At 38.4% G+C, this 72,089-nt stretch overlaps 1 pseudogene; it reads right to left on the bottom strand.

Annotated features, from left to right (window-relative positions):
- Positions 1–35,077: 35,077 nt before the first annotated feature.
- On the bottom strand, positions 35,078–36,365 carry LOC137757248 (solute carrier family 25 member 3 pseudogene; annotated as a pseudogene).
- Between the last annotated feature and the right edge of the window lie 35,724 nt (positions 36,366–72,089).

Below are 72,089 nucleotides of genomic sequence, written 5' to 3'. Positions count from 1 at the left end.
CTTCCTAAAATTTAACATTCCCACACATACATACAGTTTATCCTCCAGTGTCTGTGCCTTTGCATATGCTGTTCCCCTTGCCTGGAATACCACTCACGCTTTCTAACGTGTCCTACTCTTGCTCCTTCAGTCTTGAGGAAGCCTTTCCTCAACCCCTAAACTGGCGCCTGGTCCTTAGCTTGTTCGTAACTTGTAACAACATGCGGTTTTATAATTATTTTTTTGTCTCTCTATGCACTAGCTTAGATACTACTTGAGTGAAGGGTTGTCTTTAATAACTGTATACCTCAGTACCTAGCACAGTACTTGGCTTGGATTGGGGCATAATAACATTCTGAATAAATGAATGAGTTAAAAACCATATGCCCCATATACAGGCAACTTGTCAGTGCTCAGAAAGAAATTAAAATATTAACTATGCTCTCAAGTATCGCCCCTGTGGGATAATCTGTCTTCTCCTTCAGTTTTAGTTTTTGTTCATTAAAGAATAAAACAGTCCAGAGATTATATTAGCAGTGTGTTTTACATAGAATATTCAAAAGAGATGAATAAGGGGTTAATAGACTCCTAGGAGAGCTAATTTCAAAGGACTTTCTTTTTTTCGAAGAACTGTCACATCCTGTTGTTTCATTTTATAGAACTGTATTCATCTACCTCAGGATAAATGTGCATATCAAGAATATTTCACAATTTTAAACAGCGAGAAAGGTAATGAATGTTTCAAAAGGAAGTTGAAGGCAGAGGTATTGTGGCAGTACCTAGTAAGGTAATTGAATGAATGAAGGATGGATGCTGATTGTTTGGAAGCTAGGTAAAATGCAGGAAAAACCTCAGTAGTCTAATAGAAGCAAAATGAAAGGAATAAGCACAGTTAGATGAAACAAATTAATGAAATCATGTGAATGAGCGTAGAGGGCCAGGTGTCACTGACTGTACTATTTGCCCACTAAATATGTTGGGGAAAACTGCTATGGTGAATACTTAGAAATAATTTGCACAGTGGGTCCCAAAATATTCACAACTTGGTACTGCATCTCCATTTTTTTTTTTCGTCCTTCAGTTCTAGTGCATTAGAAGACATCTTTCTCCCCACCTGATACGTGTCCAAATGAGTGTGAACTAACTGGCAAAATGGACATTTTTTTCTGGACGCTGAACACAAATACTAATGGGTAGGAAGAATTGGCAACCTCATCTCTGAGGTCATTTTGGAAAACTTGCTCTTAAACCCAAGACCAGACGTAGAAGGTTGTCCATCGTCCTTCCCTGAAAGAATAGTGTTGGTTTAAAAGATGGCATACAAATAGGGGAAGTCTGGATGGCATGATGCTAACATACACAGGGAAGAAAACGATTTGATTTTACTATTTCCAGCTCTTTATTGCGAATATTCTTAGGTGATAAACCTGGGGAAGCAAATGGAGGAAGAAGTGATTGTATTGGAAGGGAAGGGGAAAGTTCTTGCGTGAATGCTTAATAGTAAAGCCTGGACTCATACTCAGAAGTCTAAGAATGATTCAAGTAGTGTATTGTGTAGGGCATTGCTCAGGGAACTTGTCCTGTTTATTAGAAGACAGAGTTTTCTTATCCAAACCCTGCTGAGAGGCAAAATAATTTCTTAACTCTTTACACCAGAACTAGAGAAAGGGACAATTTTAATAAAGATGGGTTACTAATTTGGAAATCAACATGTCAAATTAAGACATTTCATCAGGTAGAAATACCCCAGCCTGCTAAGGCAAATGTTGGCTTTAGCTGGATTTCATCGACAGATGAACCGGTCACTGCCACCACGTTTCTTCTCCATTATTTGTGCCCACCTACTCTTGGTAAATCGGGATACAAACCTGCTCATGAAAGTCAAGAGTCACTGTGTGCTCATCACTGTCATCTCCCACACTCTTTCCCACACTCTAACATAGACATACCAGGGGATTAGGGTTAGCACACCATGTTTGACCTGGGTCCTAATATAATGTTTTGAAACATAGAAACAAAGGTTTACCTACAGAGTTGAGGTCCATGTATTAGTTATCAAAGAAGAGGTGATAGAAAGGGTAGATTTGTACTTTCAGGGTTAGAGAGATGAGATTTTATTTACATTTGATTGCCCTAAATGTGATCTCATCAAAAAATTGCTACCAAGAACCTGTAAAATAAAAAGCTTGTTTGTGGGAGTATGTAAAATCAAATGGGTTTATTATTTAGGATTTGATCTCACCAAAACATGGAAGCTCAATGACTTTAAGGAAATTAGAATTTGACTTATTCCGTAGTCTAACCTGCCTGGTACACTATAAATGCATTTTCTTTGACAGGTTTATTCCTTCAGCTGTTTTGAGTTTAATTGGGGTCCTCTGTATAAACCACAGACAGCTTTGGGAAATGTGGTTGTTATTTATAGAACACCACAAGCCTACACTGTACTTTCAGTAGAGCTTAAATTGGACTGAATCTCTCATGCTATCAGCTCTGGGTTCTTTTTGGAGGAAGGGAAAAAACTCACTGCATTTTTTTTTGCCCCTGTGTTTGTACTATTAGAAAATGAAAAGAAGCTCTAAAATACATTATGATTTAATGAAAGAAGTGGGCGAAAAAGAAAGGAAACAAGATAGAATAATGGAGTTTTGAGCTTTTTTTCCTAAGAAAATGCAGTAGGACTAAATAACATAGAACAGAATTGTTACAACAGACTCCTCTGTGAGATGTTCACAGAGAAAACTGGAGACTAGAGAACAGCCAGACGCCCAGCTGTGAAAGTGCTTCCTTTTGGAGAATTTGGAAGGCCAAGGGGAAAACATGAGTTATATGAAGATGTGAGATATGTTTGTGGGGGTGGGGGATGAAAGGTCTATGAAGAACAAGGAGACAGTATTAGGCTGCGGGAACATCAGGAAAACAAGACACGGTGGAGTCACAAGTGGGCGAAGAGAAAAAGAGAAGCGTGAAGAGGAAGGCACCAAGGGAAGAGGTGGGTGAGTAGAAGGAGGAGGTAATGATGAAACTTACCCACAGACTAAAGTTGTGAATATAAAGCCATTTTCATCATCAGTACAGGGGAACATTCTCTGCGGGGTCAGAGACAAGGTAGCATGTCCTTCACACACACAAATAAGCCTTGGGTCATGGCAGGTCTCTACTTAGAAAGTTCTAGTTGGATATCTCCGTGTACACCTGGATGGGACTGTCAGGCAGGGCTGGAATGAGCTAAGGAGCAGAAGGGAACTGAAGACCACCAGGCCTGAAGCCTCAGCTCTGTTATGGGAGAGTTTTCTTTTCTTTTTTTTTTTAGTTTTCATTTATTTATTTATTTTTGGCTGTGTTGGGTCTTCATTGCTACACATGGGCTTTCTCTAGTTGTGGAGAGCGGGGGCTACTCTTTGTTGCGGTGCACGGGCTTCTCATTGCAGTGGCTTCTCTTGTTCTGGAGCACAGGCTCTAGGCACGCAGGCTTCAATAGTTGTGGCATGTGGGCTCAGTAGTTGTGGCTCACGGGCTCTAGAGCACAGGCTCAGTAGTTGTGGCACATGGGCTTAGTTACTCCACGGCATGTGGGATCTTCCCAGACCAGGGATCGAACCTGTGTCGCCTGCATTGGCAGGCAGATTCTTATCCACTGAGCCACCAGGGAAGCCCTGGCAGAGTTTTCTTGATCCCCATTGAAGAATTTTTGACAAGCCTCTAAAATATTGCTCCATTTTCCAAGAGTGTCTGGGAAATACTATAGCAAGAGCACTGTAACTAATCCATTTGATATGAGGCTCCAGAGAAACCTCAACAAATGTCCATTTGGGAGAGAATTGAAGATTAAAAACTATGCTCAGGGTCTTAATTAAACATTATGTTAATTTTATGAATTCTAGGTTTTAAATATGAAACCACTGGACTCATAATGATAACTGACTTGGGGAAACACTGTACTTTGCTTTCTATGAAGCAGGATGATTATCATATCCCCTCTTACCTTTACCTCCCCTGACCCCCAAATAGGCATGCTTGTTACATTGAGGAGACTTCTGGCATTTCTGCACAGCCTTATATGTAGGCAGATGAACTTTCAGAGCAGGCTTTGGAGGAGGAAATCTCATAAGCTTGGCCCATATATCATTACTAAAAATTGGACCTGGCGTTTATCACAATTATTTGTTGACTTTCTTCTTCCCTCCCTCCCTCCCTCCCTTGATTCCTTCCTCAAACCTACAGATTCAGAATCTCCAGTGGTGCATCCCACGGATTTGGATTTTGTAAACACTCCTGTAATCCTGATGCCATCAGCCCAGCACTGGTTTTGTGAACACCTTAGAGGTTTCAAAACAGGACCTGCTTTCTGTGTAGGTTGCTGAGTAATCATAGGTGATTTTAAGGGTGGGGGAAGAGCACTCCTGCCTCCCAGTATCTCACATATCTTTGGGTTGATTTTTAAAATGCATTTGGCAGTGGACAAGACCTTTCAATTCACATCAGGGTAAAGAAATTTCTTTCTTTTTTCTTTTAACATGTCTAAGGTGTAAATGATTCATACAAGATAATTTAATAAGAACAGGTGAGTGGGGGGAGAGTAAGAAGGCACCTGATGTACAATGATGGAGAAAGGGGGCATCATCTCCCAGAGGGAATGGGCAGATTTCGGTACACTCTTCACAGCCTTGGTAAGGGTTGAGCTTACTTGAAACCCAATAGTTTATTTTTATTTTTATTTTTTAATAAGATTATTTTATTTATTTGTTTGTTTGTTTATTTATTTATGGCCGCGTTGGGTCTTTGTTGCTGCGTGCAGGCTTTCTCTAGTTGCGGCGAGCGAGGGCTGCTCTTCGTGCGGTGCATGGGCTTCTTATTGAGGTGTCTTCTCTTGTTACGGAGCACGGGCTCTAGGCACGCGGGCTTCAGTAGTTGTGGCGCGCGGGCTTCAGTAGTTGTGCCTCTTGGGCTCTAGAGTGCAGGCTCAGTAGTTGTGCGCACGGGCTTAGTTGCTCCGCGGCATGTGGGATCTTCCCGGACCAGGGCTCGAACCCGTGTCCCCTGCATTGGCAGGCGGATTCTTAACCACTGCGCCACCAGGGAAGTCCCAGTTTATCTATTTTTAAATAGAAGAGGTATGTTAGAATAAGCCTAAGGGACACATACTTGGAAAAGTTAACAGTAAGGACTTTGCTGTTAGGTGAGTTAAGTCCAACAATTTTCTAAGACCTTAACAGAAAGCCAGGAAAGCAAAATTCTTAAGATGTCCCTCTCCAAAATGACTATCATGGATATGGCACAAATAATGCCCAGTGCACAACCGCAAGATGAATAAAAGATGAATTCATTGTAAAAGGCTTAGAGATGGATAGATGACATTTACATAATGATGTAAATTTGTACATAATGATGGAGAGTAGTTCATTTCTTTGAAAGCTGATAATGCCAGCACTCATGAAAGAAGTAGTTTCATGTTAATTTTGAGTTCTTCAAATTTGGACAGTTTTTTTCAAAGGAAAAAGACATACTTTCTACTCTTAGAAAGATCACAGAATTAGACAGCAGTCATGTTCCTTTTTTTCCCAAGATCTGGGTGCTTTTCATCATTGCCAAACCCTAAAACTGAAAATTCCATACAAATGAATTTTAATATTTTACTGCAAATTGTCATGCCATAGATGAATTCCAATTAGCCTTCTTTTTCTACTTTATAATTAGGAAATAGAGCTGAGGATGGGGGGAAGGGGGGCATAATTCTGGGCAGTGGCCAGGAAAAAAAGTGTAAAAAATTATATTGAGCACAGATTTACATAGTTTTACCATCTGTCTTCAATGACTTAGATCTAGTCTTGCTTCAGGAACTGGGACTGTGTCAGATAACTCTTAAAAGTTGTTTCCAGAGTTCTGGTTCTCTCTTAATCAGGTGCTTTACATAAGTAAACATTGAAAAATAATGGAGTAAGGAAGACTTGGGGAGGACTGGATAGCTGTCTTCAGATATGCAAAAGGCTGGCAAGTAGAAGAGGAAATACTTTGCCCTGGCTCTAAAAAGGTTTTAAGTTACACAAAAGGGTAGCTCTACTCAATCCAAGTAAGAAATTAAGTAGAATAGATTGTCAGTGGTGATATTCAGCTCTATTTTCCTGGAATTCTATAAGCAGAGTCTGATGGTTGTCTGTCAGTGATATTGTAGAAAACTGCAGTGGGTGGGAGACTGAACTGGGGGACCTTTCAGGTTACTTCTGAACTAAAGCTGGAAGGGAAGGCAAGGGAATGTGGTATTATCTTAGGCTGGATTGCACCAGAAGTAGACTCTCAGGGAAGGATTAGAACGCAAGTGGTTTATTGAGGAGGTGATCCCAGGAAGTTATCAGTAGGAGGGTAGGAATGTGAGTCTTACTGGGGACTTCTGGAACACATTTCAGAATTGTCCTACTCAAGGGGTAAGTAAGCAGGGGCATCTATCCTCCATTTCCATCCCTCCTGGCTGGGCACTGCTCTCTGGGACATTAAATCCCCTGTACTCCTGGTCTGCCCTGTGCAGGTGGAAAATCATGGGTCCTTGCCGTGGAATGCCGTGGGCAAGCATGGAGTAGCTGACAAGTGCCAAAGGGATGTGACTGGGGCATGACAGAATCTGCTATAGTTGTAGAGCATTGGCTATGGAGTTAGGCTGATCTTGTTTTGGTGCTTACCTCTCCTTCTTATTAGCTGTATGGCTTTAGACAACTTATGTAGCCTCTCTGGATCTATTCCTTATCAACAAGTCAGAGGTGACATAGATACCACACAGGGTGATTGTCGAAATTCAGTAAAATAACAAACTTAAAGCACTTAACAGAATGATCTAAAAAAGGTAGCTTTTGTTATGATAAGAATAAATCTTGCTTCTTAGATCTAAAATGAGCTCATTCCCAAAATAGTAAGATATTAAAATCTTACATGCTGCCAAAAGACTTTACAGGTAATACAAATGCTAAAGAAAGAAAATTTTAAACTACTATAGAATTTAGTCAAATTATTTTTCTTTCTTCATATAGCAACTAACAAGTATTTAATATTTATTGACTATCAGGTAAATATCTGGCACTACTAAATTCACAATGAGCATAAATGCCTATTTATTCAAGACTTGGCTTAAGCAGCATTTTCTCGCTGCAAAGAATAAAATTATTTTACAGCTAGACTGGGACACTGACTGACACTGACTCTTCGCCAAGATAAGGGCAGTGGGCTAACTAATGATGTGTAACATGCTATTTAAAGTTTGAAACTCCCCTGGCAGCACCTAGGACTGGTTTACTGTAATTTTTTTCTTCTAGCTTTATTGAGATATAATTGACATATAGCGTTGTATAAGTTTAAGATGTATAACATAATGATTTGATATATGTATATACTGTGAAATGATTACCACAATAAGTTTAGTTAATATCCATCACCTCACATAGTTACAGTTTTCTTGTAGTAAGAACTTTTAAGATCTACTCTCTTAGCAGTTTTCAAATATGCAATACAGTATTTTTAACTATAGTCACCATGCTGTACATTACATCCCCAGAACAAATATATTTTATAAGTGAAAGTTTGTACTTTTTACCACCTTCACCCAGGCCCCCTTCCACCTCCCCAACTCCCCACCTCTGGCAACCACCAATCTGTTCTCTGTTTCTATGAGATCAGTTTTATTAGGTTCTATGTATAGGTGAGATGATACAGTATTTGTCTTTTTCTATTTGACTTATTTTACTTAGCATAATGCCCTCATCCCTGCTGTTCCAAATGGCAAGATTTCCTTTTTTAATGGCTGAATAATATTCATACATATATATCTTAAGACATCTTTATCCATTAATGTGGATGGGCACTTAGGCGTTTTCTTGTCCTGTAAATAATGCTGCAGTGAACACAGGGGTGCAGATATCTTTTTGAGACAGTGATTTTATTTCCTTTGGATATATACCCAGAAGTGGAATTGCTGGATCATAAGGTAGTCCTATTTTTATTTATTTTTAAAAGTTATTTATTTTTTAGAGCAGTCTGTGCCTTTATTGGCCAAGCAGGCTTCTTGAAGGGGATGAAGCTGGAGAAGTGGGTGACCCTGATGTCTGAGCAGCTCGTGCTTCACAGGCTTGTAGGTGATTGAGAACTTGCCCATACAGTGGCCAATCATCCCAGGCTTGATTTCCACCTGGTTGAGGATCTTGCCCTTGTAGCCACCCACTATTCTTGGGAACGATGATCATGTCCCACAGGTGCATCTTAACAACCTTAGGCTTCTCCATGGGTGGCACCTTGTTCTTGGCCTTGCTCAGGCACTTAAGCAGTGAGTGCTGCTTCCTCCGCAGGCCGGATTCAGCCGCGGTTGCTGCTGGGCGCAGTACAACTGCATGAGCGGCTTGTAGGACTTGTCCAGCAGCTGGTTGAGGTCCACGCCTGAGGTAGGTGGACTTACAGAAGGTCTGCCTCTTTTGCTCCACTTCTGCCACCTTGTCAGTTATTGGAAAATGTTGGTAGTCCTATTTTTTAATTTTTTGAGGAACTTCTATACTGTTTTCCATAGCGCTGCATCAATTTAGATTTCTACCAACAGTGTGGAAGGGTTCCCATTCCTCCACTTCCTTGCCAACATTTGTTATCTCTTATCTTTTTGATAATAGCCAGTCTAATGTATGTGAGGTGATATCTCTTTGTGCTTTTAAATTGCATTTCTCTGATGATTAGTAATGTTGAGCACCTTTTCCTGTGCATGTTGGCCATCTGTATGTCTCCTTCGGAAAAATGTATGTTTGGGTCCTTCACTCAATTTTTAATTGAATTATTTTGTTTTTGCTACTGAGTTATATAAGTTCCTTATATATTTTGGATATTAACCCCTTATCACATGTGTGGTTCGCAAATATTTTCTCCCATTCTGTAAGTTGCCTTTTCATTTTGTTGATTGTTTCCTTTGTTGTGCAGAAGCTTTTTAATTTGATGTGGTCCCACTTGTTTATTTCTTATTTTGCATGCTTGTGCTTATCTAAGAAATGACCAGTGTTAAGGAGCTTTTCCCCTGTGTTTTCTTCTAGGAGTTTTATGGTTTCTGGTCTTACATTTAAGTCTTTAATCTATTTCCAGTTAATTTTTGTGAGTGGTGTAAGGTAGGGATCTAGGTTCATTCTTTTGCATGTGAATATCCAATTTTCCCAGCATTATTTATTGAAGAGACTGTCTTTCCTCCATTGAGTATTCTTGGCTCCCATGTCAAATATTGGTTATCTGCATATGCGAAGGTTTATTTCTGGGCTCTCAATTCTGTTCCATTGATATATATCTTTTTTTATGCCAGTAGTATACTATTTTGATTATTATAGCATTGTAATGTAGTTTGAAATCAAGAAGTGTGATGCCTCCAGCTTTGTTCTTCTTTCTCAGGATTGCTTTGGCTATTCAGAGTCTTTTGTTGTTCTAAATGAATTTTAGGATTGTTTTTTCTATTTCTGTAAAAAAAAAATGCCATTGGACTCTTGATAGGGATTGCATTCAATCTATAGATAGCTTTGCAAAGTATGAACATTTTAACAATATGAATTCTTCCAGTCCATGAAGACAGGATATCATCCCATTTGTGTTTTCTTCAGTTTCCTTCATCACTGCCACAAAGAATCCTGTGTGCAAGCACAGGTCACTATCCACACCCACCTGGGAGCCTGTGCATGACACCACTGCCAGGGTCCCGTGATCCAGGGACAGCTTCCCCGGGAGAACACACAGCACACCTCGGGCTGTTGCAAAGTCATGCCAGCCTCTGCCACCTCAGGCTCACCCCTCATTCCAATTATGACTACCTACCCCTCCCTCCCCCCAGCCTGAGTGAGCAAGAGAGCCTAATCAGCTGCTGTTTTAAGCCCCTCCTGTCTGGGTGGGTAAAAGACGCCTGAGGGTAGCCTACACACAGAGGCGGGGCCAAAACCAAAACTGAACCCCAGGAGCTGTGCGAACAAAGAAGAGAAAGGGAAATTTCTCCCTGCAACCTCAGGAGCAGCAGATTAAGTCCCCACAATCGACTTGATAAACCCTGCATCTGAAGATACCTGAATAGACAATGAATGTTCCCAAAATTGAAGCGGTGGACTTTGGGAACAACTGTAGACTTGGGGTTTGCTTTCTGTGTCTAATTTGTTTCTGGTTTTATGTTTATCTTAGTTTAGTATTTAGTGCTTATTATCATTGGTGGATTTGTTTATTGGTTTGGTTGCTCTCTTCCTTTTTTTAAATATATATATATTTTCTTTTGTCTCCTTTTTCTCTTTTTGTGAGTGTGTATGTGTATGCTTCTTTGTGTGATTTTTGTCTGTATAAGTTTGCTTTTACCATTTGTCCTAGGGTTCTGTCTGTTCTTTTTCTTTCTTTCTTTCTTCCTTTTCTTCTCAGCCGTGTGGCTGGCAGGGTCTTGGTACTCTGGCCGGGTGTCGGGCCTGAGCCTCCGAGGTGGGAGGGCCGAGTCCAGGACAATGGACCACCAGAAACCTGCTGGCCCCATGTAATATCAATCGGCGAGAGCTCTCCCAGAGATCTTCGTCCCAACACTAAAACCCAGCTCTACCCAACGGCCAGCAAGCTCCAGTGCTGGACACCCCATGCCAAACAACTAGCAAGACAGGAACACAGCCCCACCCATTAGCAGAGAGGCTGCCTAAAGTCATACTAAGTTCACAGACACTCCAAAACACACCAACAGACGTGGCCTTGCCCACCAGAAGGACAAGATCCAGCCTCATCCACCAGAACACAGGCACCAGTCCCCTCCATCAGGAAGCCTACACAAGCCACTGAACAAACCTCACCCACTGGGGGAAGACACCAAAAATAATGGGAACTACAAACCTGCAGCCTGTGAAAAGAAGACCCCAAACATAGTAAGTTAAACAAAATGAGAAGACAGAGAAATATGCAGCAGATGAAGGAGCAAGGTAAAAACCCACCAGACCAAACAAATGAAGAGGAAATAGGCAGTCTACCTGAAAAAGAATTCAGAGTAATGATAGTAAAGATGATCCAAAATCTTGGAAATAGAATGGAAAAAATAAAAGTAACGTTTAACAAGGACCTAGAAGAACTAAAGAGCAAACAATGATGAACAACACAATAAATGAAATTAAAAATACTCTAGAAGGAATCAATAGCAGAATAACTGAGGCGAAGAACAGATAAGTGACCTGAAAGATAAAATAGTGGAAATAACAGCCACAGAGCAGAATAAAGAAAAAAGAATGAAAAGAGTTGACGACAGTCTCAGAGACCTCTGGGACAGCATTAAACGCACCAACACTCGAATTCTAGGGGTCCCAGAAGAAGAAGAGAAAAAGAAAGGGTTTGAGAAGATAGTTGAAAAGATTACAGTTGAAAACTTCCATAACATGGGAAAGGAAATAGTCAGTCAAGTCCGGGAAGCGCAGAGGTCCCACACAGGATAAATCCAAGGAGAAACACGCCAAGACACATATTAATCAAGCTATCAAAAATTAAATTCAAAGAAAAAATATTAAAAGCAGCAAGGGAAAACCAACAAATAACATACAAGGGAAATCCCATAAGGTTAACAGCTGACCTTTCAGCAGAAACTTTGCAAGACAGAAGGGAGTGGCAGGACATATTTAAAGTGATGAAAGGGAAAAACATAAAACCTAGGTTACTCTACCCAGCAAGAATTTCATTCAGATTCGACGCAGAAATTAAAACCTTTACAGACAAGCAAAAGCTAAGAGAATTCAGCACCACCAAACCAGCTTTACAACAAATGCTAAAGAAACTTCTCTAGGCAGGAAACACAAGAGAAGGAAAATACCTGCAATAACAAACCCAAAACAATTAAGAAAATGGTAATAGGAACATACATATCAATATTACCTTAAATGTAAATGGATTAAATGCTCCAACCAAAAGACACAGACTGGCTGAATGGATAGCAAAACAAGACCCATACATATGCTGTCTACAAGAGACCCACTTCAGACCTAGGGACTCATACAGACTGAAAGTGAGGGGATGGGAAAAGATATTCCATGCAATTTGAAAAAGGTATTCCATGCTAATGGAAATCAAAAAAAAGCTGGAATAGCAATACTCTTATCAGACAAAATAGACTTTAAAGACTATTACAAGAGACAAGGAAGGACACTACATAATGATCAAGGGATCAATCCAAGAAGAAGATATAACACTTGTAAATATTTATGCACCCAACATAGGAGCACCTCAATACATAAGGCAAATGCTAACAGCAAACAAAGGGGAAATCGACAGTAACACAATAATAGTAGGGGATTTTAACACCCCACTTTCACCCATGGACAGATCATCCAAAATGAAAATAAATAAGGAAACACAAACTTTAAAAGACACATTAGACCAGATGGACTTAATTGATATTTATAGGACATTCCATCCAAAAACAACAGAATACAATTTCTTCTCAAGTGCTTATGGAACATTCTCCAGGATAGATCATACCTTGTGTCACAAATCAATCCTCGGTAAATTTAAGAAAATTGAAATCATATCAAGTATCTTTTCCAACCACAATGCTATGACACTAGATATCAATTACAGGGAAAAACTGTAAAAAATACAAACACATGGAGGCTAAGCAACACGCTACTAAATAACCAAGAGATCACTGTAGAAATCAAAGAGGAAATAAAAAAATACCTAGAGACAAATGACAATGAGAACACGATGACCCAAAACCTATGGGATGCAGTAAAAGCAGTTCTAAGAGGGAAGTTTATAGCTATACAATCCTGCCTCAAGAAACAAGAAAAATCTCAAATAAACAACCTAAGCTTACACCTAAAGCAATTAGAGAAAGAAGAACAAAAAAACCCCAAAGTTAGCAGAAAGAAAGAAATCATAAAGATCAGGTCAGAAATAAATGAAAAGAAATGAAGGAAACAATAGCAAAGATCAATAAAACTAAAACGTGGTTCTTTGAGAAGATAAACAAAATTGATAAACCATTAGCCAGACTCATCAAGAAAAAAAGGAAGAAGACTCAAATCAACAGAATTAGAAATGAAAAAAGAAGTAACAACTGACACTGCAGAAATACAAAGGATCACAAGAGACTACTACAAGCAATTATATGCCAGTAAAATGGACAACCTGGAAGAAATGGACAAGTTATTAGAAAAGCACAACCTTCCAAGACTGAACCAGGAAGAAATAGAAAATATGAACAGACCAATCACAAGCACTGAAATTGAAACTGTGATTAAAAATCTTCCAGTAAACAAAAGCCCAGGACTAGATGGCTTCACAGGCAAATTCTATCAAATATTTAGAGAAGAGCTAACACCTTTCCTTCTCAAACTCTTCTAAAATATAGCCGAGGGAGGAACACTCCCAAACTCATTTTACGAGGCCACCATCACCCTGATGCCAAAACCAGACAAAGATGTCACAGAAAAAGAAAACTACAGACCAGTATCACTGATGAACATAGATGCAAAAATCCTCAACAAAATACTAGCAAACAGAATCCAACAGCACATTAAAAGGGTCATACACCATGATCAAATGGGGTTTATCCCAGGAATGCAAGGATTCTTCAATATATGCAAATCAATCAATGTGATACACCATATTAACAAACTGAAGGATAAAAACCATATGATCATCTCAATAGATGCAGAAAAAGCTTTCAACAAAATTCAACACCCATTTATGATAAAAACTCTCCAGAAAGTGGGCATAGACGGAACCTACCTCAACATAATAAAGGCCATATATGACAAACCCACAGACAACATCATTCTCAATGGTGAAAAACTGGAACCATTTCCTCTAAAATCAGGAACAAGACGAGGTTGCCCACTGTAACCACTATTATTGAACATGGTTTTGGAAGTTTTAGCCACAGCAATCAGAGAAGAAAAAGAAATAAAAGGAATCCAAGTTAGAAAAGAAGTAAAACTGTCACTGTTTGTAGATGACATGATACTGTACATAGAGAATCCTTAAGGTGCTACCAGAAAACCTCTAGAGCTAATCAATGAATTTGGTAAAGTAGCAGGATACAAAATTAATGCACAGAAATCTCTTGCATTCCTATACACTAATGATGAAAAATCTGAAAGAGAAATTAAGGAAACACTCCCATTTACCACTGCAATAAAAAGAACAAAATACCTACGAATAAACCTCCCTAAGGAGACAAAGGACCTGTATGCAGAAAACTATAAGACACTGATGAAAGAAATTAAAGATGATACAAAAAGATGGAGAGATATACCATGTTCTTGGATTGGAAGAAACAACATTGTGAAAATGACTCTACTACCCAAAGCAATCTACGGATTCAATGCAATCCCTATCAAACCACCACTGGCATTTTTCACAGACGAGAACAAAAAGTTTAACAATTTATATGGAAACACAAAAGACCCCGAAGAGCCAAAGTTTTTCTTGAGAAAGAAAAACGGAGCTGGAGGAATCAGGCTCCCAGACTTCAGACTATACTACAAAGCTACAGTAATCAATACAGTATGATACTGGCACAAAAACAGAAATATAGATCAAGGGAACAGGATAGAAAGCCCAGTGATAAACCCACGCACATATGGTCACCTTATCTTTGATAAAGGAGTAAGAAAAGACAGCCTCTTCAGTAACTGGTGCTGGGAAAACTGGACAGCTGCACGTAAAAGAATGAAATTAGAACGCTCTTTAACACCATACACAAAAATAAACTCAAAATGGATTAAAGACCTAAATGTAAGGCCAGACACTATAAAACTCTTAGAGGAAAACATAGGAAGAACACTCTTTGACCAAAATCACAGCAAGATCCTTTTTGACCCACCTCCTAGAGAAATGGAAATATAAACAAAAATAAACATATGGGACTTAATGAAACTTAAAAGCTTTTGTATAGCAAAGAAACCATAAACAAGACGAAAAGACAAGCCTCAGAATGGGAGAAAATATTTGCAAACAGAGCAACTGACAAAGGATTAATATCCAAAATATACAAGAAGCTCATGCAGCTCAATAACAAAAAAACAAACAACCCAATCCAAAAATGGGCAGAAGACCTAAATAGACATTTCTCCAAAGAACACATACAGATTGCCAACAAACCCATGAAAGGATGCTCAGCATCACTAATCAGTAGAGAAATGCAAATCAGAACTACAATGAGGTATCACCTCACACTGGTCAGAATGGCCATCATCAAAAAATCTACAAACTATAAATGCTGGAGAGGGTGTAGAGAAAAGGGAACCCTCTTGCACTGTTGTTGGGAATGTAAATTGATACGGCCACTATGGAGAACAGTATGGAGGTTCCTTAAAAAACTAAAAATAGAACTACCATATGACCCAGCAATCCCACTACTGGGCATATACCTTGAGAAAACTACAATTCAAAAAGAGACATGTACCACAATGTTTATTGCAGCACTCTTTACAATAGCCAGGATATGGTAGCAACCTAAGTGTCCATCAACAGATGATGGATAAAGAAGATGTGGCACATATATACAGTGGAATATTACTCAACCATAAAAAGAAACAAAATTGAGTTATTTGTAGTGAGGTGGATGGACCTAGAGTCTGTCATACAGTGTGAAGTAAGTCAGAAAGAGAAAAACAAATATTGTATGCTAACACATATATATGGAATCTAAAACCAAAAATGGTTCTGATGAACCTAGGGGCAGGACAGGAATAAAGATGCAGACGTAGAGAATGGACTTGAGGACACAGAGAGGGGGAAGTGTAAGATGGGACGAAGTGAGAGAGTTGCATTGACATATATACACGACCAAATGTAAAATAGATAGCTAGTGGGAAGCAGCTGCATAGCACAGGGAGATCAGCTCGGTGCTTTGTGACCACCTAGAGGGGTGGGATAGGGAGGGTGGGGGAGACGCAAGAGGGAGGGGCTATGGGAATATATGTATATGTATAGGTGATTCACTTTGTTATACAGCAGAAACTAACACAACATTGTAAAGCAATTATACTCCAATAAAGATGTTAAAAAAAAAAAGAAATATCCAATGTCCTCAGGGTAAAAGTGGCTTCCTTGTGCACTTTCTGGATTCCTGATTTATTTTGCTTTTGTTGTTAGATCTTTTGCTTTGTAAGAGATTTGTAAAAGAAAAAAAAAACAAACAAAACAAAAAACAAAAGTCCTTCCCTCAATATTTTTAATTGGTTTCCTCTGGAGGTTTGGTCAGAATAACTGAGTCTCCCATTACTGGAAATTAGAAATCTCGCTCAAATATATTGTAGTTATCAAAGACCTTGCAAATAATTGCAGTGAGAGACAGAGGTGAACCCAAGTAAGTATAGGACAGGGACTGCTAATCTTTCTGCCATCATCTCCTACAATTTTCTGCCTCTCCTTTCTCACTCAAGTCATATGAACCTCTTATTCTTCCTCATACATACTTGCTATTTCTTCTGTCTAGAACTCTCTTCTCCCAGATCTTTTATGCCTGCCAATTCCTGTTGTTGTTCTTCCTTCCTGACATTAGAAGAAGCTTATTTTTTACTGTTTCACATTTATTAGCATCTCTACTACTGAGTGGAAAAAATAAAAGGAGATAAGTCTTAAATTAATTCATTTCAGTGAAATTAATAGGGCTGATGAGAAAAAAGTAGTAGTAGAGGAAATTAAAACTAACATTTGAAAGTGTACTTTTTAGATTTTCTATGGTGAAGTGAAAACCAAGAGGTGTGGGATTTGGCCCTGGTGCTACCACTGTTCCTTAAGGTGGACTCAGTTTCTTCTTTTTCAAAATAAGTGGGTTAGATTTCTAAGTACATTTTCAGCTCTAAAGTTACTTTATTAAACAATTTATATTATTTCTTAGTGCTACAGACTGGATAACATCAAGTGTTTTCAGTGGTTTCAGAATCTGAAAATCCATTTCCATGAAAGCTTCTCTCAGGTATTAATGTCTTAGGACTATATAACATTCCTGTGATACTGTGTTCACAGTCTCTAGGACTTGTGGAACATTCTAAGTCAGAGATTTTTGTTTTATTAACTTTAATTAATTAATTAATTAATTTTATTTTTTTTTGGCTGTGTTGGGTCTTCGTTTCTGTGCGAGGGCTTTCTCTAGTTGCGGCAAGCAGGGGCCACTCTTCATCGCAGTGCGCAGGCCTCTCACTATCGCGGCCTCTCTTGCTGTGGAGCACAGGCTCCAGACGCGCAGGCTCAGTAGTTGTGGCTTACGGGCCTAGTTGCTCCCCGGCATGTGGGATCCTCCCAGACCAGGGCTCGAACCCGTGTCCCCTGCACTAGCAGGCAGACTCTCAACCACTGCGCCACCAGGGAAGCCCCGAAGTCAGAGATTTTTAAAGAAGAGTGCATATCTGAATCACCTAAGGAGTTTTTTCAAAATGCACATGCTTGCACCCTGCCCATTCCAGGCCTACTGAAATCAGAACCACAGGAGTGCCTTTTCAAGCCTCTGCTTGCATCAAGTTTGTAACTATTCATTTGGTCAAAGCATGTCACATGGTCAGGCCCAAAGGCAGTATGAGAGGGCACTATAAAAGGGCATGGATACAAGGATACATTAAAAACTGGGACTATTAGTGCAATCAGTCTCCCCCAATCTACCATATATTTATTGAGAACATGCGGTCCAGCACACTATTCCTGCACATAGTATATATGCCACGGGAATCTATTGCTAATAGTATGCTAACTAGTTGAGAAGCATTGCCTTTTGTTGTCCCCATTATTCTCTGATTAATGGTTCCTTGAAGGTACCCTTTTGGAAACCAGCTGTCACTGATAATGGTGTTGGCAGAGACTGTGGTGACTTCCTGACAACCAGTGCTTTCCCCTCCTCCTTCTCAATGTAGATTCTGTTTTCTCTGACGTGGGCGCAGTCTTACACATCTCTTTCATTTTTCAGAGAATAAATTTGACTGGGTGGAAATATTTTTAGACTTTTATAGGAACTAATGAATTCAGCTGTCTTTTTACCACCCCTCTTCTCTCCATCCCTGTTTTCTTTTCATGTGTTTACTTTATGTGAGTTCATACATTTTTCTGTTTGTGTATTCATTATGGAAACATGGATTATTGGGTTAAAATTTGTTAACAAATTTACAATTGTAGTGTCTTCAATTATTTTGAAGTGTGTTTGTTGCATTGCAAGAAAGGCCTTTGCAAAGTCAATCAGTATTAGACAGTTTTGGTAATATAATATGATGTTATCTGAGTACTTGATATTTGTTAAATATTTGTTGCAAATGAAGCTAACTGAATGAAGACAAGGATAATATAAAGTTGTTCCATTCAGTGAATCAGAAGTATGGAACTTCTTTGAAGGGTTTAGTTTCAATTTCACTTTTATAACAGTTACTATTCTTTTCTGACATGTTTTTTTTTTAATTGAAGTATAGTTGACTTACAATATTATTAGTTTCAGGTGTACAACATAGTAATTCAATATTTTTACAGATTACACTCCATACAAAGGTATGACTATATTCCTTGTGTTGTACAATACATTCTTGTAACTTATTTTTTTTTAATATCTAGTAGTTTGTACCCCTTAATCCCCTTTGCCTATTCTGCCCCTATCCCTACCCCTCTGATAACCACTAGTTTGTTCTCTGTATCTGTGAGTCTGTTTCTGGTTTGGGATGTTTGTTCATTTTATATTTTAGATTCCACACTTAGTGAAATAAGTCAGACAGAGAAAGACAAATATGGTATGTTTTCACTTATATCTGACATGTTTTTGATCCTTTTTTTCTCAAGTACTCTATACAATCATCTTAAAGGTAATTTCATTGAAGACCTGAGATGGTAATATCTATAGTCAATTCATGAGTCTCACCAAATTCATGTGCTTTACGACTAGTTTAGTTATAGTGAGTAAAGTGAAATCATTCTGACCACATTCTACCTTCAAATAAGCATTTTTATAGTTAATGAAACTGGTTTTGCTGGTTAAGAGAAAGTATGGGTAAATATTCACTTGTTCTTCAAATGGGGGAAGATTTACAAGAATAAAAGCAATGTGAAAAAATCATAAAGGAAAAAGTAAACAGATTTGACTGCATGAGAATTCCAAATTTCTGTGCAATGATAACAATGAAAATCCACCATAAATTAAAATTAATGGTAAAATATAAGTGCAAAAAATATAATAAAGAACTAATGTGTTTTAATATATAGAGATGCTAATAAAACACTGAGAAAAAACTAACTGCCCAGTAGAAGATATGGGCTATGGTCATGAACAAATCACAAAAGAAAAAGAAATAACCCACAAATGGTCAATATATTTATGTGTGAAATGATAAATTGCATTAAAAAAAAAAGAATGGTAAGGTAATGAGATAATGGTTTTGACCATGAAATTAGAAAAGAATGATCCAAGATAACACTCCATGTAGTCACTAGTGCTCTTGGAAGGGCATGTTTATACATTGCTCATGGGAAGATATATTGGGACAATCATTTTGTGAAACAACTTGGCAACTGTACTAAGAATCTTAAATATGTTCCTACCCTTTCATTGAGGCATTTAACTTCTGAGAATCTATCCTAAGGAAACAATTGGATAGCCAGGCAAAGTTTTACAAAAGAAGATTTGTCCACATTTGTACTTCCACAAAGGAGGCAAGAATATACAATGGAGAAAAGATAGTCTCTTCAGCAAGTGGTGTTGGGAAAGCTGGGCAGCCACATGTCAGTCAATGAAGTTAGAAAATTCCCTCACACCATACACAAAAATAAACTCAAAATGGCTTAAAGACTTAAATATAAGACATGACACCGTAAAACTCCTAGAAGAGAACATAGGGAAAATATTCTGACATAAATCATAGCAGTGTTTTCTTAGGTCAGTCTCCCAAGGCAATAGAAATGAAAGGAAAAATAAACAAATGGGACCTAGTCAAACTTACAGGCTTTTGCACAGCAGAGTAAACCATAAACAAAACGAAAAGACAGGGCTTCCCTGGTGGCACAGTGGTTAAGAATCCGCCTTGCAATGCAGAGGACATGAGTTCGAGCCCTGGCCTGGGATGATCCCACATGCTGTGGAGCAAATAAGCCCATGCGCCACATGAGCCTGCGCTCTAGAGCCTGCAAACCACAACTACTGAAGCCCACGTGCCTAGAGCTCGTGCTCTGCAACAAGGGAAGCCACCGCAGTGAGAAGCCTGTGCACCACAGCAAAGAATAGCGCCCACTCGCCACTAGAGAAAGCCCACGCGCAGCAACAAAGACCCAGCACAGCCAAAAATTAATTAATTAATTAATTAATTAATTAATTAAAAAAATAACGAAAAGACAACCTATGGACTGGGAGAAAATATTTGCAAATGATGTGACTGACAACGGCTTAATTTCCAAAATATACAAACAGCCCATACTACTCAATAACAAAACAAAACAAAACAAACAGAAAACAATCAAAAAATGGGCAAAAGACCTAAGTAGATATTTCTTTAAAGAAGACATACAGATGGCCAAAGGCATGTGAAAAGATGCTGAACATTACCAATTATTAGAGAAATGCAAATCAAAACTACAACGAGGTATCACCTCACATTGGTCAGAATGGCCATCATCAAAAAGTCTACAAATAAGAAGTGCTGGAAAGGGTGTAGAGAAAAGGGAACCCTCTTACACTGTTGGTGGGAATGTAAATTGGTGCAGCCACTATGGAAAACAGTATGGAGGTTCCTTAAAAAACTAAAAATAGAGTTACCATATGATCGAGCAATCCCACTCCTGGGCATATATCTGGAAAAGACGAAAGCTCTAATTTGAAAAGATATACGCACCCCAATGTTCAAACCACTATTTGCAATAGCCAAGACATGGAAGCAACCTAAGTATACATGAACAGATGAATGGATAAAGAAGATGTGGTATGTATATATACAATGGAATACTACTCAGCCATAAAAAAGAATGAAATAATGCCATTTGTAGCAACATGGATGAACCTAGAGATTATCATACTAAGTGAAGTAAGTCAGACAAAGACAAATATGATATCACTTACATGTGGAATCTAAAAAATAGCACAAATGAATTTATTTACAAAACAGAAACAGACTTACAGACTTAGAAAACAAACTTATGGTTACCAAAGGGGAAGGGGGGGAGGAGGGATAAATTGGGAGCATGTGATTAACAGATGCATATACCGTATATAAAATAGATAAACAACAAGAATTTATTGTATAGCACTGGGAACTATATTCAATATCTTGCAATAAACTATAATGGAAAAGAATCGAAAAAAAGAATATAGGTATATACATATACTTGTATAACCAAATGACTTTGCTGTACATCTGAAACTAACACAATATTGTAAATCAGCTATTCTTCAATTTAAAAAAAGATTTGTTGCAATATTATTTATAATAGCACAAATTTGGGAAATATCTTAAATGCCCAAGGATGTTGAAATTGTGACACATTATGGATTATTACATAGCCATTAATAGTCATGTTTATAAATAATCCCAGTTATGTTAATTAGAACTAATATAAACAGAGAAAATTGCCCAGAATTTAAGATATCAAAATGTTAACTTCTGGTGGTTTAATTATGAGTGATTTTTTTTTTTTTAAAGAAACATGTTGGCTCTTTAAATTTATTTTATTTATTTATTTATTTATTTATTTATTTATTTATTTATTTATTTGGCTGTGTTGGGTCTTCGTTTCTGTGCGAGGGCTTTCTCTAGTTGCGGCGAGCGGGGGCCATTCTTCATCGCGGTGCGCGGGCCTCTCGCTGTCGCGGCCTCTCTTGTTGCGGAGCACAGGCTCCAGATGCGCAGGCTCAGTAGTTGTGGGTCACGGGCCCAGTTGCTCCGCGGCACGTGGGATATTCCCAGACCAGGGCTCGAACCCGTGTCCCCTGCATTGGCAGGCAGATTCTCAACCACTGTGCCACCAGGGAAGCCCTGATTTTATTTTTTTAATACTCTTCTGTTTTCAGCAAGGAACATATATTATTTTTGTCACCAAAAATGTTATTTAAATTAAACTTATGAATACTTTAAAAATCTTGTAAAATTCATTAGAACCAGTCCTGTCAGACTGAGCAAGCTTGTTAGAATTCTGCTCCATGTTTTGCCTTCTCCCCCAACACCCCCCTTTTTTCTTCTCTTTGTGACTCAATCCTACCTCAGAGAGCAGGTTGGTTCTCTTGTTGGGTAGAAAACACAGACCATTCTGTGGAGAGATGGTGGGATGTTAATGAATTACAATGTGGGAAACAGGGGAGCTTTCTTTCTTAAACACAGAAGATCCTGTGATGAGGTTCCTTTGATATCTAGTACTGATTACACTCAAAGTAATATTTCAATCAGGCTGTGGAAGTACATTCAAAACCTTGTCATTTGTCCCAGTGTAGATTGACTAGTTCAGGTAACTGAAGTATCCCAAATCCTTACTATATTCTGTTTCCAGAAGTCCCATGGAAAATAGTCCAAGTTTTCACGTTATCCACTCCATTCCATTTCTAAGTGTATCTGCATTGCCAGCACTTGTCGATCAAGAATTTGTCAAGTTTGTTGTTTCAGTATTCTGTAGCAAAGAGTACCAGTATGTTAGTCTCCAGAGCACCAGCAACTGAATGATAAACAATTCAGGTGTGAGGAAAGGCTTGCTGGTGTGGTAGCTTCTGCTTCTCCTTGGGGAACTCATTAAAAGCCTGAAAATGGCTAACAGTCTCTGAGAGCCTGGCTGCACTAGCACTTTAACAACAATGAAATTTGTTCTCCCAAGGGCACTTCCTAGATGACTGAGCATTATGTAGAAATCTCCTACTAAGTAGTCTCACCTTTCCATTGGTGTGTCATAATTTTAACTCTAATTCTTCTAACCAAACTGTTATGATAGATCTAGTTAGAGGCTGGATGTAACCCCCAAATCAGTATTGAGTTCAAGAAAATAGGCTGGACCCAGACATACCAAATGTAAGATTCTAGGGAAAGCAGAAGCAGCAAGTATGATAATTACAACAACATTGAGAGCTCACTCTAAGCCAGGTACTGTGCTAACAGCTTTACATAGATTATCTCACTGAATTCTCCTGGACATCTTTAGAGAGAGGAGCTATAACAATCCCTATTTTACATATGATGAAATTTGAACCCTAGTGATTTGATGCCTGAGCCCCAGCTCTTAACCATGAGATGAAAGTGAAATACATTTGAGAATGTAGAACCTGTGCTTGCCAATCCGAGTTCAACAACTTCTGGTTCCAGTCTTCAAAGAGTTTCTGGGAGTGTTATATTTTCGGTTCATAGACCTGAGCAAGCTGGTCACCTTCACTGGCAGGGAGAATCATGTCTAAAAGATTCAAATGCTTGGCTATACCTGTTGGTACTCCTCTACCTGTCATGGCCAGCTGATCACCTCTGTGTCTAACCTGAATGTATCTTACCCAGAAGGGCAGTGGAAGACTCAGAGAGATACAAAGGAAAATCTTTCCCCCACCAACCAAGCTTTCCAATACAAAACAGACCTAACCATTTTTTCTTTTGATTTATCTAAGATGATCCCTAACATTCCTTGTGTATCTTTAAAGTCATATGAATGTATGAACAATCCTGTGCTGGATGAAGTCAAGTTCTTTGCCCTTGGGAGCTTGAAACTACATGTTTCAAAAACCTGGAGATTGTTTTGAGAGTAGTTATAGCCATAATTCATAAAGCACTTGGTATTTGCTCAGCACTCACATCAATAAGTACTTTACGTAGTTTCACATTTAATCCTCACAACAACCCTACTAAATAGATGTGATTATCCCATATTTTACACATGAGGGACCTAAGACTACGAGATACTAAGTAACTTGCCCAAGGTCCCACAGCTAGTAAATTGAGCTTGGGTCTCTTTGATTCCAAAGCCCCAATTTGGGACATCAATACCTACTTCAAGGCTCCTCGAACTTTAATATGTGTAAGAATCACCAGAGAATCTTGTTAAAATGCAGATTTTGCTTTAGTACATCTGGAGTGGGGCTTGATATTCTGGACTTCTAACAAGCGCCCTGCTGTGGTTGATACTTCTGGTCCTTGGACCACTGTTTGAATAACAAGGCTTCACAACTTCCCCAAAAAGGGAAAGACCAGACTTTTGGTAATTTAATACTTCAGATTAAAGGTGAAGAAGGGAACTTTTCCTAATTTGTCCTTATGAATAAAAATAAATATTAATATAAAAATAGCAGTAACTGAACAAGCCAAATATTGTTCTAAGCACTTTACATGTCATATCTTATTTAATTCACTCAACAACCCTCAGAGGTAGATAATATTACTATCCCCTTTTACAGATGGGGAAAATGGAGTACAGAGTAATCAATGGATAGGTTTTGTTTTCCCCAGCCTCTTCTTGCTCTTCCCCGTTCACATATTTTCTCGATTCCTGAAATTCCTTAGAGATTCGTTCCCTTGTTTCCATTTAAAAAGCAATCCCCTAGATGAAGGTAATACACTGCTTTATCATTTATTTATACCTTAGTCTCTTTTTTATAATGAAGGTGTAGGGAGGAAACAAAGTACAAAACATATGAGACCTTCAGTTCCTAAAGAAGGGGAAAAAAGAAATGGAAAAGATAGACTGAGTCTCTAATGAAGCTTGGCACTACTTGCTTTGCAAGTTGCACTATGAGCCCTGATGGCTTCACCCACACATATTCCAAAGCTGAAGCCATTGGTGATTTCAAGATAAGAAATAAAATTAAGTTGTAGATTTATTAGCTATGCAGAGATCACCATGGAGACAACCGAAAGAACTCTCACCATGGAGATCTCTCCCTACCCCTCTCTGCCTGAAATGATCAGTACATCATATAAACATCATAAATAAATTTGGGAGGGAAGACTACAAAGCAAGCAGACTAGAGCCCCAGAAGGACTGGTGATGGGGTGAATTAACAATCCAGAGAAAATTTCTAAGGTTGGTCTTCCAAAGTCACATGTTTCTGGGTGCTACGTAGTTTCTTCAGGGAAGAAGAGAAATTTCCAGAGCTTAGTTCATGTCAGCATGGGATGACTGGAGGAAGGTCAACTTAGAAACTAGTACCAACTCTAACCCTGTAGTACAAGGAAAGAACCTCAAATGAGGCTCTTTCTACTACAAGGGAATCACTATGTCAATATGACTCCTGGTCAACTCCCCTGTGTCATCAACATAATGATGAAATCAAAATGTACTAGGGAACAGTAACCTTGGCAATGTGGATTTTTGTCAAGCAGCTCTGACCCAGAACAAGTGTCCTCTCAGAGAGTAGACTCCACAAAATGCAGCACTTTGTCTTCAGTGGATACTTACATTTTCAGTATTTTGTATAAGGAGAGCATGGAAATAATATTATCATAGGTAGAGCTCCCCAGGAAGCCGACTTTGAGATGAAGTTTGACATGCAAAATATTTATTAGGGAGTGCCCTTGGGGCATAGGGGAAGGGAGCAGGGCTTGGAAAGAGGGAGAAGTTGAGGTACAAGGTAGGCCTGACAACAGCCATGGCCTACCTTACAGAGAGCTCTGAAACTAGAATGGCTCTTCAGAGTTGTTCCAAGTTGGGTCAAGACGGCCACATCTTTTTACTCTTGCATTGATTGTTCATTGGATGCGGGTCATTGGGTAAGGGGAATTGGGCCAGATGGCTCTTTGCAGCTGAGGCAACCATGAAGGGGCTGACAGCTGAAGGCTGCCTGCCAACAGCACTGCCAGCAGCTGAGGCAACAAACCCTTCACTGAAGGGAAATCAGGGTAGCACATCAGTGTCTACCATAGATAGTAGTGATTTCAAAGTACCAAGAGCTCCAAAGTCAGATAAGTGAGATTTGATCTTTACTTTTAAATTAAGAGAAGATTTCTGAGCCATAAACCACTTCCTGGGGCAGATATTGTATTGGCCAAAAAGTTCGTTCGGATTTTTCTGTAACATGGAAAAACCCGAACGAACTTTTTGGCCAGCCCAATATTTAAGTGATTCTGCTAAGTATGAAAAGGCATTTCACTGGTCTTGGTATTCAGAAAATTAATAAAAAGAAATGCATTTTTATCCCTTATTCTGAATAAAAACCAAATAGATTACTCATTCCAGTTTTACAGTGTACATATGTGTTTAAATGTCAATGTGTATTTTTTCCGTTCTCTTAGTGAGTCAGGAAAAGGTGCAAGAAGATTTAAATAATGAATTACCATATGGGTAATATACTCATTCATTCATTTAGCAAATATTTATTGAGCATCCATTATATGTCACAGCACCACACTAGCCACTGGCTCTGTAAAATTAGTAATAACATAGAACCTGACTGAATAACTATGTCAGACAAACTCTGAAATAATAAAGAGTAGCAGGAGGAATAGAGGTGGGTAGAAAACACAGGTAGGAAGAAGCATTTGCTTCTTCCAATTGTCCTTTTCTACCTGCCATTTGGTAAAGAAGAGATGGGCATGAGCAGTCTCAGCAGGTAAGGGTAAATGAGAAAAACAACCGTTACCAAATTAAGTTGTATGGACCCAGCACGGGCCTTAGCCTGGCCAAGGCTTCTGCCTCCGTTTGGGTTCTAGTAGGCAAATAACGAAACCAAAGCTGAGATCGGCACAGCACTTTATTCAGTGGCCAAAGAATGGGGGAGGGGAACTAAGTTCACAGATCATCTTCTTCCCCACCTGGCGAGAGGGACTTGATTTTAAAGAGTGAAGACAAAGGGAGGAGGAGTGAGGCTAATGATGGGAAGGTATATGCATTATTCTACCAGGGAAGGGGCAGGGCTTTTTCCGAGGGAGTGGGGTGCCACCCCCTTTGTATTCTCTCCGGGTCCTTAATATCTGGTCATGGCTGCTGGTAGGTGTGTCATTTAATGTGCTAATGTGGTAAAATCAGCGAATAATGAGACTCAGGGTCTGCTGGAAGTCAGATTCATAGCCATCTTGGTCCCAGCTGGTTCCATCTGTTTTTTTTGTTTGTTTGTTTGTAGCTTCCTTTCTTATCTCTGGACACTTTAACTTAAAGATTTACGTTAACTCCTGCTAAAGGTTGCGGGGGTTGGCAGGTTTTGAGCAAAGCAGTCCTGCTAAAGGTTGGGGGGGAGGTTGATGGGTTTTGAGCAAAGACCTGGAGCAACTTTGGCAACACAACCATCAAGTTCATTTTTTTAATCAATTCTTTATTACATTCCTTCTGTCTTTTTGGTTACCTTTTTTAGGTGACCATCCTTCTCTGGGGTTAATAGACTTCACGAGGTTCTTCCATTGTTTGTGGAATGAACTTCCATAATTAATAAGTTCAAATCTGCCTGTAAAATGACTAATGGTTATTAATGCACTGGATAACTGTGAAAATGGGCATCTAAAGACGTGAGAAGCAGAGATTGGAGAAAAGTATATCCCTTCTTTCAGTGTGGATATAACAACTTGGAAAGACTAAGTACTCCTTAGCAATCTGAGAATTTTGCTGAAAGAGGTTCCTAAATTGGAAGACAGAGGTCAGACAGCTTCTTGGATTAAAGAGATTAAGGACACCATTGTCTGTTTATGTTTACATTCTTGAGCAAGCAACTAAATTCAATAGGAAGCAAGACATCTAGAGTGAAGAATATTTCTTAGAATCCTAGGGAGAAGATTTCACCCAGAGGTTGTACCAACCAAAACAGAATAGGTCTTTACAAAACAGCCTCTAATAGTATTTTATTTACTCCACTTCTGAATGCCGTACAGAATAAATTTGCTTCTTTCTTTAATTGAATCTCATGTATCTTTGACCCATTCTTACCAGGACATCTTTCTACTTGGTGTTTACCCCACTTTATCTTTATTGAATTTAAAAAGTTATTTTAAAGTAAATCTCCTTACCTTTGTAAAGAGTTGTGAAAAACTGGTTCAACTGATTCTCACCTCAAGATCTGTTGAGACACAGGTGGAAGCTGAAAGTTGACTTAAACTTTAGAGTTTTGGACCAGCAGCATCAGCATCATCTGGGAACTTGTTAGAAATGCAGACTCTCAGGCCCCACCCCAGAACTCTTGAGTCATAATCTGCATTTTAACAAGCTCCTAAGGTGAATCCTATGCACGTTAAAGTCTAGGAGGCACTGATTTACAGCATTTGTGGAAAAGTTCTTCCTCTATAGCTGAGTTAAAAACACAGAACAGTGAAATACTTAATTTTCTTTCCGGAGTCTCTGTTCACTGTTTTTAATAACATTGTAACAAGTTTGGAATACAAAAGAATTATCAGACAAAAGACCTTTCATAAATACAGCTCACAGAGATCCAAGGGGCCATCTGAAATGGAGTCAAACTTTTGGAAAAGCTGAAATAGAACTTTTCATTCATTTTTTTCAAAATGGTTTAACTGGGGGGAAATATCTAAGAAATATATTACATATGCAAAAATCTTTAAAACAGAACCAGAGGAAAACATTCTGGAAATGGTTTTAAAACGACTCTGATAAAAATGTAAGAAACTTGAACTGTTTCCCCATGAAAAGAATACAGCTGGAGGCAGCATTTACAGCTGGCAGGGAAGAAGCTCAGCTAGTCAGGGTGAACCGGCCCAATTTTACATCAATTATTATTACATTACGTTCATTTAGAAAAACATTAAATGTTCCTCTTTGTAACTTTTCTTTGCCGTCTCTTTAGATATGAAAGGATATTTAGTATATCTACCAGAACATGAAATAATGCTCACGAAATATAATCACCAAGTTGGTCATCAGCTGCTGGCCTAACCAGTCCTGCTGAAACATTTGAATCTCCTGCCTGCACCCTGAACTCAAGCAGGTGGCAGGTCGGCAGCAGTGGTGACAACTGGCTACTGAAGGGGGCATAAGTCCAAGATGAAGAGATCACATTCCTTGCTGTGGAGGACCAGAGGCCTATTGTGCTTTTCCAGCATGATCACAAACAGGCAGTTTTTTGGGTACTGCAGGCAGGTGGAATGAAGGACTCTTAGATGAACCATCACTAACAACAAAAATTCAGATTACATGTAGAAAGAATAACAAGCAATACAAGTAAGGCTGAATTGAAACAATAGGTTCCAAAATAGAGCACTCTATTCCAAAGGATCATGCTCTCTAACTCGTGAATCAATTTTTTTTTCTGTTTTGCTCCTTAGTAAATTGGACAGAATTGTTATTTTTATTTTATAGACAGGAGAAGGGAGGTTAAATGATTTACCCACATTTGCACAGCTTATCTACAGAAAAGAAAGTTGAATTTGAGCTTTTTGATTGCCTGTCCAGTGGGCTGATGTGCTTTATCATGCACAGTAATACATTTGAAGCAACTTGCTCACATTTTATAGTAGCAGTTAATGATCTCTTTGGTATTGCTTATCAGTTGATTCAAATGTGTTGTTGTTTCACAAGCACTTTCCCCAACTAGGTGCCAAGTATCTTGTGGACAGGCCTGGGCATATTTTATGTGCTCAGTGAATGCTGATTGAATAATTACCAAGGAAAGATGAAACATTTGGAAAAGAAGGGAAAAAAGGAGTGGAACATAACGGAGCTGGGGAGAAAGACACAGCTCTCAAAAGTTACATCCTAGTCATTTAAATTTAGGGCATAATATCACAAAATATTATATTTGGAAGGGTCCCCGGAGATGATCTTACCTAACCTTCTACCTATTGAGGAGTATCTTCTTTTATTTTCTTCCAGTTTTATTGAGATATAATTGTCGTACAGCACTGTATAAGTTTAAGGTGTACAGCATAATGGTTTGACTTACATACATTGTGAAATTATTACCATAATAGGTTTAGTAAACGTCCATCATCTCATATAGTTACAACATTAAAGAAACAGAAAAAAATGTTTTCCTTGTGATGAGAACTCTCAGTATTTACTCTAACTTTCATATATAACATACAGCAATGTTAATTATATTTAACATGTTGTATAGTCCATCCCCGATACTTATTTATCTTAAAACTGGATGTTTGTACCTTTTGACTGCCTTCATCCTATTCCCTCTCCCCCTACCCTAGGTTTACCTTCTATAGAACCCTTCATTGGCATCCCTCTAGTTTTGCTTAAATATCTCCAGTGTTGTGGAGCTTATCTCCAATCAGGTCTGCTCTTAGACTGATCTATTCCTTAAGTTTTTCTCTGTCAGTTAAGCAATCATTTATTGAGCAACTGTGTCTCAGATGGCATGCTAGCTGTCAGAATACCAAGAAGAAGAATAAATCAACTTCTCTGTCATGTAAAGCCTAAATGGGTGTTGCTGTTCTGCGGGCCGCTCTCTTCCAAGTCTTGTTTTATGGATCCAGCCTCCTTCCATCTTGTGGCTCTGGTGTGTTCAACTTAATGCTTCCAAGTTTCCCATGCTCATTTGCTGCAAGCCAGAAGTGAAAGGGCATGAAGGATGTGTGTGGGAGTCGTTAGGAGTCAGTCCTGGAAGTGATGCACATCAATTCTGCTCATATTCCTTCACTAGATCTCAGTCACAGGTCCACATCTAACACCAACAATTGCCTAGCTGTAGGCCCAGGAAGACGAAAACAAAGGTTTAGTCATTGGGTAGCAGTTTCTGCCACAGTGCTCTCATTATGCACAATTTTTGGATGAGGTGAGGATGGCATGCTCCAAAGATCACGCAGGTATAAATAGTTAGCCAGGATTCACACTTGGGTGATCTGGCACTGCTGTGCTCCCAGTGCCTCTTAATGTGTGGCTCCCAGGCCAGCAGCATCAGCATCACCTGAGAACTTGTGAGAAATGCACATTAATTGACCTCACCCCAGACCTACGAAATCAGAAACTCTGAGGTGGGGCCCAGTAATGTGTTTTAACAAGCCCTCTCTGACTGACTCATACTCACGTTTGAGAACCATTGCACCATACTGTACTACCTTTCATTTAAGGGCTTCGAGAGTATTTTTCTAGTTGGCCATCAATATTATCCATCATCTAGAGAAATGTCTGACAGTATTAGTGACCAACTTGAAAAATAAACATTTAAAATTATTTTTACTTCAAATACAAAATATTATTTGCTCTGCTTTAATTTTAAAATAATGGTATTTCTATTATAGCATTGCCTTGCTTTAAGTGTTATTTATGCAATTGTCTATTTTCTCACACCAATTTCTAAGCATCCAAAATGCTCTTGTATCTCCCACAGGCACTAGTAATTTGCTTTCCAAATAGTAGGCATTCAATAACGGTTGGTGTAATTGAATGAGACAAAAATGTTGTACGATAATGTTTCTCATTAAATTGAAGATATATGGAAAGCAGCTTTAGATGCTAAAACTTTTCAGTCATATTTTCCATGACTATTAACTGCTTCACAGAAAGGACAGTTTAATATCTTCATTGTCAATCGATAGCAATATTTGAAAACTGCTGTTATCAGATGTGAAAATTTACAATGAGACGTTTAAAATTTATTAGTTACTTAAAAATCCACAGTGTTCTATTTTTCTTCCTGAAATAACTTTCTCAATTAGCTAATTTATCATGCACACACTAAAAGACTTTAAAATACAACTTTCATTTATTGGATATTTCACAGGCTCTGATGGAACTTTAGAATATGTCTAAAATAATTTTTAGTGTTTCAAATAATTACTGATTCGGCATAGAACTATTTATCATGCAGGAGACTATCCTTCAAGAGTGATCTTTTCAGAATGTTGTTTACATGGCGGTGTCTCATGTAAATTTTGCTGCTAGATGTGACTATTATCTTGTATATTTCACCACCTCCCTTCTTCCCTTCCTCCCATAAATCAGAATATTGGAAAGATAATCAGAACACACTTTACCATGCATATATGTGACAGAAAATAATATTATGAGGTTTTTTTCCATTATCTCTATCTTCAAGTTGAAAATCAAATTGAAGCATTTATCTATATAGTGTGGATTTCACTGATGCATCTAAGCATTTCTTTGTAACTGAATCAAATATAATTTGGTATTATTAAATGAGATGGGGTGACTCATGAGCTATTGACCAAGTTCTAATGGTTAATTAGCAGCAGTGCATTATAACCCCTACCCACTCACAGTCACTATTGCGGCTAAAGGAATTTTAATTAGTTGTGTGAGACCTTAGTCAAATACACCTGCACGCCAGCTCTCATTTTTCAAAGCTCTCCTCCTAGGTTCTTGCTTTGGAATTTCTATTATCCAAAGGTAGAGATTACGGCTTCCTTGGGATCTTACCACCTTCATTTCTCTTCCTCCCACTTCTCTACCTACAATTACCCTTTGGAAACTCTGAGATTGATCATAACGAATCTGATAATGGGACCAAAGGCTTTCAGTTTCTGCATGATAACGCAAACATGCCAACCTGGCCCCATGTGAATCGGCTCAGGTTTCCCCACTGGTTTGGCACTCGTTTCCAGTGGAGTTGCTAGAAAGGGCCATTTTGGATGTTGACTTGGATTTCCAGTCAGTATGCTATTTACTCACTCCAATACTGGCTTCAAGGTAACTTCTAATGCTATATATGGCTTAGAACAAAGTATTTGGAATGATCTGGGGAGGACTGGAATAGGAGTGAGAAGACCTTTCCTTTCAGCTTGTACTTCTGACTATTCAAAAATATACCTAAACTAGGATGGATACATTTGTGGGTGAATAATAAAATTAAAACATTAAAAATAGAATGAGGTCTGGCTTGAGCTTAAGGTGAGTGAGTGAATCATGTGCCCGATTAAATTAGCATTGCACAGAAGTGGAACCAGAAGGGGGGTAGAGTGTAACAGCTCTCTTCCCTCTGGGGTGACTTTTCCATCTGTACACTGCAGGCCTGCTACCAGATAATGAATGGTGAGAGATCCCAAATGACAGGTGGCAGAAGAATACTGAGGAGTCTTATTAGCCAACTCCTACAATATATATTCTGGGCGCTGCTACTTGAGCATTTTTTTCCCCCATAAAAAGTACCTGTTAGCAGAAATTAAATATAGAAATAATATTCTTTACCTCATGACCTCCATATAGGGGGAGGGGTGCATTGGAGATACTCAAGGGAAGGCATAAAGAAATGAGGGTACAGGTGTTACTTTTTGGTGGCTGGGCATCTATTCATCCTATCTGTACAGGGATAGGATAAATAGATGCCCAGGGGATTCACTTGTCTCCTTTTTATAGGCCATGAATTTGAGGGGGACACCAGGATGCAAAATATGGCCAAGATTAAGCCTCTAGAGTCTGAATGTTTGTGTCCTCTCAAAATTCACATGTTAAAATACTAATGCCCAGTGTGATGGTATTAGGAGGTGAGGCCTTTGGAAGGTCCTTAGATCATGAGGGTGGAGGCCTCATGAGTGGGATTAGTGTTCTTAAAGAGAGACCCCATAGAGATCCCTTGCCCTTTCCACCATGTGAGGACACTGTGAGAAGGCACTGGCTATGAACCAGGAAGAACCCCCTCCCCCAACCCCTGCCAGAACTCAACCATGCTGGTACCTTGATCTTGGACTTCCCAGCCTCCAGAACTGTGAGAAATAAATGTCTTTTGTTTATAAGCTACCCAGTCTGTGGCATTTTGTTATAGCAGCCCAAGCTGAATAAGACAAAGCCAATCAGCATATTGCATTCCCCAGGATGCAATGGTTGGTTCAGTAATGGTCCCATGATCCTACAAGAGTCTATGAACACTGAAGCTTTCCTAGGGCTTCTGGGAAAAAAGACACATTCTTTCCTGCTTTACTTGAACATAAGGGGCTGTAATGGCTGTATTACTGCTCTCATACTGCTACAACATGGAGCCTGAGACTGAAGAAAATAAAATAGGGGGTCAGAGATAATGAGATGGAGAGAAAATAAGTTCTTTTTTCCTTCCAGTTTTATTGAGATATAATTGACATACAGCACTGTGTAAATTTAAGGTGTACAGCATGATGATTTGACCTACATCCATCATGAAATGATGACCACAGTAAGTTTAGTGAACACCCATCATCTCACGTAGGTACAAAATTAAAGAAATAGAAAAGAATGTTTTCCCTTGCAATAAGAACTCTTAGGATGTACCCTCTTAACAACTTTCAGATATAGCATACAGCAGTGTTAATTATATTTATTATGTTGTACATTACATCCCTAGTACTTATTGATCTTATAACGGGAAATTTGTACCTTTTAACCACCTTCATCCAATTCCCTCTCACCCCCGCCTCTGGTAACCACAAATCTGATCTCTTTTTTTATGAGTTTGTTTGTTTGTTTGTTTTTGAAGTATAATTGACCTACAATCCTATGTTAGTTCCTTGTATGTAACATAGTAATTTGATATTTCTATACAGTTCAAAATGATCATCATGATAAGTCTATTTACCTTCTGTCACCAAAGATATTACATAATTATTGACTATATTCCCCACACTGTACATTTCATACCCATGACTCATTTGTTTTGTAACTGAAAGTTTGTACCTCTTAATCTCCCTCACCTATTTCTCTACTCCCCCACCCTTCTCCCTCTGGCAACCACCTGTTTTTTCTCTATATCTATGACTCTGTTTGTGTTTGGTTATGTTTGTTCATTTGCTTTGTTTTTTAGATTCCACATATAAGTGAAATCATACAGCATTTGTCTTTCTTTGTCAGAGTTATTTCACTTAGCATAATACCCTCTAGGTCTATTCATGTTGTCACAGATAGCGAGATTTCATTCTTTGTTATAGCTGTGTAATATTCCATTGTGTATATATGTGTTCATCTATCGATGGATACTTAGGTTGCTTCCATATCATGGCTATTATAAATAATGTTGCAATGAGCATAGGGGTGCATATATCTTTTCAAGTTAGAGTTTTGGTTTTCTTCGGATAAATATCCAGAAGTGGAATTGCTGGATCATATGGTAGTTCTATTTTTTTTTTTTTTTTGGCTGCATTGGGTCTTCGTTGCAGTGCACGGGCTTCTCATTGCGGTCGCTTCTCTTGTTGCGGAGCATGGGTTCTAGGGCACACGAGCTTCAGTAGTTGTGGCTTGCGGGCTCTAGAGTGCAGGCTCAGTAGTTGTGGCACATGGGCTTAGTTGCTCCACGGCATGTGGGATCTTCCCGGACCAGGGCTCGAACCCGTGTCCCCTCCATTGGCAGGCGGATTCTTTTTTTTTTTTTTTTTTTTTTCATGAACAGTTGGGTTTATTTCAACAGTAAGTTTGAAACTCTTGCTTCTGGCAAGAGTACTACAGTAATTATATTAGGAATAGACAATTTCCTACACTGTCAAATATATAAAAGTTCCTTCTGCATTTTCCTCAACACTGATCAACAAGCAGATTCAGTCCACATTTGCTTTCATCTACTGAGTGTACCCAAGCTTCTTCTTCAGAGATTCTGGCATCTCAGGTGGAGGAGGGCGAGGGAGCCTGAAGTAGACCTTCACGGAGTCATAGATGAACCACTGCAGTGCAGAGTGCCGATCATGATGATACGGGCAAACAGTCCCTTCCATACACCTCTAAATCCAAGTCTCTGGAGGACCAGAGATGCACTGCTACCCTTCTCTTTATTCAACACAGACACCACAGAATCAGCAGGGTGAGAAACAATGGCACAGAAGACTCCAGCTATGTAACCTGCCACAAATGTGACAACCAGCTGCTCTGGCTTTGAACATTCACTTCGGGGCTTGGGAACCACAAACTTGTACAATGCTTCAACAGTACGTTCAAAGCAGGCGAACTTCATCATGGTGTATGGTATCTGTCTCATCCAGAGAGGAGCAACCCCCTTGTAGAATGCCTTTAAGCCTTCTTCCTTATACATTTTGGGAGCTGCATCCCTCAAAGTGTTAGCATATCCTGGTTGGGTTTGAATTCGAACCTTAGCAGCTTCCATAGGAGCCAGAGCAATGTCAGCAAAGAATTCAGCACTGGCAGAGGCAGCCAAATATAGTGATGTGCGCCAGAGATAGGCATTCTCCTCTCCAAGCATGTTGCTATACAAAACTTTGAAGACTTCATAAAAGACAAATTTGCAGAGCCCTTGCATAGAGTAGCCAATGAAAGTCAGAGCCCATCCTTTGGCCAAACCATGAACACCATCTTCTTTGAATGTAATTGAGAATCCATTAAATATGCCCTTGTACTTTTGTGGGTCCATCTGCATACGGCATTTCACTAAATCCAGAGGAACAACAGCAGTGTGTGTCAGACCACAACCTAAGACCCCACCAAAGCCACACAGTGTGTAAAACTTCGCGGAGCCATATTCACAACTGTACTCTTCCACAGCGGCGGCTGCCAGCTTGCGGGAGCGGCGGGGTGGGCCCGGGGGCCCGGCGGGGTTGCTGCGGGGGCCCGCGAGACCATCTTGCACCAGCTGCAGGTGGGGCACGTTGAAGGGGTTCACCCGCGCCAAGTGCGCCATGGACGAGAACATTTTCTCCCTAAGATGGCGAACACACCACCGCTCCCTCGGAAAGGCTGGGGCTCACACAGCGGCAGGCGGATTCTTAACCACTGCGCCACCAGGGAAGCCCCGGTAGTTCTATTTTTAATTTTTTTAGGAACCTCCATACTATTTTCCATAGTGGCTGCACCAATTTACATTCCCAGCAATAGTGCACGAGGGTTCACTTTTCTCCACATCCTCACCAACACTTGTTATTTGTTGTCTTTTTGATAATAGCCATTCTGACAGGTAGGAGGTGATATCTCATTGTGGTTTTGATTTGCATGACCCTGATGGTTAGTGATGCTGAGCATCTTTTCATGTTCCTATTGGCCATCTGTATATCTTCTTTGGGAAAATGTCTATTCAGGTCCTCTGCCCATTTTTTAATCAGGTTTGGGTTTTTTTGGTGTTGAGTTGTATGAGTTCTTTGTATATTTTGGATATTAACTCCTTATTGGATATATTGTTTGCAAATATCCTCTCCCATTCAGTAACTGGCCTTTTTGTTGATGGTTTTCATTGCTGTACGAAAGCTTTTTAGTTAGATGTAGTCCCATTTATTTATTTTTGCTTCTGTTTTCCTTGCCTAAGGAGACATATCCAAAAAAATATTGCTAAGACCAATGTCAAAGAGTGTACTGCCTATGTTTTCTCCTGGAAGTTTTATGGTTTTACATCTCACATTTAAGTCTTTAATCCATTTTGAGTTTATTTTTGTGTATGGTGTTAGGGAGTGTTCTAATTTCATTCTTTTACATTTAGCTGTCCAGTTTTCCCAGCACCACTTATTGAAGAGGCTGTCTTTTCCTCATTGTATATTCTTGCCTCCTTTGTTGTAGATTAATTGCCCATGTAACTGTGGGTCCATTTCTAGGGAAACAAAGTCTGATGACACATTTGAGCATTGACTGCAAGAGTGCCTGTAGCCAGCCCTGCCTCTGGTTCAGGCTGCCTCTGGATTTCATTTATGTAAATCAAATTCCTTTAATTCTTTTTTTGCCTAAATTAGTTTGGTTTGGGTATTCTGTTATTTGCAACCAAGATTGCCCTGATTTACACAGATGTGAATACCACTCAAGCATCTCCGCAGTTGAAGATTGATCCACGATTCCACAGGGGCCTACACCTTTGGAGATTTATTTATTTAGTAACCAATCAAAAGTAAGAGGAGCTTTTCAGGAAAGTTTGTTTGGTGGTCAGAATTTTAAATTATTCCAGTGGCAAAGCTCGTAGCAATCCATCTACTAATTGGTTTGTGAATAATTAAAAGATGATCTAAGGTCATCAGCAAGCCTCAAGATAAATCCTGGTGTCTAGAGTATGCATCATTCATGTAATTTTATGACATAAATGCTCTCATACTAAGTGAAAAAGAAGCAGAATAATGACATGTATATAATATGGAATAAAATGGAAAATCAGAATGTGGAACCTCATGAGGAATCACTAAAAAAAAAAAAAATAAGTAACTGGGAAACCCCAAGCATGAGGTTTTAGAATGTAACAATTTCATTGAGAGAAATGATTTGTAAAACAATTTGGAACTCCTCTAAAAGTTTCAGTCTTTATTAAAATTTTCTGGTGCTTATTTCAACTTTAATCAAATATTACCTTCATATAATAGTTGATATACATGATATATGGATATAAGATATAACCATTGGAGTCACAGTGTTCTTAAAGAAATGAATATTTATTTGATAAATACTGCATTTCTGAAAATACTATACTGACTGGTGATTTTTAATATTTTTTATTTTGTCCCATTACTAAAGGAATAACTCTCAGTGGACACATTTCAGAAACTAGTTGCTATACCTAAAAATAAAGAAATGTTAATGTTGCCTTTCCAAGAGAGACAATACACAACCATCCTAAGAAGATGGATTTCAAAGTGTAAATATAAAAAAAAAAAAAAGAAACCCAAGAATCCAAAAAGTTGCCAAGATGTCTTTTGAAGCAATTGAAATAGAAGGCCAGACTTAAGTCTATACAGGCCTTTCTTTCAACCTGATGATTAAAAGAGGGAGTTTGACCTTTTTGGTTTTTTTAACACTACTTCAACATTGATGAAAGAATGAGTGGATCTGGTAAATAAACCAGAATACCTCACTCATAATGGATCAGTTATGTCCACAAGAAGTGAATGTATGATTTCTGTAATGCTGTTAGCTCAGTTTAGGTCTGTGAAGACAGTGAAGGCAACAGTGTGTTGCAATGAGCCAGCAGCACACAGAAGTGCCATGGAATCAAATGATCCAGTTGGGAATCTCAATTCTACTACTTCCTAGCTGTATGGTCTTGGGATGTTTACTTATCTTCTCCAAACCTTAGATTCCTGATATATAAAATGTGTCTAAAAAATGTTAACTACTATCACCTAAGTTTTTCATATTGTAATAATATTTGTCATTTTTAAAGTATTTCTCTGTGCCATGTGCTACACTACACATAACACACACGTGCGTGTGCGCACATACACACACTCCATACCCTTAAAACTCTATGAGATAGTTATTTTAATTCCCGTTTTATAGATGTAGAGACTGAGGCTCAGATAAGTTATATATCTCACTCAGGGTCACATGGCTTGTGTGTAGTCAGTCTTCAGTTTGAACAAAAGTCTGTCTGATTCCATAGACAATGATTCTAATCTATAAAACCAAACAACCTCTATATGTTGCAATAAGAAAGACAGTAACTTTGAACCTGTACTTTGACCCACATCACAATTAATCCATAGTGTGGGGAGTGCTTGCTAATTTGGCCTACTCTTAGGTAGTTCAAGAATGTATAAAAAAGAACTTTGTGTAAAAACCATAAACCACATACTGGCTTTGGGATATAACTGAGATAGACAGATCCTGTAGCTGTGAAACTGGAGGAGGAACAGATCAGCTTGTGAGGTCTAAAGGCAGAGCTATGAGCCAACAGGCACTGTAAGATGTGGTCATGGTCAATCAACAGACTACAGAACAAATCTCTATTCACTGTGGAAAAATCAAAGTCGGAAAACACACCAAACCCCATTGTGACATTAGACTCCTCTTCAACCTAAAACACTGACACTAATTGAGTTTGGCAGATAATATCAAACTGGATCTCATGGACCCACATAGGCCATAAGACTCTGCTCATATAGCAAATCTTAATGCTGGTGCAAGGCTGTGCTGACTTTATTGATTCTAGGATTTTAGGCGTACAGATATCTAGGTGGATCCTAAGCTGGTGTCGAATACTGGGAGTAAGACTAGAATTTAGGGCAGGAAAGAATTCTGTGATTTCTGGCCAACGGGCTATACATTTTCAGCCAGTTATTCTTTGTGTTTATTTGTCCTTTGTTATCCTTGAGCTTTAAGTGAAATATGATTTAAAGAGCTTGTTCAATTATTCTATGATTTTTTTTATTCATGTTTATCTAGGGTGTTAAACTGAGAGCAGCTCACGTGATAGTCTCAGTGAAAGTTACCTAATGCTCTGAAGGAAAGTGGACCAAGGGCAATAATGGGCAAAACTTCAAGGGACAGTTTTTTCTTCCCACATGGAGATGCTTTGTAAATCTAAACAGTACTTTCTTTATACCAGTCACCTCCTAATTATTAAACTAATAACATTTTTCAAATCTAATTTGAACCCTGTTATACATTTGATCCTAATGAATTCTTTTTACTTCTTAAAATGCTCTCCTTGCTTGAATTCCTTCTCTCTTAGTTTTCTGCCAAGTCTTTTTCAGGTTCCTTCATGTACTCCTCTTCTTCTACCTAATGTTTAAATGATGGTTTTCTCTCAGGGTTCTACACACCCTGACCACTTCCCTTTTGACTCTATACATACATATTATACATTATACGTATCATATCTAAGTGATTCCATAGCTATTATCTTAATCACTTAAGTATTCAAAAGCTACATATTATCATGAGAAAGACTCACAACATTGGACTTTTACATAATGGCCCTATTGCTGTCATACAGAAGAGGTGAAATGGACCCTCCCTCAAAATTGGTTTGGATATTGAGACTGATGATACCACATATGCATCAAGAGGGTAGGAATGAGATTTATTATTCATATAATGAGACTTTCTGAAGAGAGAAATGTGAGTTCCCAAGCAGGTCAAAAAGTGGATTGAGAGAGCGAGGAGGGGCAGCTGGCTTTGGATTTTATTGTGGCTAGGTTGTGGGGCTGGGGTGAGGGTTCCCTTGTATGGGCTAGGGCTTCCGTAGTTTGAGCCTCCCCCTGGCACCAAAGTAGGGAGCATCTAGGCCTTCTCATCAGCTTGTGCAGATACAGGGGAAGACAGAGTGGCAGAGCTTGAAAGCTATCAGCAGTCAAAAATCAAAAATGGAGTTAGACTCTTTATTACAAATCTCCATCATAATTAATTCGTAGTTAATTTAGATTTGACCACTACACAATCCACAACTTCAGTCCATTTGTCTGTTCTGAATTATAGAATTGCCAAATTGATCTTTCTACTTGGATGTCTGACAGAGCCCTCAAGCTCAACATGTTCAAAACTGAGCTCTTTTTACAAGGTAAGTTAATGACCTCTCAATCTACCTAGTTTTCCAAGTTAGAAAGATGACAGATATCCTAGATGTTTCTCTGTTCTTATCAACCCCTGGTCTTTGCTATTGGTCATAAGCTCCTACTGATTCTACCTTTGATCACCTTGCTGATACCACCCCCTCCTCTTGTAGATCCCATTGACTACCTCAGTTCAGTCCCTTGTAGTTTCTTGACTGGATTATTGCAATAGCCAGATCTTAATGGCTGCTCTGTTTCTAGTGTCATCCTCTCTGATAATCACCTCCACACACACACATTAACCAACTTGACCCCAAATGAAAATATGATCCACGTCACTCTCCTACTTAAAACTCTTCTATTAGTCTTGATCAGCCACAGGTTAAAGTATGAATGTCTTATAATGGCATACAAAAGATTTTGTGTTTTGGCCTCAACCTATTTCTTTGGCCTCATCTACCTACTCCCCTGTCCTGACTCCTATTCTTTCACATTCACCCTGGGTTTCGTTTATACCAAAATACTTTCAGTTCCTCAAACGACCTGAAGTCATTTTTTTTTTTTTTGTCCCCATACCTTTTTACATGCTGCTCCTTTTGTCCAGAAGACCCTTTATGTCTCTGTCCTCTAGGCAGCCCTATTTATTCTTCTAGTCTGAATGCAGCTAATATCTCTTCTATGAGGCTTTTCTTGACTTTCCCAGGCCATGTTCCCAGCGTAGCACCCTGTATATAATGAGTATAGTAACCATTTATTTTGTGCTTCACACTGTGCTAAGTCCTTTACATATATTATTTTAGGCAATCTGTATAGTAATTTTAGGGACTAAGTATGGATATCCCTGTTTTAAACATGATATTAAGGTATAGAGAGTTGCAATGACTTATGCAAGACCACACTGCTATCAAGTAGTGGATCTCAAATTTGAACCCAAACTTATGTCTTATCTAGACCAATGCTCATCATCATGATGTTGCTCAGGTGTATTTGTTTAATGACCTATCTCTCCATATAGTCATTTTTGCATTTCCTAGGCCAAACAAACAGTAGTGCCTAATGTGTATATTATATGTTGAGGAGACCAGGATATGTGGGGGTGGGACTGGGCAAATGCCAAAGAACAATACAGTACAGCCATTAAGTCCATAGTAAAAAGTTCAATCATGCCATCATATTTAAAATCTGTAAAAGCTGATTAGGAAAAGACTGAGAATAGATGGTCACTTCTGTTTCCTTGTTCAAATCTATATGAGGAAAATGGCCAAGTATTTCTTAAAAACCATCAAATGATTGAAGTAAAAACAGTGTAAAAGTTCTATAGCAGTCATATGTCACAGCATCTATGTCCCTCACTTACATCTTGAATGGTCCATAAAGAGAAAGGACTTTGGCTTCTGCCAACTGTTCCCTGCATCAAGAATAAGTACCATGGAAGGGACTGAGAATGCATTTTATGCAAGAACTGTCACACAAAGAGCAGACATTAAGATTGAAATTGCAGCTCTTAGACTGAGGAGCTGAACAATAGTCAAAGATGGGAGAAATCCTAACAGCTGGCAAGTCAAGGGAAAGGAAGATGGGGAAATGAGTCTCATTGTTTATCTAACTTCCAAAGATGAAGTCATAAAAACCATATAACCTAATTGCAGTTCTATTGTCATTCCAGGGATGTCTTTTTGCACCACTCAAATCAAACCATCTGGGTTCCATTCTTCCCTATTGATCTTACTCATCCTACATGATATAGTTCAAATGTTACCTCCTTTGTCACATATCCCCTGGTCCCCCAGTCAGCATTGATAACCCCACCCTTTTTGCTCACAAAGAACCCTATTTGTACCTCAATTTAGTAGGTCTTAGCTAGATTCAAGACCAAGTTTGAGCTTCTTAAAAGCAGAGAACTGTTCTTTCTTGTATGTTCATGCCAACTGCCTAGCGCAGGGCTGAACTCAAACTAGGCTTTCAGTGAAGCCTTGTTGAATTGAAATAAATCTGTTAAGGTTAAGGAATTACTAAACTGTAAATCTTTCTTGACCAAATGACTTGTTCCTCTAAGGACAAATTTTAAAGAATCAGGAAGCCTCAAATAGTCTCGTGTTCTGTTTGCATTTGATAATTTCTTACTGAAATTTTAGCCTCTGAAATGCACACTTTATTAGCACAAAAGATTTCCTCAGACAGAAAACTCAGATGTTACATATAACCTTGGCTGAGTCATGCTTTAATGTCCCTTCAACTTTCCCAATAGTCGACGTTGATTCTTTGTCAGATTTCCTGGAAAGCACCTGCAGCAGCTGCTCCTGCCACTACCACTACTCATGTTGGCCAGCCTATGTTTGCTGCAGCTATCAGGGGTCTAGGCAAGTAGATCTCTGACTGAAGAGAGAGCTCTGATTGATAAAGCAGCCAGGAGAGTAGACCTAAAATCCTGTAGTGTGTTGTATTCACTATTATATTATGATTATTATGTACTTTTCTTCTCCTTCTACTAGATCATGAGGTTCATGAGAACAGGAAGAAGATCTAAATCATTTTTGTATTCCTTATTGTATTCGATCAATGCTTTGAAGCTTCAACTTTAGTACCTGCCATATATAGCCTAAATTGTGGTAGTAACTAAGCCAAGTAAGGTGAATTCATATTAGGCTAAGTTCCATCCTAAGGATTGTGAAGCACTTCAAACCCTTTAAGGAAAAAATCAGACCATATGTAAACGTATAGTTGGATTGGATTCTGATGAGGCTTCATCCCCAGTTTGATTCACTTGGTCAGCACTGGGGCCTAGGCATCATTTTTTAAAAGCTCAACCACCCAGAATTCTAATATGCAGCCAGGGTTGAGATCTAGGGTCACTGATCTAGGATATATAGATATGACAGATAAAGATATCTCACCTTTGAATTAAAGAACAAACAGCAAATATATAAACTTTGTGTACTTTTACATTCTATTTCCTAGAGTTAATTATTTACCTACTTTATTTTTTTAATTAAGTTTTATTGGAGTATAGTTGCTTTACAATGTTGTGTTAGTTTCTACCTAGTTTAAATAACATTTCTTCTTGGCAAAAAACTTAATGTTTGTATTTAGGAAGTATTATTCTCTTGCATGAGTCTTTACTTCTCACTAGGAAGCTTGGTTTTTTCATGAATTGCTTTTAGGTAATTCATGGGGAAGTATAAACAAACACATTCAAGAGAGACTGGTCATTGTTCTTCCCTGCTATGAATATTTATCATGCTAAATATTTGGCTTTGACATTTATTTCAACTTCACTGATACTTCTGCAGTGCCTTGCTTTCTTTTGGCATTGACATTTTAGTACCCTTTGCCATTATACAATATATTTTTGGAGGCATTATTGTTTGTGGAAATTCCCAGCCTTGCTTTCACTATTATAAATTTAACTGGATAGGGCCACTGATTTATTCAGCTTCAGTCTGGCCTGAGCTAAGGTGTTTTCTCCTAATAGCTGCTCTCCTGAAATATGTCCTCACCTGATCTGCATGTTTTCCTAGTTTGTAGACCATGAATATATCCCTTTGCTCTATAACCCTCAGTGTTATCCTTTGTTCTATTCTTCAGCTTCAGCCTTCCCAGGCTTCTCAGAGTGAATTAACTGGTGCCCCGCAACTCCATAATCATTACATTCTATTTTTGAGCAAATTTTAGCTATACAGGTAGTGTCAATCATAGCATCAAGTGGAGAAGTAATAGTCATAATAGTGACAGAGCTTGGATTAAAGCCATCTAGTAAGCCAGACCTGAAAGAGAAAAGAGAACTGGGATTCCACATTGTTTCTGAAGGATCCTAACCCTCAGTTGAGCCTAGAATGTGGTTCTCTCAGGAAGAACTGATGTGTGGCTTCCAGTGACCTATGTGGGCTTAACTCCAAAGCCGGCTGGGACTTCAGTCACAGAAAGATGATGAGAGAAGAGTAGGACCAAGGCTGAACCAAATGACTTATGTGTAAAGGTGATCTCCAGTAGAGACTGACAGCCTAAGTGACAGCAGTCCTTACCACTGAGTTAGGCACAAGTTTGTTTTTTTTTGTTTTTTTTTGTTTTGTTTTTTTTGTTTGTTTGTTTTTGGGTTTTTTTGGGTTTTTTAAAATTTATTTTTGGCTGTGTTGGGTCTTCATTTCTGTACGAGGGCTTTCTCTAGTTGCGGCGAGCGGGGGCCACTCTTCATCGCGGTGCGCGGGCCTCTCGCTATCGCGGCCTCTCTTGTTGCGGAGCACAGGCTCCAGACGCGCAGGCTCAGTAGTTGTGGCGCACGGGCTTAGTTGCTCCGCGGCATGTGGGATCTTCCCAGACCAGGGCTCAAACCCGTGTCCCCTGCATTGGCAGGCAGATTCTCAACCACTGCGCCACCAGGGAAGCCCCTAGGCACAAGTTTTTATACCATGTCAGGCCTTCCTGGTTGCTCTGCCACCCACAGCCTTCACTTCCCTCTCTAGCATGAATCTCCTTCCAGTTCCTGACTTTTGCCCACCTCTTGCTATCTCCTAAGCCAGTATGCCATAAAGCCAGACAGCTTGTCCTGAAGAACAACAGGGTGAAAGCCTAGATCTTACAACTTACCTCAATTTGGGATCTCCAGATCTAGCTCAGCAAGAGCAGGGAATTTTGCTCTCCATCTAAATGGAACACCCTCTTCCTGGTGTCTTCTCTCTTACATTTCGACAGTGGCTCTAGAGCACAGAGATTTGCCTTCTCTGACTGATAGACCACATAGAAAAGTTCCAGTGGAATTTAGCTCTTGGGCTCAGAAAACTGATTGTTATGCAATTATAGCTCGAATCAATAAATAAATACAATTTTTTGAGAGATTCATTTCAAATCAGGCATGTAATTAGAAGACGAAGACATGTTATATGGAATAACGAAGCATGTTCACCAAACAGTAATCACACCAAAACTCAAAATTTTATTGCATCAAAAATTGCATTTTAACATGATTGTGTGTGTATGTAATGTAAAAACTTTATTTACGAATGAAACATTAAACAGAGCACTACCATTAAGAAGTGTTACAGATCTTGCTTAAGTATTTTAACATTTAACTCCACAAAATCACTTTGGGAAACTCTACTGAAGCTAAATACACACCTATCCTATGACCTAGTAATTCCACTCTTTAGCATACCCAGGAAAAATGAGTGCGTACGTCCACAAAAAGACATATGTAAGAATATTCATAAGAGCTTTATCCATAATAGTCAAAGCTGCAAATAAGCCAAATGCTTATCAAAAGGAAAATGGATAAACAAATGGTAGTATACTCATACAATGGAAAACTACACAGCAATAAAAAGAACAAGCTACTGGTGCACATAACACCATGCATGCATCCCACATGTATTATGTTGAGTGAAAGAAACCAGACACAAAGGAGTACATATGTATGATTCCATTTATATCAAATTTAAAAAGAGGCAAACTAGCTGAGGAAGATAGGAGACCGAATACTGGTTACCTGAGGGTGTGTGTGGATGGGACTGCAGAGTGGAATGAGGAAGGAGGGAGCTTTGGATGGTACTGGAAATATTCTATATCTATGTGAATGATGGTTACAGGAAGGTGAGAAGGAAGGTTGGGAGGAGGGTTTACTTATGTAGTAAAAATTACCAAGCTGCACACTTAAGATTAGAACATTTACATAGTTTATGCTATATATATTATATCTCAAAGAAAATTAACTCCAACATAGACTGTTACAAAAACATAGAAGCAATTTTCCTTAAGCTATTTACATTGAAATGGCTAAGGCTAGATGTTTCAATGTTCAACACATGTGTGTGTCTAAAATAACACCCTTCGGCATACCTCATTGGTTGGCATAACAAAAATGGCTGGTGATTATACAGTCATTCTTTTGTTCAAGTAGCTCAAAGCCTTTATAAATTGATCTCACAATGTGGATGTTACGAACACGGTAAGTCTTATTCATAAGCACACTTTATCTTGCATCCCAGGAGGGTTAGTTTTATTTAAAAATTTGAATTTTAATTCTTAAAATCTGCATATAGACTCCTGTTTTTATTTATCTTATTATTCTACACATCAGAAGTGCAATGAAGATTATCAAAGGCCTTAATGAAATCTTGGGAGGCAGTACAATCTGGTGATTCATAGACTCTTCCATTTCCTTGAAGTATGACCTTGGGCAATGGCCTTCCTTTGGGAATAATAGTTATGAGGATTAAATAAATTAATATGTTTATTGGGCTTACCATACATAGTGCCTGGCACAGGCTAATAAATGTTAGCTACTTTATCATTTAAAAGAAATCAGATGGCAAGTATGGAAGAAATTCAACTAGCATGGTATCTCCTTTCCAATACTGAAAACTCTTAACTTTAGTGACTTTCCTTTGTAAATAAGGATGCATTTTTCCAAAACAGCAATATTCTCTCATGTCAAAATCCCTTTAAAAACAGGAACTATGGGTACAGTAATACTAGGCGCACATGTATTATGTCAGGCTGAGAAGTGAGCAAAGCTACTCTAGTTGATCTACAGACCTGTGAGTAGGAAAAGAAATGCTTCTTGTTGTATACCACTGAATTTTGGGGTGGTTTGTTATATACCATTATGTGTCAATAACTCGCTCATACACTAGGTAGCTGATAGTCTAGAGCAGAGGTTGGCAAACTATGGCCAGTGGGCCAGTTCTGGCCCATGGCCTATTTTTGTATGGCTCATGAGCTAAGAATGATTTTTATATTTTTAAAAGGTAGTTAAAAAAAATAAGAAGAATATGCAACAAAGATCTTCTAGGGCCTGCAAAGCCTAAAATACATACTATACAGCCTTTTTCAGAAAAAGTTTGCCTATTCCTGGTCTAGAGTAAAAGGTAAGGAAGAGAAAAGAGAAATTCTCACCATAGTCATGGCAAAAAAAAAGGTATTTTAATGCCCACTACAACCCTGCCTGGATGGCTGTCCCCAACTGGACTTTATATGTTGTTGAATGAGTAGAAGACTACAGCACTTTTTAGGGAGACTGCGTGTAGAGGGACAGGAGGTTGTAGGGGTGAATACCTCCAGGCCTGGGTTTCTATAGCCCACTGACTAAACAACTGTTGGCCATGAGGAGGCAGCACTGTTCACATGGATAACTCAGGAAAAAACACTGGCAAAAACCTTAAATGGAAATAATTTCTTTAGGTCCAATAGCAATTCACAGCCTCTCTGTTTCACTACAGTTAGTTAAGAATGATTCCTAAGCCCCTTCCTAGTTCTTTTCCTCCTGCTGATCTATTTATACATTTGGTGTTCCTTGATTTACATTGGTAGTACTGACTTTCACTGGACAGTGGGCTCCTGGGAAAACATGATGAAAAAATTGCTCTATAGTAGACTGGGTATGTGCCGGTATATGCAGCTCCTGCCATTCTAATTTTTTTTTTTTAAATTAGCTTTGGTAGACACTGTTGAATGAGCAGGTAAAGGCAGTAAGAAGTGAAGCAGAGACATTTAATAAGCAGCAGCACATTAACAGAGCCACACAACAGCTGGCAATGAAAAGTAGCTACTGCCTATATATCCAGATGTCCATGTTAGGTGACAAGATAGTTCTCTATTTACTACCACTCTGTTGGTGGAGAAAAATCCTGGAAGGACACGCACCATTAATTCACAGTAGTCACACAATGAAGACCAGCATTCTTTTGCAGACAAAAATTTGGATTCTAAGCTACCTGTGGTACTTCCTCTTAATATTATGTACAGGGTTCAAGTGAGTGTTGCAACGTTAGGTTGTTTCTTTATTAAAATCTAACTTGGTAACATTTTATAACATATTTTGTTTACATGTAGTTTGAAAAGAGCTTGAAAATCGAATTCCTAATTGGGAAAGAGATTCAGCATTGGAGCTATAAATATATGTTGTGCTCAGTAAGTCAATGTCTTTTACAGAAAAGCCAAAGAGCAAAGTTTGTCTGGGTCATAAATATAGTTGTTTGCCTCTCTCTCCCTAGGAGGTCTCCCATTACTGTTATTTTATACCTCATACTAGCCTTTGCTGATACTCTGATGTTGCCAATACAGCACTTGAGCCATAAATTTGTTCTGAACTTTTTTTTTAATCTAGAGCTATATACTTGCTATTTGGAATTGCATTGTACTTTTTTGTAAGAACAGAAGGAAACTGCAAAATAGTTACTGACCTGAAAACAATATATATTTTTAAAAACAGAGACTGTGTGGGTATGATAATCTTAGAGCAAAATTGTGTGTTTTGTCAGGTTGAGGCTGATGGCATTTACGTAATGCTTTGAATCGTATTCTAGGCTTGTCTCTGTAGCTCTTGTTACTTCAGTTAAGTCAACTCACTTCTATTTTCTTGTGAGCTCTAACTCAGGCCTTTGTGGGGTGTTAAGAAGGATACCAAGAAAAGCCTCATTCACCCGAAATATCTCATCAACTGGGTTCTTGAAGGGGAGATAGTATTTGGGAGAAAGGAAGAAACCTTTTTTGGAGCAATGGAGACACCTCAAAGATAAGATTTTTCAGTTTTTCAATTTTGACTGGAATCATTTTCAGGGATTGTGAGGAAAGGACATAAAAACTTGCCTTTAAACTTATTTGGAGAATAATGCATTGTTTGTGAGATGTCTTGAGTTCTCTGGAAATAAAGCACAATAGGACAGGAAGGAGATTCTCAATACCCAAACACCTTTGACATCAGGATGAAGAGATTTTTGTCCTAGGAGGACAGGGTACAGCTTTCCCCAAATGTAAGGAAATGGGCTTGGTGAACCTCAAGTCGCCATTCTGTTTCTGCAACCTCTGGACGAATGCTGGTGAAGACGTGATGTTTGGGCTCCTAAAGGACTCTGTGAAATCACAGTTTTCAATGACTATGTGATTACATTGCCATAGTAAAACACTCAATATGTACTTGATTGACTTCTAGGCTTTTTATGTTTTAATCCAGCTTCCCATCCCCAGTCTTCATGTGATTTCATGCCATGCTATCCCATCCTATCATATTCTATTCCTTTTCATTCAATCCAATCCCATTTCATTCCACTGCTTTCCACAACCAACGAATATCTACTCTGTGCAAAGAATTGTTGGGTGCTCTGAGATGGAAGGTGAATTAGGTTTTGTAACAACTTAGAATCCCATTGGGGAGACCAGCCCATACATATGAAACGAATAGTAAATAACATAAAACCACATGCAACTAAGTGACCTACTGTGAACACACATTCAGTATTTAAGAGAAGGGAAATGGAGGCTCAGGTGATCAGAAATGGCTTCAGGGAAAAGATGGCCTTGAACTCATACTTGAGGGATGAAGACGTTTTGTAAAAATGGGGGGCAAGAAGGAGGGTTTTCTGGTTAAGGGAAGTAATGGGTAAGGAAATGTACAGTTGAGGGGGGAACATTTTGTCTCTCTCTTCACATGCTTGCCTCAGCCTATAGAATAATAACATCTACTCTGTTGGGAGTATTGAAGAGAAGGTTTCAATTCTTGTTTACTCCTGTCACACAGTGTTCTCTGTGGAAAGAGAAATTATTTACCTGAGTGGTGGAATGGTTAGACTATGACACCCTTGAGCCCATTCTAATCTACAGTACTACACTGATGGGCTAAAGATCACTGACATTTTTCTGTTGGCCCATTTGTGAGGAAGGCCAGGTTCCCCTATGTGTCTAGCTAAGGGTCTCTGCAGATCCAGTTCCCCTTGTGTGAGTTGCAAGGTCTGGACTTGGGGTAAAGAAGTAGCAAGTCCATTCGGGCTTCAGACCTGAGCTACACTTTCCAAGGCAGCTTTAGTAGAAATAAAGCTGGTATTTTGATCCCTATTACAATCCTATATCCATTCATCAATTGGTTCAAAATTCAGAAGGATAGAGTATGAATAATTATCAGTTGTGGACCACAGTATAAGGCAGTAATGAACATAGCAAGTTCAAGGTGGGTAGAAGTGAAGGAGACAATGAAAAGACTGGCTAGCCAGAGGGCTTGGGGCAGCAAAAAGTAAGTTATGAGCTGGGATAAGAAGGAAGGGGTAGACTGCAGAAGGCCTTGGTTGCCAAAATATGGATGGGAATGTTCACAGCCTAGCTGCTGTAGGAGAGGTGTAAAATTAATTTCAACACAGTGAGCTAAATGCTATTATAAAGATGCTTTCAAAGAATGGAAGAGGCTAATTCTGCTGGAGAAGTGTGTGAGAAGATGCAAGAGGAGGAGGGGAGGATAATAATGGAAGATTTTACAGAGGCGGTACATTCCAAAAGCTGAGGATGGTCCAGTCTGTCAGCAGCATTCCCCCACCCCCATCCCCATCTCCAATAAAGCAGTTGCTTGGGGGGCAGCAAGAGATGAGACTGAAAAATTAGACAGAAGAGAGTGCTAAGGAATTTGCATTAGGTGCTGGAGGCAGGACGGGGCCCCTGGAGTCTGTTTCCTTGTACACATTTATACATTGCAGCACAGTAGGTTTAAGAACCGTGAGAATATGTCTCCCAGGACCAGGAACAAACGCACTATTTGAAACCTGACGTGACCTTAGCTGGCAAGAGTTCTTTGGAGAGGAAGAGAGGCTGCTTTGCTATGGGTTCTGCACGCGGTAAGGATTTCTCCACTTACTGAGGCTTTCCTCGGAGGAGCTTGCTTGCTATTTTCTCAGTGGGTGCCTGCTGCTGGTGCCAGGAGAAACTCTGGAATGAGTGCCATATCTGCAGGGAGGCTGCAGTGAAGATGCACTTTTAGCTACATAGGAAGATGGCAGGGATTGGGGAGGGGGGTTGCTTCCTAGCCTCACGACTCCAGCCACAATTGGCTTCCCTTTTCCCTTTCTAGTGTTTTCCTAGCTCTCTTCATCTCATAGCTTAATTAGTGGGAAACATTGCTGAGAGTCCTTGAGCATTAACAAAAGCCTCTTCTTCTGGAATGTTGGATCTGGAATTGATTTCAAAAACCTTCAAACTTGTTGATTATCTTAAAGCATCTTTAAGGGGAGACTGGAGGGTAAAACAAGACCCTTGAGCTCTGCTCACATGTCACTTTTCCAGTGACCACTTTGTTTAGCAGGGCACTCCCCAGATTCCTTTTCTCACTCTCTACTCTAGTACTCATTCTCTTCCAATAGACCCTATAGTTTATTTATGTTGTTTCCTGTTTCTCTCTCACCTGAATATAAATTACGGGAGGATAGGGATTTTCCTGTTTTGTTCACAATTGTATCCTTAGTGCCTAGAACGCTATCTGGCACATAGGAAAAATTCAATTCATTTTTGTTGTATTTGTTTCATTTTGTATGGAAGTCCAGGTAGAAGGTGCAGCAGACGCTGTCCACATCTCCCATCCCCTCGGCCCCCACCCCCTCCCAGCACACCAGCCTGACCTCCACCTACCAGCACTTGCATCATCTCTTTGCCTAAGGGATTTCTTTGGTCATCAAAACCTGTTCTGCTCTGCAGCACATGATAGGCCAGAAGGGCAGAGAATTAGCAATCTCTATGAGGAGCCCTCAACTACTGGCTGATTGACAGAGTTGACGAATTAAAACCCCAGCATGCTCCCCCCTTAGTTCGTATAACTCTGAGATGCATGTTCTATACTAACTCCCAGAGTTCCTCAGTGCAGTTAAGCGTTAGTGGCCCACAGTGCCACCTGCTTGAAACACATATCTTGTATTAGCTGCCTTCCCTTCCATGGCTCACTTCCCATCCCTCACTCCCCTGTTAGTGTTTCCTAAGATCATCTCCCAAATAAACTATTTGTGCTCAAATTCTTGTCTCAAGGGCTATTCCTAGGGGAACCCAAACTAAGATAGGAAGTGTTCAATAAATGTTCAAATTAATTAATGATTATATTCTCATACTACCTTTCATGCTTATTGGGGTAGGCAGCAAACTAGTTGGCTGTGGATAAATTTTGCCTGAAGATGTGTTTTGCTGGGTGGCAATATTTGAATACCTTCATATATGTGGCATGTACTCAACATCCACCTGCTGTTAGGCATTCACATTGAAACTTTTGGGTCTGGAGAGTGTATTCTGAGAGGCAGCACACAGGATTGAAAAGCACAATTAAAAAGGCTTCAATGTTATATTCATACACTGGAATATTATTCAGCAATGAAAAGAAATGTAGTACAAATAATGCTACAACTTGGATAAACCTTATGCTAAATGAAAGAAGCCAGTCACAGAAGATCACATATTATGATTTCATTTATATGAAATGTCCAGAATAAGGAAATCTATACAGATAGAAAGTAGGTTGTTGCCTAGGGCTTTATGGGGGAAGGGTGATCTGGGGGTTGATGACTATAGGGAATGGGATTTCTTTTAGGGGTAATGAAAATGTTCTAAAGGTTGTGGCAATGGATGGACAACTCTATGAATATGTTAAAATCCATTGACTTGCATACTTTAAATGGATGAATTATGTGGCATGTGAATTATATATCATTAAAACTGTTTGAGAAAATATCTGGCAAATTTGGAATCGAGTCCTTACTATACAGTATACTTGCCATATATGAGCCAAATGAGCTGTACAGGTAAATGAGAAGGTGGGAACAGGAAGGATGAATTTCCCTTTGTCTGGTTTCTCAGTAAAAGATGAATGGGCTTCAAGTGAGGAGAGAGAAGTAAGGGTGGGGGGTACTTCAGTCTGGGGAGCATAGAGAACAAAGTACAGCAATGAATAATAATAGTAAAATCTTTCCCTTATGGAACACTTGCTATGCACCAGGTCTTGTACTAGGCGTTTTGGCTTCATTATCTTTTATTCTACACTTCTTCATAGTAGTTATTACTATCTCTTATTTTGAGAAAGAAGAAACCAAGGCTCAGAAGATCACCCATGATCACCAAGCTAGTTAGTCCAGATACAGAATCCCAGATCCAGGTCTGTCTTCATCCAAAGATTGCACACTTTCCATTAGTAATTGTATAGTAATCATAGTAAATACTTGAATAGGGCTTGCTGTGTGCTAGGCACAGTTCTAAGCTCTGTGCATGTGTTAGCTCATTTAAACTATACTGAGGGAACGCTGGATGAAAAAAATAAATTGAAGTGTGTTAGGGCCAGATTATAAAGGGATATTTGAAGACAGATTTTTTAAAACAGTTTTCTGAGTTTCCTAAAATTGGAAAATCAGATAATGCCATTATCTGTGTGTGAATTAGAATTTTCCTTGGCAGAATGTTATCAGAGTTATTTTCCTTTTGAAAGGTAGCTGGTATGGCTAGGGAGAATTGAAATAATAGGTTGCCTGTAAATTACTGAGGTTAGCCAAGAAGCCATTTTGCAATATGTTTGAACTTTATCTTACAGCCAAAGGGTAATACCAATATTTACAGCAAAGGCCATACTAATGTTTAGGTTTTAGATGGTAGATATGCTTTGGCTCAAAAATGTATTATGCATCAAAGATAATTCTGATCAGTGCTTAGTTTGAAAAATATGTTTGATTTCTTAAATGTAGCCCCCAAGTAAGATAGAGTAAGCAGTTGAGATCCCCTCTTCCCACATTTCTCTTACTGGGTCTTAGGATAAACTGAGCTAAGAGAGTTGAGTCTTCCTAGTTTTCAATAGCCTTGTGGAAAAGGAACCAGGGAAAAGCTAGCTTTGCACTAATGAACAGGGTTTTGGCAGTTCTGTACACTAAGAGGTCCGAGTCCTTATCATAAACTGGGGTGCAATAGTGAGTTTTGTAGCCTTTCACTTAGGCTCATGCTTTGAGTCTTAAAACTAACCTCTGGCTCTCCATAGGATGAGAAGGATGGGGGCATATGTGTTACTATCACCTTGATAGCTATAAGGCACATCCATCTCCAAGAGGAACAATGCCAGAACCTAAGTGAATCTTCAACCTTGGAACCAGGGCTCTGGGATTTGGTGCCATTTCTCTTTTTCCATCTGGTCTGCACATCCAGTATATAGTCCTCCCTCCTTCTTTTTAGTACCTGATATCAAAGAGGACTGCTGGCATGGCTAAGGAGAATTAAAATATGATACTGCCTGTAAATTACTGTAAATTACATGGCCAAGAAGCTATTTACAATATTTTGAGCTTCATCTTATATCCAAAGGGCAATCACTGAAGTTTTATAAATATGGGACTGCCATGATAGGTTCTAGAAATGTGAATCTCTGTTCTGTGGGAATAATAAATCGGAAGTGATACAAGAGAATAAATGTAGGAATACCACTGCTGAAGTATTATTACAATGTTCCTAGCTTGGTAGTGAACATGGAAAAGAGGGGCAAGATATAAGAGATAATGTGAAGGAAGAACTAGTAAAAGGACTTGTTGGGGAGAGCCTGATGAGAGGAGGGTATCAAAGATGGCTTTGAAGTTTAGAGCCTGGGGAACCATCCTTCCATTTCCCCCTTCTCCCCAAAAACAACCCTGAGGAGTGACAGCTTAACAGGTTAACTTACCATTATGATGTTTTTTTAATGGGTGGAGAAATTGACAAGTAAACTTAATTCTTCTGAATTCTAACATTAAAGTAAACAAGCTTTGGAGGCATGCGCAATGTTCTGGTCTACAGCCACAAGAGACCTGTGCTCTCGTTTTTCTATTCAGGGTATTCTTACAAAATGCTTTGAATGATTAGAACATTCGGAGAATGATAGATCGATCTCAGGAGCTAAGTTCCTTGGTGTCCAAATCATAATCCATTTCACTGTACTTTCTGAAAGTGGTGATGAGAAGAATGCTCATTGTGAAATTTCTAGAACCACATGTTCCCTTTCACTTCTTACAAAGAGGAGGAATTAGTTTATCTTTGCCAATTCTATAACTTTCTGGGGACACAGAGGAAAAGAGAAGAAGTAGTTACTTTTATTTGTGTCTGCTTAAAACTAGATGAGTTTGAGTTTGCCTAGTTTCATTCGACTACTCACACTATCCTAGACCCTTTTTAGAAGTGATGTGCTATCTCTTTATTTTTCCTGTCCTTTAGGATTTGTCACAAGCCCTAAGCTCCACTGCTTCTTCCTATCCTTCTAAGAAACAAATTATTTTCTCCTTTTCTTTCTTAGTTGTCAACTATAATAGAAGAGAGAGTATTAATTTCAACATAATCTCCCTGAATGGTTGATATCCTTGCATTTTCTTACTTTAAAAAATGCACTTTCCTCCATTTTCAATGTAATTTTTGTGATATTTGTAATTTTATGATGTTGAATTGGGTACTTTGTCATGTAAATTGCAAATCTTGCAGAAAGGAGGAAATGAGGTCTCACTTAGGAATTTACAATTAGATGAAAGGGAAAGCCTCTAGAAGAAAAGAATGAGAAAAATGTGTACATGAAAAGAATTAGTTTCAGAAGTGAGGGGACAGAGAGAGTAAATCTTTTAGATGGGGAAGGAAGATAAAATAAATGTTTTATGCCACCCAAAATGTTGGGTCTCCAAGGTGCCTGGTATAAATGATCCTCCTCAGGTGTAAACATCTATCCACATCTATGATGTAAGTTGAAGAGTACCAAAACGCTAAAGGAGACTACTGCTCCCTCCCATACTGACTCTGGCATTGTGCCAGGTATCTCCACCCTATTCATACTTGACAATACTGCAGTGGAGTTGGCTACTACGGTGACCCAGATTCCCTGAAGTCAGGATACTAATAGTTCAGGTTGTGACTGTGGGTGTGGGTGTCAAGTACAGAAGTCACTAGTATAGAAGATGTCAAGAAATGTATAGGATAGGCTTTTAAATGGATCATCCACAAGGACTCTGGGGCCACCCAAGAGGATGATATGATTTGGGAAAGAAAGACTGAGCCAGATGTCAAAGTCTTTAATATATGGGAAGTAATACTCAAAAAATCACTTGTTAGCAGTGATGATGAGGAAGAGATGGTTTTATGAAAGGAGAACGATGATGACATGAATTGTAAAATGAGGGAACAGAGAGTTATGGTTCTCCAGATTTCTTTTTTTGGAATTGGCTCATGTGATTGTAGAGTCTGGCAAGTCCTAAATCTGTAAGGCAGGCTGGCAAGCTGGAAACTCAGGCAGGAGTTGATGCTCCAGTCTTGAGACAGAATTTCTTCTCTGAGAAACCTGTTTTTGCTCTAAGACCTTCAACTGATTAGATGAGGCCCACCCACATTATCAAAAGTAATCTCCTTTACTTAAAGTCAACTGATTGTAGATGTTAACCATATCTACAAAATACCTGCACAGCAGCACCTAGACTAGTGTTTGATTGAATAACTGGGTACTATACCTAGCCAAGTTGACACATAAAATTGACTATCACAGTGAGGATGGAAAAACAAGAACTTGGTCAGCTTTTTCTTAACTCTAAAACTTATTTCTATCTCTAAGCATTTTTTATTCTTTCAGAAACCTTTACTCAAACATCTCTTCTAGTCCATTATGTGCTTCCTATCTATTAAAATCCAATAAGCCCCTTTCCTATTAATTCCTCCAAGAGGGATTTATCCCTTGAATTCAATGATAGTTCAAAAATTTGAAATCAGTCAATGTGATAACCCACATGAACAGAATGAAGGATAAAAATCACATATCTCAATAGATGCAGTAAAACCATTTGAAAACTTTAACACCCTTTCATGATTAAAAAAAACAAAACAAAACCTCCCAACAAAGTAGGAATAGAATAGAAAAAAGAATAGAAATTACCTCAACATAATAAAGGCCATATATGAAAAGCCCATAGCTAATATCATGCTCATTAGTAGAAAACTGAAAATATTATCCTCTAAGATAAGGAACAATGCACTCTTACCTCGTCTATTCAACATAGTACTGGAAGTCCTAGCCAGAGCAAATATATAAGAAAAGAAATAAATTGTGTCCAAATTAGAAAAAAAGAAGTAAAATTATCTCTGTTCACAGATGATGTGATCTTATATGTATAAAACTCTAAAAACACTACAAAAAAACTGTTAGAAGTAATAAACTAATTCAGTAATGTTACAGTTTACAAAATCAACATACAAAAATCAATAGCATTTTTATTTATTAACAATGAACAATCAGAAAAGGAAATTAAAAGAACAATTGTATTTACAATAGCAAACAGGAAGAAAGAAAGAAAATAATTAAGATTAAACTTAACCATAAGGTGAAACACTTTACAATGAAAACTATAAAACATTGCTGAAAGAAATGAAAGAAGACACAAATAAATGGAAAGACATCCCATGTTCATGGATTGGAAGACTTAATATTGTTAAATGTCCATACCACCTAAACTTATCTACAGATTAAACACAATCTATGTCAAAAACTCAATGGCATTTTTGTACAGAAATAGAAAAAACAAAACAAAACAAAACAATCCTTACATTCATATGGAACCTCAAAGGATCCCAAATAGCCAAGACAATCTTGAGAAAGAACAAAGCTGGAGACATCACACATTCTGATTTCAAAACATATTATAAAGCTACAGTAATCCAAACAATATGGTACTGGCATAAAGACAGACATATATAGACCAATGGAACAAAATAGAGAGCTCAGAAATAAACCTGTGCATATAAGGTGAATTGATCTTTGACAAGGGTACCAAGACTACACAATGGGGAAAAGATCATTTGTTCAACAAATGGTGTTGGGGGAACTAGATATCCACATGGAAAAGAATGAAATTGGACCCTTATCTTACACCATGCATGAAAATCAACTTAAAATGAATTAAAGACTTAAATGTAAGACCTGAAACTGAAACTGTAAAACCCATAGAAGAAAACATAGGGAATTAGCTTCATGAAATTGGAATTGGCAATGATTTCTTGAATACAACACCAAAAGCACAGACAATGAAAGCAAAAATAGACAAGTGGGACTACATCAAACTAAAAGGCTTCTTTGCAGCAAAGGAAATAATCAACAAAGCGAAAAGGCAACCTATGGAATGGGAGAAAATGATGCAAACCAAAATATATATGATAGAGGGTTAATATCCAAAAAATATAAGGAATTCCTACAACTCAATAGCAAAGAATACCAAATAACCTGATTAAAAATGAGCAAAGGACTTGATTAGACATTTCTCCAAAGAAGACATACAAATGGCTAACAGGTATATGTAAAGATGCTCAACATCACTAATCATCAGGGAAATGCAAATCAAAATCACAGTGAGGTATCACTTCATAACTTTTAGGATGGCCATTATCTAAAACAAAACAAAATAAAAAAACAACCAAAAGTAAGAAGTGTTATCGAGAATGTGGGAACACTTGTACACTGTTGGTGGGAATGTAAAAATGGTGCAGCCACTATAGAAAACAGTATGGAGGTTCCTTAAAAAATTAAAAATGGAAATACCATATGATCCAGTTACCCCATTTCTGGGTATTTATCCAAAAGAATTGAAAACAGAATCTTGAAGAGATATTTGGACTTCTATATTCATTGCAGCATTATTCACAATAGCCATAATGTAGAAGCAACCTAGATGTCCATCACCAGATGAATGGGTAATGTGGTGTATACATACAATGAAATATTTTTCAGGCTTAAAAAAGAAGGAAATCTTGTCATATGTGACAACATGGATGGACCTTGAGGACATTGTGCTAAGTGTAATAGTCCAGTCGCAGAAGGAAAAATACTGCACAATTCCACTTATATGAGGTATCGAAAATAGTCCAGGTATGGAAGGCTGGTTCAATGCCTGAAAATCAATCAATGTAATCCACCATATCAAAAGGCTAATGAACAAAAATATTATCATATCAATTGATGCAGAAAACGCTTTTGAAGAAAACCAATACCCATACATGAAAAAGAAACCTTTCAGCAAGTTAGGAATAAAGGGGAACTACCTTAAATTGATAAAGAGAATCCACAAAAAGTCTACAGCTAACTTCATACTTTATGGTGAGTGAATGGCTGCTTTCCCCCTAAGATCAGGAATGTGGCAAAGAAGACCACTCTCACCATTCTCATTCAACATAATACTAAATGTTCTGGCCACTGCAATTAGGCAAGAAAACAAAATAAAAGGCATTCAGATTAGGCAGAAAGAAATACAGCTATCTCTATTTGGAGATGATTTTCTATGTAGGATATACCAAGGAATCTACAAAAGCACTCAGAGAACTAACAAGTTAATTCAGTAATGTTATAGGGTACAAGAATCAACCACATTTCTATAGATTAAGAATAAACTTGTAGAAACCAAAACTAAAAACAAAATACCATTTATAATTCCTCAGTGAAAATGAAATACTTAAGTCTAAACTAAATAAAAGATGTAAAGGACATGTATTCTGAAAAATTATAAAATGTTTATGAAAGAAATCAAAGAAGACCTAAATAAATGGAGAGACATACTGTGTTTATTTATCAAAAGACTCACCATAGCAACTGTCAGTTCTCCTTAAATTGATATGTAGGTTTAATGCAATTCACAGTGAGGATTTTTGTAGAAATAAGCAAGCATATTTTAAAATTTATATGGAAAGGACAAGTTATGGAATAGCTAAAACAGTCTTGAAAAAGAAGAATTAAGTGGAAAGAATCACTCTACCTAATTTAAGGTTTATTATATAGCTAGAGTAATAAAGAAGTGTAGTATTGGTGGAGGGATAGACACATAGGTCAGTGGAACAGAATACAGATCCCAGAAATAGAGCACCACATATATGCCCTACGGATTTTTGACAAAGGTTCAAAAGCAATTCAAAGGAGGAAGAATAGCCTTTTCAACAAACAGTGCTGGAACATTTAGACATCCATGGTGGTGGTGGGGGGGAAAGAACCTTGACCCAAACTTCATACTTTACACAGAAATTAACTCCAAATGGATCACAGACTTCTTAAATGTAAAATGTAAAACTAGATATCTTTTAGAAATAAACATAGGAAAAAATCTTTGGCATCTAAGGCTAGGCAAAGTCTTCTTAGACTTGACACCAAAAATATGACCCATAAAAGGAAAAATTGATAAATTGAACCTAATCAAAATAAAAAACTTTTCTCTGTGAAAAGCCATGTGAAGAGGATGAAAAGATATGCTAAGGAGTGGGAGAAAAATTTTGAAAACCACACATTTGGAAAAGGACTTGTATCCAGAATGTATAAAGAACTATCAAAAACACAATAGTAAAAAACCATCCAATTAGAAAATGAGCAAATGACATGAACAGACATTTCACCAAAGAAGATATATAGATAGCATATAAATGTATGAAAGATGTCCAACTTCATTAGCCATTAGAGAAATTTAAATTAAAACCACAATGAGATATTACTACATCATATTAGAATGGCTAAAATAAAAAAATAGTGACAACACCAAACGGTGGCAGATAGGAGTAGAAACTGGATCAGTCATAAATTGCTGGTAGAAATATGAAATTGTTCAGCCAATCTGGAAAACAGTTCAGCAGTTCTATAAAAAAACTAAACATATATATAGCATACAACCCAGCAATTGTACTCTTGGGCATTTATCCCAGAGAAATGGAAATTTGTTTTTACACAAAAACCTGTACACAAATGTTCACAATAGCCTTATTTGTAATAGCCCCAAACTGAAAACAACCTTGATGTCCTTCAATGGGTGAATGGTTAAACCAACTATGGTACACCCATACCGTGGAATACTACTCAACAATAAAAAGAAATGAACTACTGATACGTCCTGGATGGATCTCCAGACAGTTCTGCTGAGTGAAAAAAAGCCAGTCTCAAAAGGTTACATGCATACTGCATCATTCCATTTAGGTAACATTCTTGAAATGACAAAGGAATAAAGAACAGATTAGTGGTTGCCAGCTGTTAGAGACTGGGGCAGAGAATGGGAGGGAAGTAGGTACAGTTATAAAAGGGTATCCTTGTGGTGATCAAACTATTATGTATCTTGACTGTGGTGATGAACCCATGATTCTACACATGTGATATTGCATAGAGGTAAATATATACATATATATCTCTATATATAGATATACTCACAAATGAGTGCATGTAAAACTAATAAAATCTAAACAAAACAGAAAGATTCTATGAATATCAAGATCCTGGTTGTGATATGGTACTATAGTTATGCAAGACGTTGCTATTGGGGGAAACTGTGAGAAGAGTATATGGAATCTTTCTATATTATTTCTTATAACTTTATTTGAACAAAATGTTAAAAAATAAAGAAGAGATTGGGTAGATTAAACAATGTTAGAAACAAAAATGGGACAAAACATCAGAGATCAAACACATCAGAGATTAAAAATGGTAAGAGATTTTATGATCAACTTTATGCTCATATATTTGAAAACTTAGATAAAACAGATAATTTCCCAGAAAATATAACATTAAAACTGACTAAACAGAAAACAGAAAACTTGAATAAACATAGTCATTAAAGAATCTGAGTCAGTAGCTAAAGAGTCCCTCCCACACAAGCACAAAACACTAGGCCTAACTGATTTTATGGATGAATTCTACCAAACATTCAAGAAACATAGAATTCCAATCTTCTGTAGACTCCCCAGGCAATAGAAAATGAGGGAACACTCAATTATTTTATTTAGGCTAATATAATCTTCATACAAAAAACAGACATGGGCATTTTAAGAAAGGGAAATTGTTGGCCAATCTCACTAATTAATACAAATGCAAACATCCTAAATAAAATATTATCAATACTATTTCATTAATTATAAAATATTATCAAGAATATCTTACTTAGGATGTTTGCATTTTAATGTCTTAAAATATGCGACACAACTAGGTTGGGTTTAACTCAGGCATAAAAGTGTAACTAGTAAATTGAATAAGTAGGACTCATGGGATTATAATCAGAAAATAACTTTGATTTCCCTACTGCCAATGTAAGTCTACTCTGTGGGATTAGATCTTTTCTCTTGGATCAAAAGTAAGACAGTTCCATGATTCTTGTGTATTTTGGTCATGTTTTATCACAGAAGAGTCTCAGTTTAATTAAAGTATTGGTTATAATTAAAGCTTTAGTATTTCTTTAAAGTTGTATTTTCTTCCGTCTCTCACCTAGGCCTACTGTGGTCTGGGTAGTTGAAATGAGAAAGGAGATGTGGCCAGTACCTTCTTACTTTCTCCATAGAGTGCTTCTAACCTTTCTCTGCTATATTGCTTATGTGGGTTTGTGATCCTTCTAGAACTGTACCATAGAAGGAGATAGGTGAGAAGAGGAAGAAGAATAAGTTCTTTCTTGATTAATTCTTCCATGAACCAGAATCAATATTATTAGAGCCTAGCTGGTGTTTAAAACCAATGTATTTTCTTATGGGGTACTCCTATGGGCTTTTCTGAGACCTCCCTATCCTTCATATTTCTCAAGTGAAGTTGACAACTGTACTGTGTCTTCTCAGATCTGGTTGACATATATCAAACCTGCAAGTAGTTCCACTGAAGCTCCTTTCCCTAGGCTTAAGGTGAATGTGAGCCCGGCTCCCACACCCTTCCAGTGGGAGAACTTTAGAGGCACAGAATGTCTACAGCTTTCTTCCGATTCCTCTCCTAATTTCCAAGCCCTTTCTTGGCCTCTCCACCTTCTTTTACATGTAGGGATTGGCAGTCAGCTAAGGGTCACAAAACCAGTTTGCAACTACCTCCTTTACAAGACCAGCATGGTGGTCTCACACCTCACATTGGAATGTGTTGTTTATTGTTGGGGCCTCAGCCAAAAATGAGACTGAAATTGTTTCATTTTAAGATCTTGTTTCACAATATTGGTATACCATTAGGAAAATCCATTAATGTAATTCAACACAATAAACAAATAAAGGAGAAAAATATATTATTATTTCAATAGAAGCAGAAGAATCATTTGATAGAATTTAGTATTTATTTATGACTTAGAAATCGCTTACAAACTAGCAATACAAAAGAATTACTATTTTTTTTTTGGCTGCGCAGCTTGCAGGATCTTTGTTCTCGAACCAGGGATCGAACCCATGCCCCCTGCAGTGGAAGCACAGAGTCCTAACCACTGGACCACCAGGGAATTCCCCAAAAGAATTTCTTAACCTGATTAAGAGTATCTATCAAAAACTTCCATAGTAAACACCATACTTAATGGTTTAATGCTAGGAGCCTTATTTTTAAAATAAGGATCAAGACAAAGATACCATTATCTTTACTTCATTTCAGCATTTCACTGGAGATTCTATCCAGCATGGTAAGACAAGAATTTTTTAAAAAGAGAAAAAAATTTATTAGAATAAGAAAGGAATAAAACTACCACTATATATTGAATATGCAATTGTCTATACAGAAGATCCAAGAAAACGTATAGAAAAATTATTAGAGTTGATAAGAAAGTTTAGCAAATTCACTAAAGATAAGATCAATATGTGAAAATTGATTTTATTTCTATCCATTAGTAACAAAGTTAGACAGAAATGTGATTTTTTTTAAAAGGTGCCATTTTCAACAGCAGTTTAAAAAGAAAACCAGTAATAGATCTAACAAAGGATATACATGACCTCTATGGAGAAAAATTATAAACTGTTATTATAAGACTTTAAGGAAAACCCAAGGAAATGGTGAGAAATACCATGTTTATGGAGAAGACTCCATAATCATAAATATGTTAATTGTCCCCAAATCAATCTGAGAATTCAGTGCAATCCCAATCAGAAGACATTCATGGGAATAATAAACCCAAATTTGGGGGTGGGGGAAATGTGAGAAAGGACATTATTTTACAATATTTCTTAACCTAGGTAGTTGATACACAGGTATTCATTATGTTCTTTTCTCATTTTTTTTTTTAGTATTTCTGAAATATTAAGTTTAGGAAAAGGGTGCTGAGTATACAACTTTGGCATTGCACTGGTGTCTACAAGCCAGTCTCACACCAATAATTGATAATTTGGTATGGATTCCTATCTATGTGCGTTTACACACTGTATTCTCTATGCTTTACTCCTATGTGACTTGAAGTAGGTAATTGATACTCCTAAACCCTCAGTTTTCCGCATTTATGAAATGTGGTTGTCATAAGCAATTTAAAATTTCTAAAAAGTTTAAAATAAGAAGATAAATTATGCTCTCAGTAAATTTTAGTTTGTTTCTCTATAAGAGGAGATTGTCAATCTGGTTCAGAAAGTGAAGCATCTGGGAATCATAGTGCCCTTTGAGAAACACCACGAAACTCTGACATATATAACTCGATCTTGTGAAGTAGGAGAAGTTTTACTCAAAGTAAACGTGGCATATGTTTGCAGTATATGACCACAACCACACATGTAAATAAAAAGTTTCTAAATTACTGCACTAGTCTGCATTTGCTGCCACATCAATAATTTTGTCATCTGCTAGTGCTCCCGGCAGCCAGTATGAGAAAAATTTATGGACGGAATTATAAGATTGAAAAATTCCCATCTGTTAGTCTAACTGCCGCCCCCCCCCACCCTGCCCCATGCATTGAGGAAAGAGCACCAGTATTGGAGTTTAGTTGAAAAACCTTTAATTATTCTTATGGGAAAAAAATCCCTGGGATGCAAAGCAAACAGAACATTGAAGAGGAAGGCCTAGTGGCTCCACCCAGCAGAATGAAAACATCTTCAAAGACTCCTATCAGTTTAACCAACATGACAAATCTTTCTTTAAAAGGTTTCTGGCTTATTAGTCTTTATTATCAGATACTAGGTCAGACATTCCTTCATTTAAATTTAGAAGTACTGTTTTAAAATTCAAATCAGAAGCTGTTTGCAATACTCACATCATCTGACCTAAGTTTGAAATGATATATGCACAGAGCACATTCAGATAGTGATCTGTATCAAGTGGGAATCATAAAAACTGCTCCTTAAAGTAGGACTGCCCAAGCATTCTAGATTTTGTTGTGTATATATTTTAATTAATTTACAAAGATCCTTGTACATGAAGCCTTGCTGATGCCTAGACCTTCCCATTAGGACTTGAGATGAATCTGCTACTGAAAGAAAGTAGATGTTCCCGTCTATCCTTCCTCCACAGACTGACCAGACCCTATTAAGACAAGAACAGACAATCTCTTTCACAAGGTTTTTTAGAAAGTTATTGATTAATTAATACAACAGTATTTAGTGAGGACCTATTAGGTTAAATCATTGTTCTAGACACTGGAGATACAACAGTGAACAAAAAGTTGTGTAGTTTAATGTTAGTTAGTGGTAAGTGTTATGAAAAAGAAATTAATCAGTGCATGAGAATATAATTATGGGTGATGCCATTTAAGATGGAGTGACATTTGAGCAGAGACCTGAATGAAGTGAGAGAGTTAGTCATGTGAATATATTGAGAAAGACAGCCTCTGAGAGGAGACAATGTCAGGGCCCTGAGTTGGGAACATGTTTGTTGTGATAGAAGAAGAACAGGAGGCCAGTGTCTGGTTTGAGCTTAGTGAAAAAGAGAGCTAGTGTCAGGAAATGAGGACAGAGAAATATTCAGAGGCCATAAAGTGAAAGGCTTTGTAGGCTACAATAAAGACTTTAGATTTTATTCTAAGTGTGTTGGAAAACCACTGGAAGGTTTTGAACATGGGAAAGGCATACACTGACATATATTTTTATAAGGGTCATCCTGGAAACTATAGGAGAATGAAATGTAGAGAGATAAGAGTACAAGGTGGAAGGCTACTGCAGTAATCTAGATGAGAGATCATGGTGGCCAGGACCTGGAGTATACTGGTGGAAGTGGTGAGATGAATGGTGGTAGAAGCTACAGGATTTGCTAGTGGATTAGATGTAGTGTATAAGAGAAAGAGAGTTAAAGATGACTGCAACTTTTGTGACTTGAGCAAATGCATGAATAATGGTGCCTGTCTCAGTTTGTTTGGGCTGCTGTAACAGAATACCACAGACTGGTGGTTTATAAACAACAAAAATTTATTTCTCACAGTTCTGGAGGCTGGGAAGTCCAAGATCAAAGTGTTGGCAGATTCAGTATCTGGTGAGGGCCCACTTCCTGGTTCATAAACAGCTGTCTTCTTGCTGTGTCCTCACATGACAGAAGGGGTGAGGGACCTCTCCCGGGTCTCTTTCATAAGTATACTAATCCCATTTATGAAGGTTCCACTCTCATGGCCTAATCACCTCCCAAAGGCGCCATCTCCTAATACCATCATATTAGGGGTTAGAATTTTAATATATGAGTGTTGGGGGAGACACAAATATTCAGCCTATAGCCGTGCCATTTACAGAGATGGGAAACATTTGCTGAGATGGGAAACACTGGAGAAGGGGCAGATTTGGGGGAGGGGAAATCTAGGGTTCATTTTTTAGCATGTTAATTTTGAGATCTCTAGTAGAAATCCAAGAGCAGGCAATAGATATGAGACTGGAATTCAGGGGAAAGTTGGAGCTGGAGACATTTGGGAAGTATCAGTTTATAGTTTGTATTTAAAGCAATGAAATCATTTAGAGAGAGCATATAGATTGAGACAAGGTGTATGAGGATTAAGTCTGGGGCATTATGATATATAGAAATATGGAACAAGAAAATAATAAAGAGACTCAGAAGAGGCAGTCATCAGGGAAGCAAAATCAGTTCTGGAAGCCAAGCGAAGAAAGTGTTTCATGAAGGAGAGAACAATCAACTTTGACAAATGATGCTAAGAACTCAAGGAACATGATAATTGAGGATTGACATTGGATTTGGCAATGTGGAAGGGACTTAAAGAGGCAGATTTCATTGACGTGTTGATAACAAAAACCATGTTGTACTGGATTCAAGGAACAGTTGGAAGAAAGAAGTGAAGGCTGTATGAGCAACATTTTGAAAGATTTTGGCTGTAAAATGGAGTAATGAAATGGTGAGGGAATGTTGGAACAATGGAGATTTTTAAAATTTTTATTATCGTTGATTTACAATGTTGTGTTTAGTTTCTACTGTATAGCAAAGTGACTCAGTTATACATATATACATATATTCTTTTTCATATTCTTTTCCATTATGGTTTATCACAGGATATTAAATATAGTTCCCTGTGCTATACAGTAGGACCTTGTTGTTTATCCATTCTATATATAATAGTTTGCATCTGCTAATCCCTAACTCCCCATTCTTCCCTCCCCTACCCCCCCTACCCCATGGCAACCACAAGTCTGTTCTCTATGTCTGTGAGTCTGTTTTTGCTTTGTAGATAGGTTCATTTGTGTCATATTTTAGATTCCACATATAAGTGATATCATGTGCTATTTGTCTTTCTCTTTCTGACTTAATTAACCTAGTATGATACTCTCTAGGTCCATTCATGTTATAGCAAATGGCATTATTTCATTCTTTTTAATGGCTGAGTAATAGTCCATTGTATTGGACTATATATATATATACACCAGGTCTTCTTTATCTATTCATCTGTTGATGGGCATTTAGGTTGTTTCCATGTCTTGGCTATTGTAAATAGTGCTGCTATGAACACAGGGGTGCATGTATCTTTTCGAATTAGAGTTTTGTCTGGGTCTATGCCCAGGAGTGGGATTGCGGGATCATATGGCAACTCTATTTTTAGTTTTTTGAGGAACCTCCATACTGTTTTCCATAGTGGCTGCACCAATTTACATTCCCACCAACAGTGTAAGAGGGTTCCCTTTTCTCCACACCCTCTCCAGCGTTTGTTATTTGTAGACTTTTTAATAATGGCCATTCTGTCTGGTGTGAGGTGGTGCCTGATTGTGAAACAATGGAGATTTTTATGACTGGACTTACTACAGCATGTTTGTGTGCTGATGAAAATGACAGAAGAATAGATGCTGCAGGAGAAAAGAGGGACAGTTACAGAGCTATTGTTCTTGAAGTGTTGAGAAGGATATGGGTGACAATACATCAAGATAGGAGCTAGACAGTTTATCTGTTATAACTGGAGAGAAGGCAGAGTATATGGGTGCAAATGCAATTGTTACCCAAAAAACTAGGTTTGCCTCTTGGTGGGTGTTGAGCCAAAAGAGACAACGAAGCCAAAGAGTGGGAGGAGGAAGGATCTATTACTTGCAGCAAGTAAGGAGAACACTGGAGATCTTTCCCAAAGCCAGTGTCTCCCAAACAGCAAAACTGGGGAAGTTTTAAGCTAAGGGTACATGCATATTCATGAAGGGGCTTGTGTGGTTCACAGAGTCCAAGCTTTAGTTGATTGAGGTCACGAGGGTCAGAAAAGGTCAACAACATCATCCCTTAGGTGCCAGTTGATCTGGTGGTTGAGTGCTTCAGGCTAGTCTTTACCATTGAAACAGAACTGGGGGTCTTTACAACTGATATATTATCTTTCCTATTGTTACTGCTCTTGCCTTACAACCATTTGTTTGTCCTTTGTTTCTGCATTCTTTTGTCTCCTTAAGATCATTAATCACTGAAACCTGTTTAAGGACAAGCATCTGGCCTGGCTTAGATCCCAAAATGGCGTAAGCCAAAAAACGGCTTCTCTCCTGTCAAGAAAGCCATGCCTAGTTCTTTTTCTCTCAGGACCCCCTACCCTGCCTGCTTACACAATAAGATTGGAAGATGCGGTGGTGAAGGATGTGGAAGTTAGAACTCTTTCTGATTGAGTTTTTAGTGAAACAGGAAACAAAGTCATCAGCTAAAAGTGAGGAGTGGGGAAAAGTTATTGCAGTTTTAAGGCAGGAGACAATAGCATGACATAGCATCTTAGATAATGGGAGAATGATTTGACCTTTGGTAAGTATAATAAGACTGCCAGCAGCACAGAAGATCCATGTGTGGCTCATGGTCATAAATCTAAAATGAGCCCCCCTGCATACCTTTTACCAATCATGTTCAGAAACTGAAGTGCAGGCACACTATAGGCAGCAAGATGGATTTAAACCAAAGTTGAGGTTTTGTCTATGACTATAAGCTGTCCTGGTCCAATTCGTGTTATTTCTCTTAAGGCCACATAAGAAGCAAGAGTGCAATGCAGTAGTTGGACTAGAAGTTTAGTGATTTGGGAAAGAAGGAGTGGCTAGAGATAAAGCTGGGGAGATAAGGATACCTCCAAGGGAGACAAAACATTTCATTTATCCCCCAGACTTTTCATATGAATCAGTCTTTTGATAACCCCCAAGTTTTATGATGGATTTACCACTCCCTCATCATTCAATAAATTATCCCCACCCATAGTCCCAAAGCAAGAAGTGGCTATGGGCTTAACTATGTGAGAAGAGCAAAGCAATGGTAGGAGAAAGCAGTATCACCCAGTAACCCGTGAGGTCTTTAGCTGTTCTCTGGGACATCTCTCCTCTCCCTTTTCAGGTGAGACATATTTTTATATAGTAAGAAAAGGAAAGCCCAGCAAGGAAATGTATTGTCCAAATGGGTGCTAACAGAGTTTTATGGGTGTGGAGAGTGGCGTTTGTAGAATTTCTACCTTGTTATCTATTTTTCAAGAAGTTACTTTGGGGACATTTTGTAAGACAATCTTTAAACAAAAATCAATTCAAGAGAAGACCTCTCTCTGTGGAAAGATAAAGAAACCATCTGTGTGTGTGTGTGTGTGCGTGTGTGACAGAGAGAGAGGGAGAAAGAGAGAGGGATAGCAGGCATAGATTCCAGCAGAGGCAGCTGTTGGCAATAGGGTGTGGCATATAACTCTGCAAACTGCCCTACACCCCCCAGCACGGCTCTCTGTGAATTCTCCCGAAAACACTCTGTGTGTGATAGGCTCCCTTTGTCAGACTCTGCACATTGGCAGCTGTGTTGTTGAGTTTTGTAATTATACAAATGATGACAGCAGCCCAAACAGCTTCCCATGTTTTCCAGTTCTTCCTTAAGGAAAACGGGTGAGCATTTCCTGTTACATAGAATCATGCATAGAATCTAGGCTCTTAGTGGAGATTTTCAGGGTCTGTATTATAAGGAACCATGTTATGATGGACCTTAGTAACCAAATTAATGAACCTGGATCTTATCCTAAAAGTAACAGTAAGAGGGCAAATAATGGAAGTCTTTTTTTATTTTTGGCTTAAAATATTGATCTATTATTTCTCACGATTCTGTGGGTTGATTGGGCTGTTCTGCTGGACTCACTTCTGAAGTGGCATTCTGTTGTAAGGTTGGCTGGACAGGAAGGTCTGAGATGGCCTCAGTTATATGCCTGGCAGTTGGTGCTGGCCTGTTACCGTCCACGTGGGTTCTCATCCTCTAGTAGGCTAAACTGGTTTCCTTCGGAAGCCTCAGGGCAGTGTTCAAGATGGGGAAGGTGCAAGTTGCATGGCCTCTTAAAGCTGAGGCTTTGGAACTCATAAAAAAATCACTTCTGCCACATTCCATTGGTCAAAGCAAGTCCCAAGTCCAGCTCAGATTTAAAGGGGTAGATAAATATACCGAATCTCTGTGTGGGAGGAAGGGCAAAGTCACATCGCAAAGGGGCAGGCATACTGCAATGGGAGAATTTTGTGACCGTTAAAAAAACTGACCACACCAAAAAACACTACTGGAATTCCAGGAAACCCACTTTGGGAAATGTCATTCTAGGCTGAGTGACTGTTCCCCCCTAAAAAAGCTATTCCCCCAATAGAGTACATATCAATACATGTGATTGTTTAATTTCATTTTATAATCACATTGTGGTCCTAGGTCACATTCACTGGAATTACAAGTGTTCTTTAATTTAGTTATCTTACTTTACTAATTGCCAATGTTTTCCTGGGGTAACTCCAATAGTTCCTTGCTTATTTTTGTAAGCCAAGAACAAAAAAGTCTTAAACTGAAAAAAAAATGTGTGCTTATTTTCTTTTCCAAAGTATTAGCAGCAGAATCAGAGCTATGCTGGTCACATGTAGCATAACTGGGGGAGATATCTTCATGCAAAGTAGTTAAGTCTGTCTCCTATGCTGCACAGACCTGCGTGAGTGCATAGTCCAGATCCAGGTCCTGAAACTGTCTCCCTGTTAGTGGGTGTGCTAAGGTATTTTGCTTTAGGATCCTTTCTAGCATCAGAAATGAAGGCAGAGACTAAACTGTTTAGAAAGATTGCATTCATGAAGATCCTTACACTTGATATCTTTAAGAAGATGATTTTCATGTGACTTCTTCTGAGGTTTGCAATCTACCCCTTTCCTTTAGTTTATGGACTCTTTCATTAATTATAAGCTTCAATCTGTAGTTGTGATTCTCCCAGACTTTTCAGATGCCAAAGAAAGGCCATCACCAACTGCTTGAGTTTGATGGCATACTGTAGCAGATGCTGAGGAGTGGCTCACTCTTCCATTCCAACCTTTTTCTAGTGTGCCTTTTTGTACTTCAAAGACTGTAAAACTCCCTTGCAGCTAGGATTC

Source organism: Eschrichtius robustus, chromosome X, assembly GCF_028021215.1.
Source record: "Eschrichtius robustus isolate mEscRob2 chromosome X, mEscRob2.pri, whole genome shotgun sequence".
Classification (NCBI taxonomy): Eukaryota; Metazoa; Chordata; class Mammalia; order Artiodactyla; family Eschrichtiidae; genus Eschrichtius; species Eschrichtius robustus.
This window is presented reverse-complemented; position numbering and strand designations above follow the sequence as displayed.